The following is a 72,089-nucleotide window of genomic DNA, read 5'->3' as shown; positions in this document are numbered from 1 at the left end:
TCGGTAACATTGATCGTAAATCTACCGCCCCCAACATTGCTCGTAGCGACAGTGGGAGTGACAGTGTCCGTATCTAGCTGGAGAGCCGAAAGAGGCTGATAATTAGAAAGCCCATGAAACTCAGCGAGGCTGATCTTCTGCTGGTCGGTGAGCTTACTGATGAGGCCGGAGGGGAGGCTAGAGAAGGCCTTATCGACGGGGGCAAAGAGGGTGATACCAGTGGAGGTCTGGTTGGCTTGAGCTTGGAAGATCTGGGCGACTTTGGTGGAGGAGAGAAGGCTGAGGAAGGAGGAGAACTGGCCGGCGCTTTGGAGGATTTGGGTGATGATAACGGGGGAGGGGGAGGGGGCCGGGGAAGGGGAGGCAGCAGAGGCAGCGAGGGAGGAAAAGGAGGGGTGGTTCTCGGAGAGTTCTAAGAGGCTAAGGGAGATGGGTTTGTTGGAAGGAGCAAGGATATGGTGGAGGGGGTGGCGATGGAGGAGGAAGAGAAGAAGAGGAGGAAGGAGGAGGAGGATTGCTAAGGATGTGGAGAGCTTCATGGTTGGAGGAGGTTGGCTATGGCGGAATCAAAGGCAGCAAATGTATATATAAAAGAAGACTCTGCAGATGGAGGTTGGCTATGGCGTCGCTAGCTTTTGCACAGCAAATTTCACGTACGTATTTTTATACGTATTTACATTCTTACGTATGTGGCTTCACTCATGTATTTATTTATGTACGTATCTAGATACGTATTTATTTACGTATGTATCTTACGCTTTACAATTGCATGCACCCATTCCTTTTACGTGAACCACCGCCCTGCCCCCCCAACCACAACCACTTGAGGGGCCTCCATGGCTGTTTCCCTTTACTGTAACTCACTTGGTACAATTGCCACCTCTCTCTTTTTAAAAAAAAACCTTGGGACATATATTTGTATAGTTTATATGTGTATTTTTCGGTTACGTGCATTTAAGTTTTGAACAACGAGTCCACAATTTTTGTATCTATTGCACAATTATCTCCCCTCATGCACTTGCACTTTTGTAGCTCCGAAGGTGTATTACGGTCTTCCAAACAATTCCAATTCTGAAGAATAAAGTGCATTTTGTCACAATCGATCAAGAGGTGCATGCAAACAGACGGTCTCAAATGCAGGTGAGAGAATACAACGTTCAAATTGTTTGAACCGAATGCTCACTTTATTTTGCCAAGTTAGAAAAACAGTTGTTTCTAGCTCTGAGCCAAATGTAAGAATCATAGCAAGCCAACCATAGCTATCAACCATTGTAAGGGAATGGAACATCCCTCCCTCCCATACCTTACAATTGAGAATGAGCAAGGCTATTGTATTAAAGACAAGGCCTCCTCACTACAACCAACCTCTTTTCTCCCTAACATGGCATCCTCACTCATGCAAACATTTGTATGTACCATAGGCAATAAATGATTTGCAAGCTTGCCAAATTCTTAAAAAGAAGTCCCCATAAAGCAACTTGTTGGAATAGTTACTAGCTGCACGTGAGACGAGTTAATTACATGAATCTTCCTCCACTGCCACTTTGTGACTACTTCTTAAGCCAATGGAAACTTAGCCTCCATTATCTTGCCTAGACAAACAAACTCCATCATAGGGTGTCAACCCTCGTTAATCTCCAACAAACTATGCCCACGATCTCAAATTTGAAGTGAAGCTAATGGTTCATGAGATCAACTCACAATCCTCTTATTGAATTTATTATGCCCTCAAATCAACCAATGGTCACATTCTCTCACATCACATTAGTACTCCACATTTCTCTAACTTTTCACAAAAATTCAAGCAATTAGCTTGCAACCTATCGGATCTCGAGACTCTGATCTCTCACTCAGACCATTCCTCCCTATATCCAATTCAAATGGGGACATAAATATCACAATGTCACAAGGCAACACAATATTCTAACTACTAGTGCACTAGAATTGGATTTACAAAGTGGTGACTTTCCTAGAACTAGATATCAACCGGAATTTGCAATCTCGAAGTAGACATGTGTACTCCAAATCGTGCATTTGAGGCATTCTCAACATGGTTTCTAGAGGAATATAAGCTCCTTATTTATGGGATGGCCATTTAATAGACAATCATGCATTAACTATAGCCTTGAGTACTTGTAAGTATGTCTTGCACACTAAACGTAGATTCCAAGAATTGTATCACCCTGATGGGGAATATATCAATTTGTTGACATTCCACTTAAATTAAAACCTTGGTCATGGTTGACCTTTGATTCAGAAGGTCTCATGAACCCCTTATATCAGGCACTTATTGCCCCTTCGACAATGAACAATCAATGGCTTGCACATTACACAACATTTTTTAATGTTTATTTTCAATTTCAAATTGTAGTGTGTGCCCTTTCTCATAATTTTTATAATGCAAGTGCCCCTTCGACAAACAACAATCAATGGCTTGCACATTATACAACATTTTTTAATGTTAATTTTCAATTTTACATCATAGTGTGTCCCCTTTCTCATAATGTCCATAATGCTTTGTGTGAACCTTAAGTCAAGATCCACTAGCTCTCAAATTTTTCTTCAGCTACTCTACCATAGCCAATCTTGCCTTCCTCCACTCCCCACCCCCCCATAAAGCATGTAGTGTCTATAGATATCTCAACAACCAATCATCCAAATGAACTCACCAACTACTCAATGGACCCCATGCTCAAATGTCCCCTACCACAAACTTCCTCCTCATCACACCTCTAGTGTGAGTCTAGCCAAAATACAACTTATATAATCATAGTCTCCAAGGATAAAGTCTTGACGAATTTGCTAAAATACATAATAGTCGCATAACAAATTAGTACTTTATCTTTTTCCCCCCCTCCTGTATTTATCATGAAAGGACAACTGGCGTCAATAGACTTAAAATTCAAGGTTCTCAAAAATTTTCATTATTTGATACATAACCATTACAATTTTCATTGACACATTGAACGATTAACAAGTAAGAGCTCCATATGTTCCATTATAATTAACACTAGGCAAGTAACATTGCATGTCAGTTTGAGTGTATTCTATATGTTAAGATCATTTTAACATTTTCTTACTTATAATAGTATGAAAGGTAGCTAGTCTTATTGAGAGGCAAGAGATGGAAAGTCTTGGTCTTTTACAAAACATACCACCTCACATGGGTCTCCCATACCTAAATGGCCCTTTCATATAACCACCTTTGAATCAATGTCTCAACTAACTACCAGGTGGGACTAACTACCCTTTTGTGTATTTTGATGTCTCCATCTAAGAGATTCCCTCAACATGTAGAAACATTTCAAACTTCAAAGATGTGCAATCACTTACTACCTTTTGTGTACCCTCATATTTAAGAAGAGAATACATGTCTTCCTTTTGAGTAAATTATGATAAGAAGACAAGCCATTCAAAATGCATTTTCAACACAAATACATGATTCAAAGGGAAATCCATGCATGGTGCTAATTAAGTGATGTTTACTTTCCAACACTTTCATAATTTAGAATTGCTCAAATTCTCCACCTTGTATGTATTACTAATTGATAAAGGTCCTTTTTAAGTCTTTAGGGCCTCTTGAAAGTCCGTACTTCATGTTTCTCTATTATAATAAACTAATTTCTCCTCTTTGTTGAAACTAGTTATTCCAACAGATAGGATGTCCTTTCTAGTCAAAATTAAAAAATGCACGTGCATGCAAGAACAAAATGAACCAAGGAGGCCCACTACTAAGAAAGAAAAGTTTACTATCTCCCTTCAAGGGATCATAAATTTATATCTCCTAGAATATATCCTTTGAGTTTTGAACCATGTTTGTGTATGTGATTTTCATTTATCACTATGGAATTACTTCATATGAACTTTTTAAAAGTAGGCACACAAACCATACAAAAAGGACAAGTAATACTCACCTTTTTATCATATACTAATTAACACATTTTTATTCCTAAAAAAGGGTACCTTCTCAATCATGATGCTTTGACACTAAGGATCTAGACTACTTTATTTCTTTTTAAGCTTTGTCCATATAGTTGTTCTTATTCATCAATAGTCAAAAGGAAGGTTCTTTAAGGTTGTGATAATTTTAAAATCACTACAAAGCTATTTTCCAAGTTTTGATTGTATTTTGATTATATTAAAAAGCATATATTATTGCCTTAGTGCTATCATAATGTTAAAACCACACTGAGCTGATATTTTAAACTAGAATATTAAACTTAAAGATAATAATCATGGAAATTGGAAGTTCAAACTTGTGACATCTTCCAAATGAAAAATAGTGGAATATTGCTATAGAGTAAAAAAAGAGACTAGAAGCTTCATCATCAACTTTGACAACACCATTTACACTAGATTAACTTAAGGAACTTACTAAACAACAAATGAATGTGGTGAGAATACATATTTAGCATTCAATCTCACCAACTTCACTCAATAGTCTCACTAAACACTATGATCAATTTGTGACTACAGTGGTCAGTAGAGATGTACCAACATAATTTGAGCTTATCTTATACATGTTATACAAATAAGACGATGTGAAAACATGTATGAAGCCATGGTCAAGCATTCTCCACCAAAGGCATAGGCTTTGATAGAGGAAAAGGAAAACATTTTGATAGACTTAACAATCAAGGTAGAGGAAACTTTTCATATAACCTTGGTAGAACTCCCTTCATTATTAAGCTTTACAGTCTTCACCAAGTTATCATAACTAGCATCAAGGTTTTTCCACTCAAAGGGTGACATAGAATCCTAGAGGAAAGTCTAGAAAGGAATGAATAAATCAATACTACTAGAAAGACAATCAATTGCCATTATTTGAATGCAAAAAGAAATAAAGATTTTGATTGTCATTATTTGAGTGCAAAAAGAAATAAAGAGATATAGCTAGTGGTTGGTATGATAGAACTAGTGATTGACATCAAAATGAAGGCATTTAAATAAATCTACACATTACACCAATGATGTATATCAAGATATTTCTCAAGGCCAACTCAAACACAAAATCCTTCCTTTTGACTATGGAATTACAAAGAAACCAATTAATGGAGAGTTAACTAGAATCACAAAGATGATAATACTTAGTGTTTTGACTTAAGTGCAAGCAATTACATGACTCTTAAAAAGGATTATTTTCAAAACTACATCCAAACAAAAATTCCCAAAGAGAATGTTGTTATGGGTGATAACGCAACTTATACGATCGAAGGAATTGGTAAAACACCACTATATAGTGATGCAGGTATTGCAAATACCATAGGTGATGCTTTTTATATTCCATCTATGAGACAAAATACTTTCCATTTGTCAAATGATAGAGAATGATGTGGAAGTCATATAAATACCCCATAATGGAATGAAGCCCACACTCTTTGGGGCATTGTGTTGAGTTCTACTTTGGTATTCCAAGCAATTCTCTCAAGTGTCCATGCTTCCTTGCACTCCACGTCCAAAAGCATGTCCTAACCTTGCAGCACCTCCTCCCCTCTCCTCCAACCTTGCAACCCATCCTCTCCCTCTCCTCCCTTCTCCTCCTCCTCCTTCCTCCTCCTCCTCCTCCTCCTCCTCTCCCCTTCTCTTCCCTTCTCCTCCTCCCTCCTCCTCCCTTCTCCTCCTCCTCCTCCCTCCTCTCTCTTCCTTCCCCCATGCTCTTATACCGTCTTCATCTCCCACTCCTATGCTCCCCCTAAACCCTTAGTTCCTCAACCCTTAACCTCCATGATCTACGAGGGAGACGAGTTCTCCACCATATACTCTACCATGAACCTTAGATCCTCCTTCTAACCCTAGAACCTCTTTCTAAACCTTGGAATCTCCTTCTAACCCTTGAACCTCTTCTAAACTCTGGAACCTCTTTCTAAACCTTGGAACCTTCTTCTAAACCCCTCAACTCCCAATGAAGGCGAAAGCCTTAATTACCTCAACCATGATGAGACATGTTCCTTTTACACATGCATGCACTATGTTTGCCTCTTTCTCTCTCTTTCCCTCCCCCTCCCTCTTCTCTCTCTCTCTCTCTCTCTCTCTCTCTCTCTCTCTCTCTCCTCCCCCCTCCTCTCTCTCTCTCTACCCCTCTCTCTCTCTCTCTCTCTCTCTCTCTCTCTCTCTCTCTCTCTCGTCGGCCGCTCCTCACCCTAAATTACCTAATAAGCTTACCTCTTAGCAAGGGCTTAAGCCCTTGCTGCTTAGGGTAGCGGTGCCTGTGCGTCGCACCTACCCAGGGTGGCACAACGCCCGCCTTGCGCCCCGCCTCCCCTGCACGCCTCACCTCCATGCCCTCCTCGCCACTGTAACCCGCCTCACCGCCCCTCCTCCCCTCGCCTACGCGCCCTTCATCCCCATCCCCCTCATCCCAAACCCCATCATCCTCTCGACACCACCCTCCCCATTCCCCTCCAGCCACCACCCCCCTCCCGTCGACCGCAGCGCGACGCCCCCCTTCCCTTTTTTTTTTTTTTGAAAAAAGAAGAAAATTTAATTTAAATTAATTATTATCAAAAAAACACACAAAAAAACTAACCTAACCCTATATCTAACCGTAGTTAGATTTAACCTAAGCTAGGTTAGTTTAACTTAGGTTAGATTAGATTTTACCTAGGTTGGTTAGGTTAACTCTAGGTTAGTTTACCAATAGCTAGGTTAGCTTAACTAACCTTCAGTTAGTAGACTAACTCTAGTTAGTGAAAGTAGTTAGGTTATTTAAATTAACTATCTAGTTATAGTAACTGAGGGGATTATAGCCTAGTTAGACTAACTGAAATTAACTTGGTTAGAACCCCTCAGTTGGACTTAAAGTCCATTCACACCAACCTTAAGACCAAGCCCCCCCGCCCCAAAAGGCCAATTTTACCCCGACTTCAATACTTCGTCTTCACCTGTTTGGGACCCAAACTGGATCCCGTTTGAACCAAAATTTCACACATGGAAACACCATGCTACGGGGCATTTTTCTAGTCCATTGCACACCATTTTGGCATCCCTAGCACTCACTCATTCACGCCCCCGTGTAGGCCTCGTTTTGCACTAATTCGCTCGTATCTTTACGCCGTGACCTCCGATTGACGATCCATCTGCATTGGCACATTTCCCTACACACGTAGGACAATCTTAGGCACATTATTAACATGACGGTCCCCACAACACTAACACAACTCTAACTCTCCAAACAAAACAACATCAACACCCGCATTTGCAGCAGAGACACCCTTTGCAAATCTCGCCCAATCTGCATGCAGCTACGTTTTGGCCAATGCTTATGAAAAATAGCATTCGTGTGCTGAACATCCATCAATAAAGCATCCCACGAGGCAATCTAGGCTTATCAACGCATCCAACAAGGATCACAATGCATCCAAATGGCTGTAAAGCATCCATTGCAACCCAATGCAAACCACGAATGAGCACACACGTCTCAGATTGCAACTAGAGTGATTTGCATAAGGTATATCCAAAAATCATGGCCCCACAGCAATGATCGCTAGTGAAAATAGAGCATGAGATGCCTTAAACCATGGGCATCACTGCATAATCGGACTCAGCAAGACAATATGCAAATCTCTCTCTTCTATTAGAACTCCAAAATCCCAACTGATGGTGAAGCGATGGAGGATGGTGATCGAGACGACGATGGTGACATGCGTCCCTCGCAATCTAGGCTTCTCTCCTTCCTCTTAGACTTGAGTTCAATGCCCTTTGACATCCTTGTCTCACTCAACTCTCACTTTGCCACATACAACACTCATAGAAAATCCCTCGTTCTACATGCATGATGTGACATCGGTGGCTGCGCCCCTTCAACCTTCTTTCAAAAGAGAATACTTTGGTCCTGACTTTATTGATCTTGCTGCCTTCCCTCCGCTAGTCGACAACTTTTCTATACAAACTCAGACGGATGTTGGCGATAGAAGTAGAGCAATCTTGATTTCCCCTACTGGTTCCCAAGAAGGAACCCAAAGAGGAACCTGTGATCGAGGAAATGCCTTTGCCTTCTCACGCCACTGAGGAAGTAGGCTTGGAACGTTCGTAAGTCGTGGTTCTCTCAACTCTAAAGCATCGTCTCCTCGCCACCTTGGACAAGCTTCAACACCTAGCTCCTCGTATGCGGGGGCTTCTTCTCAACCCCTTTCAGAGAAAGAAAAAACATTTTGGCAGCTCCTGAACAAGTGAGAGTACAAGAAGCAAGGAACGGGTCCCATGCCTCAACTGCGAAGTCGACCCAAGAGGAAGGTCATCCATCCTACAAGAACTCCCACAAAGTTGGCACCCCCACCGCCAATGGCACAGAGTCAAGAAACTGATCATTTGATGCTTCACGAGGCATTCAAAAGTCGAGCTCAAGCGTTCCAAGAGAGAGGATGCCTATTGAACCAGGTATGATATGCAGCAAGGGATGTTTGGAGCTTCTTTAATGCACTTAACCACACTACAACAATGCATGTTGCTAAATAAACAAAACTAAAGGAATTCCAAATTGTGAATGTTTATTTCTTCTTTCAATCCAAAGAATGATCCTACTTCAACCATTTTCTGTAATTCACAACTATAGCGGACTTCAAACTTTGTAACAATAACCTCTTCATGAAAATATAAAACAATGCAAGTAAAAGAATTGCAAAAAGTAATCAGTGTTGTAGAAACATTTAAGAATTAAAATCAATAACAATGGATATGCCAAGCTTATAATAGAGGAAATGTGATTTTCTTTGGAAAAGGTGACAAATCAAGTGCATGCACAACTTTTAAAGAGAAATCTAAACTTAACATATTTCCTAAATCTAAAAAAAAGTATATACTTTCAACAAACTTCAATGATTGTCAAGATTGAAATCTATTATTCATTCAATTAAAATTAATATTCTTTCAACAAACTTCAATGTTTGTCAAGATTGAATTCTGTAATATACTACAAATTTTGAAGTGTCACATAAAATTTAATTTAGACATAATTGCTGTAATGTTTTCACTAAACAAATATATCTCAATGTTTGAACAACGAAACATATTTATGCTTTATGGCAAACAAATATATCTCAATGTTTGAACAACAAAACATATTTATGCTTTATGGAAATTAATTTAAAAAAATTACAATTGGAAATGCCATTATCATAATAGCTTTTATATAGGGAAAAGTTGCAATATGTATTAAAAAAACTTGTCTAAAGTTTAGAAATTCAAATAATGTTTTAGATATCTATCTAATAAGTCCAAATACTATCTTCCTCTCAATGTATACAATCTGTCAAACTGTGCAAAAAGATATATCAATAGCAAAAATCGAAAAGTATAAAATGAATGGAGCTTTAAATCACTGATATAATGCAATTAAAAGCAGTAAAACCAACATGAAAAACATTAACTAATGTGCGACAGATTATTGATAAGAGGGCAACGAGATATGTAGTAGAAGACAATGTTGCAGATTTACCGTTAGTCAAAAGAAGGCTAAAAACACAAAAAAACATCTATATGATAGCTAGTGGAGGCAAAGACATAAATGGAATGACGTTACTTAGAGAATCGAGCTCTCAAATAACACATGGATTCATTGTGAATGTTAGTGCAAAACAAGGCCAAACGAGAAAGAATTAATAGCAAGAACCACATTGTGTGTGTGTGTGCATGCGTGCATGTGTGTGTGTGTGTGTACACAAACACGATGCATCAATAAAAAATGGAAAGAAATAGGCTGCAACTACAAACACATAAAATTGTTTAAAACAAAATCATGCAGATTATTAGGCTGACATGAGAACATAATCGTAGAGCAACAAGCCAAACAGTTCAAGCTTTGAGTAAGACAGAATGGGTTTACTGTTATGAGTGGTGGGAGGAACTTTGGCATGCCACAGCATTTAGGGCCGGACTCGTTTGGAAATCCCAATTCAATTGGGAGTCCCCATGGAATTATCAAACATCTCGCCGTGCCATTTTCAGAGGCAAGTAGGTGGAGATGATCCTCCAATCCAGGGGTTGACCGAGGGTACACCTTGGCACCCAAAAACTCGCACTCAGGGAGTTTCTCTCTATTTATGTCCTTCATTAATGGCCAATTGTGCCTCCTCTCGCCATTATCTACATTCTATTTTGTGTCTCAATTGTATCAAGATTCAGGAATTGCATTTGATCAACAAAAATCAAACAGATTGAAAGAAAGGATTAAAAATTATTTATTAGCATAAAGTATTATGGCCAAAGAGTTTACAAAAAGGGCTCTTGACAAAAACTATTATGCCCACTGGCATAAAACTACATTATTGCACATATTGTTCGCGCAATATGTATGCCCTTTTTTGTCTCATTTATCGAAGGAAGGAAGTCAAGCACTTAGCCAACATTAGTGCTGCTAGAATTAGACATCTCATTAGGATTATTGGACTCTCACTGCATAACAAGAAGTTGCCGTCTACTATATCATTCACATTTGTTGTTAGGCCAATATCATTCGCATTCATTGTTAGCCCAAACTTGTAGTATCTTGAGCCATCGTCAATAACACTGTTTATAAGTCAGTCTGCAGCACTGGCCGAGTTGTTTGTGCATACAAGAAAAGAAAATATTGCTCACATCACTTGGCATCATTGCATATGACATAATCATTGATTTCCACAAGCATTGCACTTGTGTAATATCCATCCCCTTTCCTTGATATGGAATAACCACAAGGCTGAGGGATAATAAGTTTCACTTTGCAGCATTTTCAAAAGGCATTTACTACGTGTTGTAGCATACCTACAGTAGAACTAAAACTTCTAGAACATAAAAGAATGGTTGAATATATTACTGCTGCTCAGACACACATGATTGTTCATTTCATCAGCTACATAACGCATGTACAAGTTAATTCTAGCTTGCAACTCTTCTGAAGTCACGTTCTTACACAAGCTCTTGAAATGAGCCTGATCAAAGTGTTTCATACAATAGCCCAACATGCCTTGGTAAGTATGCATGTCCTGTTGCTTCAGCCGATGACTGACACATTATCAACACATCTACTTTGAGTGCTTATCCGCACCACCATTTGAAAATGAAGATGGTACAACATGCCTCCCCTCTCAACAACACAGAAGCACGACATGCGTGCCTCGTCCAAGAATCTCTGCATCTTCGGAAGCAATGACACCACGTCAACGTCTCCACCTCCCACTCCCACCGCAATACTCAGCTCTAGGTCTTTCAAACCTTCTTTCTTCTTCTCGCTACTCTTTGCAGGCCTTCCCCTTTTCCTCTTGGTCCTGCAAGATTGAAAGAGCATCAAAACAACAAATAGCACTACCATCCAAACGATCACGTGACTAGCAAAAACATACTCTTCTATTTCGATTTGATCCACAATAGAACCTCCATCTGCCTCTCGTCGATCATCTTCATCCGCTTCCTCTGCCTCATGCAACTCCCCATGCACCTTGGCCAACCTCTTACCCTTCATCCTCGATCGCAAGCTCCATCTCCACCACATGCAAAGCTTTATCACACAAGTTCCTTGCCAAGCCATCGTGGGCTCTCCCACTCATAATTCCTTGATTCATCATTACAGAGATTAACAACGCCACGGGATTTATTCACCCCCATCAAAAAATTTGGACTCTAGGTGACTGCATGGACACGTGGATGGCCCTCCCAAACCCCCCCTCCCCTTCTCCCTCCCCCCCCGCTTCCCTTCCCCCCATCCTCCACTAATCTAATACTATTTTCTACCAATTAGGGGCCCCTATTTCCGTCCAAGTTAGAGGGCATTCTCGTGTGAAGGTGTTCGAGTCCTTATTTCTACGGGTTCAGTTTATAGAACTTGTCCATGAAATTTGCCTTCAAGTTCGGCTATGAGGGAGAATTCGATTTTCACGCTTGACTTCATGGGTTTCGGTGAAGTTAGGAGTGAAAGTAGGGGAAGAGAAGTTTTGTGTAACTTGCAACTAATTATCTCCTTCGATCAAATCTATTCATCACCTGAAATTTTGGGCATTAAAGCCCCAGTTGCATGGCCAAAGTTCATAGAGTCATTCTCATGATAACCTCCTCAATTTCTGGCTATTCCGTCATTACGTGGGGGTTGAGGAAAAATGGAACACCTATGGGGCCTGAATCACACTAGAGCGGGTAGCCTGGGCCATTTTCAGTGCGTCGTGCGACATAAAAGAAACAGCATGTGTTGCACTCAGGGGAGTTGAGCTTGAATGCTTGCATTCGAGTGCAGGAATGACATTCATTAAGTTCAAGTCATCGTGATGTGAATCTATGGAGCGCACTTGGGTGCGCCAACGAGTTCAATGATGATATGCTAGTCGTTGGACTCATTTGGCCACCTACTGGTACTCAGTGAGTGTGTGGCCTTATGAAATGATGCACGGGTCGAGTGTGTAGCCTAATGAAGTGATGCACAGGTCGAGCATGCGGCCTAATGAAGTGACACGCAGGTTAAGTCAGAGAGGGTGGCAGCCCAATTCGACATGGCATGGCTGTGGTGGAACTAGATCCGGGCAGGCAGCTACTGTTATGTATAGGAAGTAAATGACGAGTGGATGTTTGATTGTGATGTGTAGCAGTTTGATGTTTGTGAGCTTGAGAAGTAGTAATGTTGAAATTTCGAAGTGGACAATATTAGTTTGAATACATGATCAACACTGAAGTGGATTTTAAATAGTACTAATACTGGAGCAATATTGTAAGAGCTACATAAGTCGTAGCATTGTTCAAATCTTGCATACAACCATACATTGATGTGGATATAAAGTTTGCAGTGTATATAACTATATGATTATATGAAAGCATGATCATCTTTGTTTTATGAAGTAGATAGAAAGTTGGTAGTGTATATAGCCATATGATCATGTAAAAGCATGATCATCTGGGTACAAATTTCATAATACATATAACCACATGTTCATGTAACTACACGTTCATGTGGGGGAGAGTTAGCACAGTTTCTCTCCAAAAATTATAAGACCAAGGAATGTGCCATTCCTTGGGATCTTGTAAATTGCATAATGTATTTTGTACATTTGTAAAATGTGGAATCTATCGTTGCATATAATCGTGTATCCTGTATTTTGTAAGTCACATAGTGTATTCTGCATATTGGATAATGTATCTTTTTTCAAAGATTATTGTTGTTGTTTTTAATTTTAATAAAGAATGTCACAATAAATAGTAAAGGTACTTGTTTAATGAAAGTCGTTGTATGGAATAGTGATTGCCAATTACTTGCAATACCTACAATATAAATACATACAACCATACCTGTTTGTGCCCAAAAGAGAAGTAGAGTTGCCTCTGAAACAGAGCAGGTAAGACTTGGCTGCCGTTGTCAAGATCAATCTAATAATCCATGTCCTCAGTTCCGAGCTCGCTAGTGTGCTCCACTTTGTCAAGAATCGCTCTATTTGCAAATGGCCCTGCAATGATCTTTGCGGTTTTCACCTTGAACTTCACATCCTGCGATTCTACCACTCCAACACATCGCATGCGTAAACTTTTGAAGAACTTAATGATTCTACTGTAGAAGATGGAGATGAAGAACTAAGGGATGGGGGAACGTGTGTACGAGGGGATCTTCCAGCACGTGAGGCAATCTTGCGTTGGTAATGAGCCACTATAAAAACTGCCTTATAGTGGGCTGAATTCACTTTTATCCGAATTTACTACCGAGTTGTCAAAGTTTTGATTAACTTTTCTAATGTGGCTGATCTCAACAACTCCTCACAAGTTTCAAATAGGCACTCAGTTCATTAGACGAAGGTTTCTTGCCCTCAGTTCATTAGGCAAAGGTTTCTTTTAATCTAAACTCGATTGCTCCTCTCTCATCAGCAGTCATAATCCATAATGAACTCGCGATTGAGGTTCCTAATCATCGTTTTCAAAAAAATTTGCAAACAGAACCGAAAGGCAGAAAGATGACGACTCTGATCGGCTGATTGATTTTGTAAATATGAGATGGTAAGAGATAAACGACAGGAATTCAAGCTCAGAGTGCACATTTTACTGCGAAGAACAAGGAAGTAGGCACTTTTCCAATAAAGTATAAAGGGAGCAGGATCGAGTACTAGTTTAGTTTTGTAGGAAGGCAAAACTCAACCCTTGAAGTCTGTGGCTGCCATGGAAGGTTTGCAAGTATAGGGGTGTTGTAGGCATCAGAGTGCAGATTATACTGCGAAGAACAAGGAAGTAGGCACTTTTCCAATAAAGTATAATAAGGGAGCAGGATCGAGTACTAGTTTAGTTTTGTGGGAAGGCAGAACTCAACCCTTGAAGTCTGCGGCTGCCATGGAAGGTTTGCAAGTATAGGGGTGTTGTAGGCATCAATCATTCGCGTTGCCCGTCACCTTCAATTCGAGCTTGTTACGGCACGATTGTCTTCACCAGAGGCCTCGCAGTAGCCAAACTCCTTGGAGACTTGCTCTCCACAGAGCTCCAGCTCCCACAACTCAGCCACCGTGCTGCAATTCTTGCAACAACAATTGACCATGATTGCAATCGAAGGTCTGTAAATCAATTCAGATCCGAAGGTGTTCGAGGAGCTGGACACCTCCATCAAGAAGTTCATAAGGGAGGAAGGAAAGAAGCTAGTGCACTAGTTGTGGACGAACAGACCTAGAAACGGCCAAGTTTCTATATAGCGAACAAGCACTATCTAGCCTTCGAACTGGAAGCCTACATCATGCGAGGAGTTCCAGTACTGCACTGGCAATAGATTTTGTTGTGCGATTTCAGCATCCAATTTCCACTCTGCTTCGGAATTGGGGGAGAGGCGGACAAGCAGCCAGTAGATCCCAGAGAGGAACCCATAGGTAAAGCTATGGTCTCCGCTTAGATTCCATGTCTCGAACGTCGGCCAGCCAAACTCCGAGTACTTCAGCTGACTCTCGTTTGCTGCATGGAGCAAAGGAAGCAGGAGCTGCTACGCGACAATGCGATACTGTGTTTGAATGAGCGACAACAAAGGATCGATCGAATATGGAGAAGAGGGGTGAGATCTGAGTTTGGGGATCGTTTGGTGTCTCCTCCGACGACACAGATGAGAAGAAGGCCTTAAGACATCCTGTAGCACTTTGTAGTTCTGTATCATTTCATACTCTTCGAAATTGATGAAAGGAACTCATATCCATGCAACCATAGCTTGAATTTTGTAAAGGAGCTAAAAAAGATGTATTTACACTTGGCTCAACCGTAGCTTGAATTTGGAATTGATCTCGGTATCCTGCCTGCCTAAAGAGGCCCTAAACGAACCACTAAAATTGGTGATTTTGACCAAAGGGCAGTAAGGTTCAAAAGAGCACCAAAATGACATGTTGTGGTGAGTGTAGTTATCCAGGCTTCCATCAGCAAGAACCCTCCATGAGCTCCTCTTCAGCTCATTCATGAGCCACATAAACCAACTTATTGCAGCTCTCGCACAAAGCATCCACCGAATGAAGAAGAGTTTCTTCTCGGAGCTCCTGCATAGCTTGCCTTTGCACCAACAGCCGGCTCAATGGAGCCTGAGGCCTCGCTTGTGCGTTTGCCCTTGCCCCTCTCTGCCCGCTCCTCCCACCTCCGAGGCATCCCTCGCCGCTTTGTCTTGCTCACCATCGGAGCTGTTTCCAAGCTCTTTACCTCTTTCCTTAATAACACCCGTGTCCACAACCTCGATACCCTCATGCAGCTCGTCCAATCGCGGCCTCCGGGGATCTCTCTCCTCACTGTTAGCAACCACATGACTACGTAAGTGTCGCTGTCCTCCTGATTGGATTGTTTCTAGTGTTTCTATAGTCCGTGTTCCAGAAGATCCTTCATTCTTGTGTTGTTTTGCAGGCTTGATGATCCGTTAATGTGGGGTATAAAAGGTTTTCCAACGGACCCAAAGCTTGCTCGTTGGACCTTGGCTGCGGATGACATCTGCTTTACAAACCCTATTTTATCGTACTTCTTCCGATTGGGTCAGGACTTCTAAAGTATCAACGTCAGCCAGCACAATTTGCATTGACTTAAGTTTAGGTTCAGTCATTGAATATTCAATCCACAGGCTTGTTTGGTAAGGTGTGCAGGCAAATGCATCCCCATAACTCGAGGTGCTGGAATCTATCAGCCCCACATGAATGAAGCTCTCGACAGACTTAACGATGGTGACTGGGTAAGAGCCTATCTCCCTTTTTAGGCATTTCGCTTTTGCACATCGTAAAATGGAAACAAGATGGCCAAAATTTCCGTCTATCACATGAAGTTTGCTACACCGCATAATATTGCCGTCTATTTTTAGGGGGATAGGGAGAATCTGAGTTGATCTAGTACTAACGGTAGTAGTAATGGGCTACCTCCTTTCTCACTTTTCAACTTAACTTTCAATGCATACTCGGTGTTGCTCTGGTTTCAGTTGCATACATTTCCAGAAGGCAAAATCTCACAAGAAAATGGCCCTATTCGCCGCCTCAAGTGGGGAGTCGCAAGTTTGATAGCTAGAGCAACTGTGCCTCCCATCGTTTTGCCAATTTGTCACAGTGGTTTCGAGAAAGTGAGTGCTTACACAACCGGACACTTTGGTCTTTTTATATCTTAGCACTTGTTTTGATTACATTCCAAACGTGCACCATCTTGAGAGGAAGAAAAGTCTTCACGAGCTGCCAATACATTGAATGATAATACCAACTAGAGTGCTTGGCCAGGTGTTCTCTTGATGAATACTTCTCTCTTTTGCTATCTTGTTGAGGTTCACATGAGTCACGTTGTCAGAAATGATGCAGAAGATTGATGTTCAATTGCATGCAACCTTTTTTAGAGATGTTGTTCATGTCGACAGTAAAACGTAGTTTTTCTTTTTTTCGGAGGAAGACAAATTCCTATTCTTTGCACTGCAAGCAAATCTATTGTCATTCCACTTCGAGCGAACGACGAGGAGATGTATTTCAGAAATGTATAAATAATAAATCAAAACCAAATTGAGCCAGAAGCATGCAACTGTGACAGGAAAAATCCAAACCCAAAGCTGCATTGCATGTACGACAAAAGTTTCAGCACCATTTGCAACTTCATTGGATCCCTTTTTTCGAAGGCACAAATGTTTATTTTTTGAGTCAAATTATGTTCCTACGCTTTAGGAAATAGTACTTCCGTGCTCTGGCCGGATGGCCCTCGAGCGTGTTGTAACCTAATGGACCTACTGTGTTGTGGCTCCTTATGTAGTACTGCTCTAAAGTTCGTGCTTTGTCTACAGTGTCTGTTGTTTCCAAAACTTTGATTTCGAAATTTTCTTCGAAGGGCTTGTAACGTTGCAAGTCCTCTTTCATTTTCGCCGGTGGTTTTTTATTGTGCTGTTTGATCCTCCGCGGCAGGTCCGTCGTGCTCCCTATGTACTTTTTGTTGTTGGGCTTGCACGTGATGCAGTAGACGACGAGGCTCGCGCGATTCCCTTGCGTGGGCGCTTCAGTGGAGGCTCCTCCTTCATCTCGAGGCTCGCGTCTTTCAATGTCGTACCTGCGTAAACATTGACAGTTACGTTAGTCATCGAGGTTTTCGGACTTTTTTTTCCCGTTTGAGTTCCATAATAGAATGCATTTATTTACTTGCCCTGGTTTTTCTCTGTTGGCGTGAAAGGATCGTTTCCAATACCGAGGCGCTCCTCGTATAAGTCCCTGTCGAAAATATACGTAAGCTTCTCCATTGTCGTCACCGGGTGCGTCGCGTCGTGCGTCCCTCCAAATTGTTCCATGAATTATTCGAGTATAGCCGTTGCTTGATCGCGCGTCGTGTCCCTCAGCAACTCCAAGGATACGTTGTACCCGTAATGCAGCAGCTCGCACGCATACGCTGTGATTCCTTTCGTCTTCGTGTCTAGTAGCTTCTGCCCCTCCAAACTTTCCATCATCCTATCGGTCTCATCGAACTCAATGTCAAGCTCGACAAGGATCTCTTTGAGGAGTCCTGCAGGAGAAGTGCAAGACATGATGAGTTTGTTGTTCTTGCAACTCGTTAATTCTTTTTCTCAATTGTTGTGGTTTTTTTAAATTTTCGGAAGCATTATGCACCATTTGCGAATCTCAAGCCTCCCGGCTCTCTTTTAGCTGGCAAACGCCTATTGCAGTTGTCAATGAAGTCGCGTAGTTCCGCATACGTGTTGAAGCCGTTGATGTAAGCTCCTGGACGTTCTCCTGCATTGTTTGCTAGCCGGAATTGCTTTGTGGTTAGGAAGAACCTTCTCTTTGCTGGAGGAGGTTTTGTTGCCTTCGCGTTGCTTTTGTATAGCGCAAATAGCTGCTTGCAGGCACGACTTATTACACCGTCTTTTCAAATGAGCCGTCTTTTTAAATCTTCAAGAAAAAAAGATTCTTTCATGCTGGTGGAATTTACCTTGTCTGCGTCCATGTCTTATGCTGCAATGTCCCGGGCTTTATGATTCTCTGCACCTGTTCTCGACAACAGACAAGATATTAAAACCATTTTCCTTGCACGCATGTTTGACGCAACATATTCATGACTTGCCTCTGCCTTTTTCAATCTCTGGTAGTGAATACCTTTATGCGCGTGGTTGTGTTGTCGGCTGTGAGAACTCTCGTGGAATTGGTCTGAATATGTCTGGATGTGGGCAATGTAGTATGCGCAGCCTCGTTCTCTCAGTCACTGTGGACAACATCACGTATGCTAGGCCAGGGGCAAACACTCCTCGGAATATGAGTAGCGCTTTGTTGGATATGGTTGCGCCTTGGGATTTGTGTCCCGTGATAGCGTATGCTAGGGTCAGTGGAAATGTGGACTTGTGGAACCATTTTCCATTTATTGCCTTTCGCTGATGCTTCGAGCGTCGTAATGTGAGCACGGCCGCTGTTATGTCCACGACGACAGTGATACCGTTGATTTCCCCCCTGCTAGTTGCATTGATGCTCTTGATTTTGCACATTGCTCCATTTGCGGCACCTATTGCGAGGTCGATGTTTTCCGTTATCATTGCCTTCGCTCCCACGCAAATTTTTCCTATCTCGTTGAAGCTTTTGTCCTCCAACCATTCTTTGAGAGCTGGTTCGCTCGCGGCGTTACTGTGTATTTGAACATGCACAATCATCTCGGGAGTGTTGAATTTCTCCACAAGCTCATCGTTGAAGGTAGCGACATCGACTCTGTGTGTGCAAATGATGGTTGTTTCGGCATCGATGAAGTGGCATGCACCTTCCTTGTCAACAATGCACTGCCCCAAACAGTCGAAAATCTCGTCAGTTGTGGGCGTCCTGAGTCTTATGGTATGCAAGAATGCCAGGAACGGCATGTCTCGTGCATGTCGCACTGAGAATTGCATGTGGTACATTTTCGCTGCAGGCCAATGCGCGGAGGACGTGATGTGGCACGGCTCGCAGAGATCCTCGCGGTGTTTGCAGACTGGCGGTAATTGTGCCAGGTCACCAAAAATTATCAGCATTTTGTGTCTGAATGGCTCATGCAATGTGCCATTAGTGACATTGACGATTTGTCTTACCACGAGATCGTAAGTCATCCTTGTTAGCATGGACATCTCGTCAATGATGATCGCGTTGGCTTCCTTGATTGCGAGGTGTCGCTCATCCGTCTCATGGATGTTCAGTGGGTATTGACTGCTGCGCACAGGGATCTTGAATTGGTAGTGTACAGTGGTTGCAATCCCGCTCAGCCACGTCGCAGTCGCCCCTGTTGATGCACAGAGTATTGTCGTTTTGTTTTGCGCTACCAGATGCGAAACATAGTACCGTATCAAGAAGCTTTTGCCGCTACCTGGTGTTCCACAGACAACGTGCAGCCCCGAGCTTGTTGAAGCCAGGCTTTCGAAGACTCTTTGTTGTTCTACTGTCAATGCGGCATTGGCGACGGTGCGAAACTCGGCCATTTTTTGCAACATCCTCGCGCGTGTTGGCCCTTCGACGGTTTGCTGGTCGATGTTAGGCGCTTCCATCGGGCAGTCTCGGATGATCGCAACCTTTTGCAACATCATATTGATCAACTGGTCCGTGTGGTCAGTCGCTAGCAAGTTCCTTTGCGTGTATTCGGTCATATACATCTCGAGGTCCTCGTTGCTCAATATGAGCCGCCACCGTGTATCGGTGACCTCGTCTGCAGTGAATGTCAGAAAGAAATCTGGGAGGCCCCAAGCATCGACCATCGTTATGAGGTCCTTCAGTTGCCGTCGATGCCACGATGGGGACCCCGGCATTGTTGATGGCATGCTGTAGCGAAGCACGTGTCTCATTGCGTCTTCATCGGTCGTGGCAGGGTTGGCTTTCCTATATTGGTCAATGTCTCGTTGCAAGCATGTAGAGTTGCTTGAATTGGCAATCATCACTGCCTGTTTTAACTGGAACATGATCAACAGGTACGGCTTGTAGAGCGTGTAGATAGAGAATAAGGTGCATATTCTCATTTTCACATAGTTGCTGAACTGTATGCAGCCATCATAGTAGCCCCGTTCGAAAGGGAACAGGAATGGGAACACTGTTGACTCCATGGTTATGTCAACGCACACACTGCCAGCTGCTGCTACTCCGTCGACGTGGAATGAAGCGACCCTCTCTGAAAGCATTTCTGTACCCCATAGCTGTATGGAGGCAAACTCATGCTTGTCCCTTGCATCAAAGGCGCGACGGTTCGCGGGGTCCACCATGTTTTGCAAAAGCAGGAGCTCATGCTGAGATTCCGCTATTGACATTAACTCGAAGGGAGTTGTCTCATCGTGTAGTTCCAAGATACCTGCAATGGTTTGAGGACTCAAGATGCACATACCCATCTTGATGTCCGCACGCTCTGCTAAAGAATTGTACTTGTGCAATATTGGATTGTTCTCGATGTTGTATGCGAGCACACCTGACAGCTCGTTCGTCACGATTTCTTGAGCCGAGCTTAGTGGGACGTTTCGCCAAGATATCAGAGGATTGTCTAGAAGTGACCTTCGATCGAGTGTGCCACGAGCAATCGCATTTGCAGTCGTGGTAACTGAAATGGATACATCTATGATGCTTAGCAGTTGCGTGTGGAGGTGGTTTGTTTTAAGCAACTGCCGAGAGTACTGTGGCATCAACTGCATAATGTATCTGCTCCGCTGGGCATCTCGTGTGCAGCTTTGGCATTTCCAGTAAGTCACCTGCATGCCCATATTCTCGCAGGCATCCAAAAGTATCATGTTTCCGAGTGCGGCGCTGTGGCTCGAGATGCCTATGCCTTGCGAAGAAACGATCCTTTGGTTTGCAGACAGTAGCGTGGTTATGCCACAGACACCGCAGATTTGAAGGCTAGAGAAAATAGCCGCGCAATTACTAACCTATTGCTTGTATCTATCTGCGATGGTCAACCACGATGACGTAGCTGGCCTCAAGGACATCTTTCTTGATGTTATATCAAGTTGAATAGCTCGACCTCTGGCTGCTCTGAGCGTTGACGAATGGTCATGTTCGAAGGAGTTTCCGGTGGTCATTTCTACATCGTGACATGAATCGATGTCTTATGTTCGGGTTTAAACACCTACAGGGATTAATAATAAAAAACATCCGAAATTTCACTCACGTGGTTTTGTCTAAACGCAACAGGAAAACCAAAATGGACTGAACCTCTATCTTCAGAAGGGAAAGAATTGATAAAATAACTTGAATCAAGCAAATACATTTTGTTGTGCGTACCTTTAGGAGAAGACACTCGTTTGGAGGCTGCAAACATCTCGAAAACAGAAGTGTTGCAGACATGATTAGTATGTTGGTCGAACCAAGCAAATGTAATGTTCCCTTGCGGAAACAGAATGTGCGAAGAAGTGTGCGTGCTCAAGATGAGGAGTAAAAAAAAAAAACCATACGTAATGTATGGTGGAGAGCTGGCACATGTCTCTCCAAAAATTATATATCATAGGGGAACGTGCCATCCCTCCGTTTCGAATAGTCACCTCCAGTGTTGGAGGTGTAGCGCATTAATGCGGACCAGAGCAACAGACGGTGCAGAAACATTTTAGAATTGAAATGACCGTGCATTCTACTTACGTGGAGTGTCCTTTGTGACGTCCACAGCTCGACGAGAAGTCGCCTATTTCTTTGCTGGAATGTTGGAATCTGAAAAACAAATATGATTAGTCAATATGCATTCCTCGTGTTTTGCATGTTTGGATATGTTGGTTAGCATATGTGCAATTTCCTAAAGATGATAAATTCTAGCACAAAAGCTATACACAATCCAACGTCAGACATCGTCCGTGTGCTGATATCTATCTCTCGGAGGCTCAGTTCCTTTAGTAATTATTTGTCAATGCTGCGAGCTTTTAGCGAGCTAGAGAATGTCAAAATTTCTCATCAGCGTTTTAGTACTTTTGTCTATCGACCTATATGCACTATTGATTGGAAATTCTGAGTTGTAAAAGGGGGTTCACATCCCAACCTACAAGATTGTGGCAAGCCAACGCAACCTTGTTGCTTTGACCTGTGGTAGCGCTGCAATTACAAGCACACTGTGCTTCTAACCAGAGGGAACTCTCCCGGATTCCAACACGTGACCCTCTTCCTCCCACTCAAAAAACTATCGCAACTTAGCACCTATTATGCACCAATTGGCTATAGCGTTATCTTGGGGCCTTATGGCCTTATATGCCAACCTTTGGTTCTTGGCTGGACTGTGTTGGGGGTAAAGGCACATTGCCAACCCTTAATTAAAGAATTAAAGATAGGACACCTATGACTGTCTTAAGACAGTCATAGGGTAAACCTAATCCTAATAAAACATAAGTGAGTTTGTGGTGTGGCTCACTATCACTTCACACCCGCACTAGAGTGTCACTTTCTTACTCTCTCACTCTCTTGCTCCCTTTCCACTACTCTTCCCCTCTAAACTGGTATCAGAGCTATCAAGCCTTCTCTTCCCCCTCTCAACTGCCTACTTCATCCGTACCGTACGGACGTACGGACACGGCCGTACGTCGTCCGTACGACCGTACGGACGGGCTCGACATCGCAGCGACAGCGTGGTCGCGGGTGCGTGCATCGCAGGCGGCGCATTTTTCGAGGGCATCAGAGAAGGCGTGGTCGCGGGCGCATTTCGCACGGCAGCTGCGCATTTTGCAGGCCTTTGAAGCGGGCGTGGGCGTCGTCAACCTGCTGCAGTACAGCAGCATAGCTGCTGTGTTTTTTGCAGCAGTTCATACATCAGCTGTACGGACAGTCCGTATAGCCGTACGGACTGCCGTACAACTTTGTACGGGAGCTTTGGCATTTTGTACTGTACGGCAGGTACAGTACGGTTAGCGTCGACATCAGCTGGGTACAGAAGTACAGCTTTTCTTTGCTGTAAAAATCTCGTTTTTTTTTTTTGGGGGGAAAGTGTGCACCGATAGTACACAGGTACTCTGCAGGGACAAGTACAGCAGGTACTTTGCAGTGGTGGTGTTTGTGCAGTTACTTGTCATTCAGGAAGGTCAGATGCTTGCAGAAGCTTCTATGCATTTACTGAGTGTAATTCTCAGTTTTGGGTGACCATTTCAAAGGGCTTTTGCCTGGATGTGTTTGCAGTATATGCCTTGAGGCAGTGTGTAGCCAGGGAGCACACATTTGCTTTATTTCCGCAGTGCATTTGGTGACATTTGTTGCAGGTCACATTCTTTGTACGCACTTTGAAAATCTCAGTTGAGCCACGCTTGGTCAGGGCGCATCGAGTTTACTCGGTCCCTAACTGCCCATCGTTGACAGTGCTCAAAAGATTTTCTTCTTGGTGTCTGTACGTTGTGATTTGTGTTGTTACTGAGTACACATTACTGAGTACACAGGGGCAGTCTATGCATTGCACATTGTCAGGTACAAGTGTCAGAGAGATTTCATATTGCATGCTACCTCAGTGTTGAGGTGTTCTCCACTTGATTCAGGTGTCAGATCAAGGGGCTTTTGCCCAGACTTTGTTTGATAGCACTTGGGTTACCGACAGAGATCTTCAGATGCATTTTCTCCCCTTGGTCTAAGGGTGATTGCTTGGGATTTATCCCATTTACTGTTGCAGGTTTTGTGACAGGCTGAAGGGTCATTTACTGTTTTTGGGGTGTTTGTCAAGTGGTTTCTGCAATTTAACTCAGTGCCATACCTCATCTGAGGTGGGAGAAGTGATCAGTACAGTCAGTACAGCAGTGTTTACAGCAGTGTTGGTGGTTTTGTCAGATGATTGTGCACTGTTAAGCACTTGTTGAGCAGCAACAGCAGTCTGAAATCACTGTTTTTATGCCTTTTTTGAGCTCAGAACAGTTTGTCAGAAGGTACAGTATTTGCAGGGACATTTACTGTTTTGCTGCAGATTTTACTGACAGTAAAAACAGCACCATTGAGAGTGCTTCTGGCTCTTGAATAGAGCAGGCTTTTCTGAGAAATCAGAACTTTTATTCAGTCTTTTTACTTCCAGGGAGTCAGGTACTTTCCTCATCTGATATGGCATCAGGAGGAGGTGATTCTTCAATTCTGAACATAAAGAAACTGGAAGGAGCACATAACTATGCATTATGGGCAGAACAGTGCTTGAATGTACTTCTGTTAAAGAAGATTGCTAAGCCCATAAGGGTAAAGGGTGTCAAGCCATCTGATATGGCAGCTGATGACTGGGAAGAGCTTGATTTGTCCGCGAGGGCAGCTATCATGCTCACTATTTCAGACACTCTTGTGTTCAATGTACAGGCTGAAAAGACCTCTTATGGTCTATGGCAAAGACTAGAAGAATTATATGTCCAAAAGAGCTCAGCCAGTAAGGTTTATTGGCTGAAGAAGCTGGTTGATCTTCGCATGAAGGAAGGTACAGCTATGACCTCACACTTGAGTGAGTTCAATGCTATCTTTACACAGCTGATTGCACAGGGGTTGAACCTTGATGAGGAGTTCAAGGCTACTTTCTTGCTGTGTACCCTCCCTGAGAGTTGGGACACTTTCAAGACCACCCTGTCAAACTTGAATGCCACTCTTATTTATGCTGATGTAGAGAGCTCTCTCCTTATGGAGGAGATGAGCAGGAAGAATAATGCGGGCAGCAAGTCTTCAAGTGCTTTGCAGGTACAGGACAGAGGCAGGACTCAGCAGAAGGGGAGATCTGCTAGTAAGTCCAAATCCCGCAGTCAGTTCCGTGGCAAAAAGGACATTGAATGCTTTTATTGTGGCAAGAAGGGACATGTGAAGTCGAAGTGCTTCAAGTTCATACGGGATCAGAAAGCCAAGAAGGCTGAAACAAAGGATGCAGGAAATGCAAGCAAAGACAAAGGCAAGGCCAAGGCAGATGACTCGGATGCAGTGAATGTTGCAGCAGAGGACAGTGATAGTGACATACATGATGTTTTATGCTCTTCTGCTGTAATAGCACATGCTTTGGTTATTGATGGCCATGACATGCACACCTGGCTCTTGGATTCAGGTGCCTCTTTTCATGTTACTCCTCATAGGGAGTGGTTTACTTCCTACACAGGTACTCATGGAGTTGTTCATCTTGGGAACAACTATGCATGTCAGATTGCAGGGATTGGCAGTATACAGATAGTACTTCCTGATGGACAGTCATTTATGCTTGATGGTGTTCGCCATGTGCCGCAAATCAAGAAAAATCTGATTAGCACTGGCTTATTAGATGACAGTGGTTACCACACCACATTTGGGGATTCCAAATGGGTGATTACTGATGGCCAGACTGTAGTGGCTGAGGGTTTTAAGAGTGATACCTTGTACCCTCTTTATGTTTCCAGTGTGGGTAATCATGTTGTTGCCATAACCGAGCTGCCAAAGGTTTCATTGTGGCATAGCCGGTTGGGACACATGTCTGTTAAAGGAATGCAAGAACTGTCACGTTTGGGTTATCTGCCGCCTCTCTCTTTTTCAGATTTGCCTACTTGTGATCATTGTATTTTTGGCAAGCATTTTGTGACTCCTCATAAGAGGAGATCTCCCCAGAATAGAGCACCACTTGATCTAGTGCACACTGATTTGTGTGAGATGCCACAGTTATCACTAGGGGGTGCAAAATATTTTATTACTTTCATTGATGATGCCACACGTAAGGTGTGGGTCTATTTCTTGAAGCATAAGGGAGATGCCTTAGATGCTTTCAAGAGGTTTGTCGCTCAGGTTGAGAATCGGACAGGTCGTAGGCTGAAATGCCTCAGATCCGATAATGGGGGTGAGTATGTGTCACATGCTTTTGTGCAGTTTTGCCAAGCTAAGGGCATCAAACAGGAACTCACAGCCCCTCATAATGCATCTCAAAATGGTGCAAGTGAGCGGATGAATCGAACTATTCAGGAGAAGGTTCGATGTATGTTGTCTTATGCTGCATTACCCCATGGCTTTTGGGCAGAAGCCGTGCAAACAGCAGTTCACATTATTAATAGGTCACCAAATAAGGCTTTGGAGTTGAAAGTGCCAGAGGAGGTGTGGTCTGGCAAGCCTCCCTCATATAAGCACTTACGTGTATTTGGCTGCGAGTGCTTTGCTCATGTACGCAAAGATCTACGCACCAAACTGGATCCAAAGTCTATCAGATGCATCTTTATGGGTTATGGTGACGAAGGTGAAATGGGGTACAGGTTATGGGATCCCGTTAAACGGAAGATTATACGCAGCAATGATGTCATCTTTAAAGAAGATAGTGTACACAAGGAACCCGTGCAACCTGTGGAATACAGGAGGGTTATTTATGATGATGTTGGACAGCAAAGAATGCCCATTTATATGCAGCAGCAGCCTGCTGCAGATCACCCTGTTCAAGAGGGTATACAGGCTGAAAATCAGCTAGATAACCTTGCCAATGATGCACCACTGGATGTGCCAACAGATGGAGCTGTAGAACAGCCAGATATGGTGGTACAGCCACCCGTCATGCATGAAGAACAGGCTGGACAGCAGCCTAATCCGGAACATTTTGTGAGGAGGAGCACCCGTGCACAACGGCCTCCTGCCAGGTTTGTTCCAGGAGCCAATAATGTGGCTGATTTTATCATGCTGACTGATTGTGGTGAGCCTTCCAGCTTCAAGGAAGCTATGGGAAGAACAGAGAAAAAGAAGTGGGAGAAAGCCATGCAGTCAGAAATGGACTCCCTACTTCAGAATGATACATGGGACTTGGTGCAGTTACCTGCAGGCAGAAAAGTTTTGCCATGCAAGTGGGTTTACAAAGTCAAAGTGGATTCAAATGCTTTACCTCGGTATAAGGCCAGATTGGTTGCCAAGGGATTTAAGCAGGAGAAGGGCATTGACTTTGATGAGATTTTTTCCCCTGTAGTCAAGATGACTACTTTGAGAGCAGTGTTAGCTCTTGTTGCTCATGATGACATGGATTTATGTCAGATGGATGTGAAGACAGCTTTTCTTCACGGAGATCTTCATGATGAGATCTATATGAGTCAGCCAGAGGGATATGCTGTTAAAGGGAAAGAACAGCTTGTGTGTAAGCTCAAGAGGAGCTTGTATGGACTCAAGCAGGCGCCAAGGGAATGGTACAAAAAGTTTGATGCCTTCATGCAGTCCCAAGGGTATCATCGGTGTGAGACCGATCATTGCTTATACACCAAACGGGCAAAGGATGGCAGTTTGATGCTACTCATTCTATATGTGGATGACATGCTTATTGCCAGTAAATCTCAGCATGAGATTAGTGCTTTGAAGAAACAACTGCATAAGTCTTTTGACATGAAAGACTTGGGTGATGCAAATCATATTCTTGGCATGCGTATTACTCGTGACAGGTCCAAGGGACTTTTGTTTCCGTCACAGAAAGAGTACATTGACAAAGTACTGCAGAGGTTTAAAATGGAGGGGGGGAAGTCCATTAGTACCCCGTTGCCTCCACATGTAAAACTCAGCAGTAAGGACAGCCCCAGATCAGATGATGATAAGGCTGAAATGGCCAAGGTTCCGTATGCATCTGCAGTTGGATCTTTGATGTATGCCATGGTTGCCACTCGTCCGGATATTGCTTTTGCGGTGGGAGTCATCAGCAGGTATATGGCAAATCCAGGCAAGCGGCATTGGGAAGCAGTGAAAGGTGTCTTGAGGTATCTCAAAGGTACCAAAGACTTGTGCATATGCTATGGTAGGCAGGATGCATTGGTGCATGGTTTTACAGATTCAGACTATGCAGGGAATGCAGATAACCGGAAGTCTACTACCGGTTATATTTTCACATTTGCAGGAGGTGCTATATCATGGGTGTCTCGGTTGCAGAAATGCGTTGCACTGTCAACCACAAAAGCTGAATATGTTGCAGCCACTGAGGCTTGCAAGGAAGCAATATGGCTTACTCGGCTGGTGGGAGATTTGGGCATTACAGGTGACATGCCAGTTTTGCATTGTGATAGTCAGAGTGCTATCATGTTGGCAAAGAATCCGGTCTTTCATCAGAAGACCAAGCACATAGAAGTGAAATATCATTTCATCAGGAAGGTATTGGAAGACAAGCGACTTGAGCTTGTGAAAGTACACACTGATGATAATCCTGCAGATTTGCTCACTAAGAGCTTGCCTACAGAGCAGTTTGCACATTGCCGCCACATCATGGGATTAGGATGAGACCATTCTTACTTTATGGTCTTGTATACAGTAACTGTATATTGCTGTAATTTTTATTCTTTTCTCCCCTTTAGGCACATTGGCCTTTAGGTGGGAGGTTGTTGGGGGTAAAGGCACATTGCCAACCCTTAATTAAAGAATTAAAGATAGGACACCTATGACTGTCTTAAGACAGTCATAGGGTAAACCTAATCCTAATAAAACATAAGTGAGTTTGTGGTGTGGCTCACTATCACTTCACACCCGCACTAGAGTGTCACTTTCTTACTCTCTCACTCTCTTGCTCCCTTTCCACTACTCTTCCCCTCTCAGACTGCGCGGCTCCAAGGTTCCGTCCGTCACTACGCGGCTCCAAGGTTCCTTCTTTGTCATCGGTGGTGGCGTTGCATCGCAACAACGGGAGAGAACTCACTGCGAATGGAAGGGTGTCTACATCCGTCAACAGACTCTCTGATCGAACGCGGCTACCTAGACAACCGACCTATTTGTATACGTTAAGGCACATCTCTTTCCGACAGGCCTTCAGTTTCTTGCAGGCGCAGTTGATGGGTAGATCTTGCAGGCGCAGTTGATGGGTAGACCAGAGTGGCGTAGAATGCTTTGGAACTGGCTATTGCAGCTAAAGCTTCAAGAGCAAAGGTTACTTCTCCAAACATAATGGCATTGAATCTTGCTACGCAAAAGCTTACATAAGGTATGGAGTGTTCAAGGAAATCTTTCTCGCAAGCGTGGAGCAGAGAGCCGACTACCTACCAGCAAACTTGCTTGCACACGGGCTGGCAGAGTTGACGGAAATGAAAGGAGATAGTACCAGTGAGTATGTGCCGAAAGGCAGAAAAAAACTGCTGCAAAGAAACAACCGGGCCGGCAGTTCAAGCCCAGCACAAGAAAACATTCCGGTAGTACAAAGGCCTGCATGTAAATGTTGTTCTCTACGCCTATTCCAAGAAGACATACAGCCCAGGACGCTGACCAAAACATCCAGCAAGTAGCAAGGTTACCACATTCGATTGAAAGACAACGGACCAGGATAATGCAGCGAGCTGCAGTAATACGAAAAGAGACCGAGGAAGCTGGCAAGTAGCAAGCGCGACATAGTATGGAGCTGAGGATGCTGAGGTTAGAAATGGCATGAGTGCGATAAGATGAGACGATGAAGGTTTTCGGATGGAGCTTAGTTCTTGACGCCCTTCCATCAAACCCAATAGAGGCCTTTTGTGTCTCGCTTCCCTTCTCTACTTCGTAGTCCTCGGCACATAAAACAACCTACAGCACAACAACCAACGACTTCCACAAACCACGAACCATGCACGTCCAAAGAGACCGCCTGAAGCATAAACCACTCAGGCAGGCACCTACGAAGGAGATACCATAGGGCTGAGATCCACTACCTCGCCTCCAGAACCGCGCAGCCAAGAGAACCTTGCTCAATAGCCAGCCGCTGACCAAGCCGAGGGTACGCACTGCTACAACACACAAATACGCGTAGAACTCCAGAGTGCCACTGAACGACTCCATCGAACTATGCACGTCCAAAGAGACCGCCCGAAGCATAAACCACTCAGGCAGGCACCTACGAAGGAGATACCATAGGGCTGAGATCCACTACCTCGCCTCCAGAACCGCGCGGCCAAGAGAACCTTGCCCAATAGCCAGCCGCTGACCAAGCCGAGGGTACGCACTGCTACAACACACAAATACGCGTAGAACTCTAGAGTGCCACCGAACGACTCCATCTGACGAGCTCACCCGAGCAACACGAAGCCAACACAGGCTATGAAGCTGAGAAACGAAGGAAGACCATAACCGAGCCTCGTGAAGGAAGGCACGAGCCACCTGAAGCTGAAGGACAGAGAGCCAACATAGACAGAGGTAGACGCCGCACCGAGCATCAAAGAATCCAGAGAGGGAGGCAAAACATGATGCAGCAAACTGAGCTGCAAGAGCTCAAGCCGTTGAGCGTCACAGCGAAGGCATGGCGGCACTTCCGTCGCGTCTCTCTCTCTCTCCCGCAAGTCTTCGGCAAGAAGCAACAAACCATGCACATAATCGTTCACAGCGAAGGCATGGCGGTAGTTCCGTCGCGTCTCTCTCTCTCCCCCGCAAGTCTTCGGCAAGAAGCAACAAACCATGCACATAATCGTTCAAACTGTAGCAAAAAATCAATTACCTCTACAGATATTCTTTTGGGTCTGATCGATAGGAGAGGCGGTACTCGTATTTAATAGACAAGCGGTATGTTTCGCCTATATTTATTCGCCTATATTTAAAGGTGCAGTTGGCTTTTTACCAATGGCTTTTCAAAAGCTTTCAAAGCTTGGCTTTTTACGCAGATGGCTTTTCAAAAGCTTTCAAAGCTTTTGGGCTTTCAGAATTTAAATCTAAGGGTGTATATTGTGCCATGTGGAAGCACAAGATTTCAGAATTTGAAAAAACGTCCTAGTGCTGGCCAATTAAAAAAATAGCCACTAAGCCTTCCATGGAGGATATTGTTCTCTTCTTCATGCATGAATCAATGGGATGTTGGGTGGTAAGAAAGTAGGAGAATGAGTGTCAACATGTTACATAGCATGTTTATGAAGAACAAGGAGTCTAAGGACCCTTAGCTAGACTCTAGAAATGCCCCAATGGCCTATGCGCCTCTTTGTAAGGTGCATGCATATACAACCCCATTTTATGACTCCGGCTCAAAGTGGCTAGAAGAAGCCGGGCAACAGCTAGAAGATGCACCAGAAGTTAGCATGCAAGAGGAAGAAGCTGAGTAAAACAGCCACGCTGGCCGAGAAGTGAGGAGGAGCTGCTGTTTGTGCACCAAAATTGACGATGAAGATTGTGGGCTCCTGTTGGCCTTGTTATGGATGGAGCTTGTACTTCATGCGGTAGCTTTGTGCAAAGGTGTCATTTCTATGCAAAGTTATCCAAATCTGCCCTAATGGAGAAGCTTGTGAAAAGCTATCCAGCTTTGCCCAAAGGTAGATACTTGAGGGATAAAACTTATTTCAGCAAGGATTGCAACTTATACTAGAGTATTCACCATCAACAAGCTTCCTTACCAAAATGAAATGCAAGATGGGGCAATCATCACCTGCCCAACACATGCAAGAGCACATGCATCTATACAAGGTGTGGAATAGCGTGTCCTGTAACCTAGTCAAAGGAGATTCCTTGGACTTGTTACAACACCTAGAAAGATGAGTCCTTTACGAAGAGTTGGTGAGTCCTAGAGGCCCATAAGGTACCTACACATGCTGCCCAAGCTAGTGGGAGGACCTCCCTCATCCTCTACAATTGAACATGGGACCTGAAGTCCACAAGGAAAAGACTTGAGAATTGGGACATCCCCTTCGAGCCACGAGTTGGGCTATTGGCACATCTCCCAACCAGATCCCAACCAACCTAGCGTCCCATACCACCAAGTGGTGCCCAATGGCCTTGGATCATCCGCTAGGTCTTGGGTTGGGATATTTTCAATAATTGATTCATTTGAGCATTTAGTATGTTTCAAGTTTTTTTTTTTTCTAGAGAAAATAAACTTCTATCAATGCTTGAAAACACCATACAAATAGCTTCCGAAAAGAGCTGCATATGGTTAAGTACAGAAAAGAAAAAGGTTGCCAGCTATAGGACAGCCGGCTTGTTTTTGGATCTCCTAGCTCACTGCCTAGAGAGATTCCGAAACAGGAGCTAGCAACCAAGGTGGTGGTCTATACATCCAGTGAATAACCCTCGCTAAATGGGTGTAAAAGATTCTTGCATGCCAAGCGCTTGCAGAAGCGCTCTTGTCTTTTGGCGGTTGCTTTTGAACCTGAGTATTGCGCTCTCACGTGGTGCGCAAGATGAAAAGGATGTTTTGCCAAATGGCAAGAGGATAGCCGCCTGGGAGACCAATTGGCCTCCCATCACCTAATTGCATCGGGTGACCTAGATGTTTCAAGTATAAATGGTGGACATTGTCTCCCAAACACTATCCTTTGGCAAAGGGCAGCGAGCGCGATTGGGAGGGCAAAGATGCATCGTAGATCTCTATCCGGGAGGCTTGCTGTCTATGAATCCTATATGCTGTGTTAGAATTATTGGCATATTCTAGGGAGTGACCAATTTCCTAGGAAGGGATTTCACTTGTCAAGTTTGCTGCAATTTTTGCCTTGTCTGGCAGATATGGCTCAGAACAATCCCGATGAAATTTTTGGTGTCCTCACAAAGGAGGATAGGTTGGATGGCACCAACTACTCCTTATGGAGTTTTATGGTCCGCATCATCTTAGTTGGCAAACATCTACGGGATTATGTCAACGGAGATGAGACAAGGCCAGACACTGTGGTTGCACGTGTCACTCCTCCTCAACAAGGTGGAGGAAGGGGTAGAGGACAAGGTGCATGACAAGTGATAGGTGCAGCAGCTGCTGCCTTGGTGGCTCCCACACAGGAATAGAAAAGCTGGGATTCACGAGATGCACAAGCTCTTTTAGTCATTTCCCTTTTTGTCAAAAGGTTTATCATTCCTCACATTCGGTCATACAAGACCTCGAAGGCAGCTTGGAATGTTTTAGAGAGCATGTTTGCAGCCAGAAATGATGCGCGGGTCTCTTTCCTGAAGAGAGAGCTATCTCATACACATATGGATGAGGGTGATTCCATGAATGCTCACCTCACCAAGCTTCAGGATTTGAGGGAACAATTGCTGAATATAGATGAGATCATTTCTGATTCAGAGATGATTACCACCACTCTGAATTCTCTTCTTGAGTGGTATCTCGGTTTTCATACCTCAATGAATTTGTCATTGAGCGGGGGTGCAAATCCTCTCTTTTCATGAGTTGGTAGGACTCTTGTTGCAAGAAGAGCAAACCTGGAAGAACATGGCCACACAGGCTGTTGAGCATGCCATGCTTTCAAAATTCAGGCCCAAAGGAAAAGGGCAGCAAAAGCACCATGCAAATCAGCCTATACATTAGCATAAAGCTGATTCCAGACAGCCCTCTCACAAGGTTAAAGGTGATGTAGAGAAGCCAAAGAGGAAGGTATTTGTCATTACTGCAAGAAGTCGGGTCACTACATTGGTGAATTCTAGAAGAGAATAGCTAAGGAGAAGAAAAAGGATTCGGGTATGGCTGTCTCAGATGCATCAGCCCCTAATGCACATGAAGGAGCGGATGTTATAGCCAACTTTGTGAAAGAGGATTATGCCATTTTGTCTTGCATTTCAGATTTTCAAGTGGCTGGTCCAAATACTACAGCCACTCTTGAGGATAACTCTTATGCTTTCCTAACTTGCAGCTATGACCCTTAAAGGGATGTATGCTTTTTCAGTGTCAATGAGACATTGAACACATGGTAATTTGATAGTGGTGCATCTAAGCACATCACTTCCAGGAAGAGTCTTTTTGCATCTCTGCATGCACCACCTGCTGGGAAGAGGGTGACTAGTGCAAACAATGCTTCTTATTCAGTGTGTGGAGTAGGTGATATTATACTTATCTCCACGGATGGCACAGATTTCAGAATTTTTGATGTTCTTTATGTGCGTGGTATAAAGAAGAATTTACTTTCAGTGTCCTCGCTCAATCGAGGAGGATTTCAGGTCATCTTTGATGATGTTAGTGCAGTCTGAGACAAAGAAAATGATTATGCTTTGATGTTGTCTGGCACTTTGTATCAGGGGCTTTTTGAGCTTGATGTTTATGAGAAAAGATCTGATCTTGCACTTGCACTAAACACTGCCACTGTTGCTATGCGGAATGCAGAGTTATGGCTTGCCAGATATGGGCACATGAGCTATGGTAGCTTGATGACACTTCAGAAGCATGCTATGGTTGATGCATTGCCTCCTTTGGAGTCACCTCCTCCTGTGAAGGATGCATCCTCGGTAAGATGCATAGATTTCCCTTTAAAAAGGATGGTGTTGTATGAGCTGTCCAGACAGGCATAGTGATGTCTGTGGTTCCATGAGGACACCTGCTTTTGGTGGTTATCTGTATTATGTCACATTTATAGATGACTACACAAATTACACTTGGGTCTATGGCTTGAAGAAAAAATCAGATGTGTTTATGCATTTCAAACACTTTGTGGCCAAGGTTGAAAATGAGACATGACTCAAAAGGTGCAAACACTTCGCACTGACAGAGGGGGGAGTATATGTCTCATGAATTTGAGGCATTTTTGAAAGAGAAAGGCATCACACATCATCTTACAGGGAGGCTTATCCCTCGGCAAAATGGCAAAACTGAGAGGAAAAATAGAACTCTCATGGAGACGGATATATGCATGCTCACTAGTAAGAAGTTGCCTCACAGATTTTGGCTCAAAGGCCTCATGTGTACAAATTATGTTTTGATTCGGGCTCCCACAAAGGCTTTGAAGACAATCACTCCCTTTGCGGCTTGGCATGGGAGAAAGCCTTTAGTGGATCATTTTCGTGTTTTTGGATGTTTGTGAGTAACTGGAAGTCGTTTTTACTTGGTCATCGACTCTGAGAGATAGGGAAATCTCCGTCAGATTGAGGAGATGGCAAAAAGCAACCTTGCTCTTTTGCCAAGGAAACCCTAAAAGCAAGCAACCAGATTTGTAGGCCCTGTTTTTTCAAAAGCGTTAGGGCATCCGGTTAGGACAAACCCACGAATCTTTCTTTACTTGGGGCGCACTTTGTTGGTTGGCACTCATCTCTTGTTTCGCTGGTTCCTAGGCGGATCTAGAGCTTGAGTGCAGGCTTGTGATTCCCTCTTTGCCTCCTGCCATCCCACCACTCCCCAACTTGCCATCCTCTCTCCCTTTCGTTTTTCATCTACTTGGCTGCTTGGTTCCTTTCGGTTTGCTGGCTACTGGATTTGGGATAGCTCTAGGCTGTTTCATCAGCAAGGTTGTGGCTCAGCTGATTTGTCAGGGATTCGACCAGCATTCACTTGGTTCGTGGATCAGTTTGCTTTGTCAGATTGCGACCAGTTGGTGCACTGGATTCCTCCATTCGCCATGTGTGACAGGCCTTGCAGTTTACAGCCTATCTCGTTTGTGTATTCCTTTTGCTGGTTTCTTCCATGGCTGATGCAAGTAATCTCCCTAAGGTGGACGAAAGCCTAACCAATTTCAACCAGCCTTCCCCCATGTCTTAACAAGATTTTGATGGGGACAACTATGATGTTTATGAGTATTTGTTTACTAAGGACGCTTTCAACCAATCCCTCACGGGATTGGATGAAAAGTTTGCGCTCCTAAACTCGAACCATGAGTAGTTGTTCCAGCAAATCTTTGCAATGCAGACCTAGCTTCAGACTCGGGCTCACATGGACACGATGGCTTTTGTCCTTGGCTGAATGCAACCCCATCTTAATTCTTGAGGGAATAGAAGGACCAAAAGAAAGTAGTGGATACTTGGCTTCACAAATGGTAGGTCCACTTCAACTTTCACCCCTACTCGCCGGACAAGTGAATATAGATAGTAGTTGGATATCTAGCCTGAAAGTCTCTTCTCTGGTGGAAGGAATTGAGGCCTCAGCCATCCACGTGGGCAAAGCTCAAAGAAGATTTCTTATTTAAGAACTGAGTTTCTAAACAAGGAAGATGATTATGATAACGTCGCGTTCAAGGCCTTGGATATGACCAAGCAGAGCCTCACTTTTGAGACCTATCTCCAAAAGTGCTCATACCTATAGACCTGCGCTACAAAGATGGATCTTGTTACCCTCTTGGGTCTCTGTGTAGTTGGCTTACGTGGTTCCCACCGGTTGCAGGTCAAGAAAAATAAGAGCTCTACCTTGAAGGAGGCCCTTCACTTTGCATGCATTTATGATGATACTATGGCCTCGACCAAGAAGTTCACTACACTCGAGACCTAGGGCAAGAACAAGAGGAAGTTCTTTAATACAGCTACTAGCATGGGAGAAGCGATATCTTCCTATACTCTAAGAAGCAGCCGAAATCTGCTAAGGGCAGTAAGGAGGCTTCCTTCGTTCGTTGCAGCTTCGAAAGGAAGGACGATGCTTTGTTTGTGAAGAACGTGGGTATACTCAGACTTATATCTCGAAGAGGCCGGAGCCTCACATTGAAGCTCAAAGGACCACCTACGAAGTCAAAGACAGCCGCTCAGACTACTTTGACAAATATTTGTGTCAATGTCCTACATGCCCTCATTCTTTTAATAATTCAATGTTTGGCCTTCATGATCTCTACTAGGCTTATGGTGAGATCCAAGGGACACGTAATCACATTCTTTTTGACCCAAGTAGTTCTCACGACTTGACCTAGGTAGTTCTCACGACTTTGTTAATTTTACAAACTTGTGCAGAAGCTACAGTTGACTACGACACCTAGTGATCACATCTACGAGGTGCAGCTTCCAACAAGGAAGCAGTTTTGTGATGCAAGGTGGATCGACTTCCCGTCCGGATTCAAGCCTACGATATTTTGGAGTGCTATGTTATGCACTTCGATCATGTAGACTTTTTGTTGGGCATAAACCCATGATGTCCAATTTGAATGGGAAGCACATACCCTTTCTTTTTGGCACGGGGACACCCGTCTTTTGATACGGTGTGATGATATACATCTCTCTGAGGGACCTCTTGTAAATGCGATTTAAGTTCGGAATATATTACAAAGAACTTCTTATGGTGTGTTTCAATGTGTTTTGATTCCATTTTCTTCATTTGTTGTATCCGTGTCTGATAACAATGATTTAAGTGTGGTTAAACATATTGAATTAAAGAAGTTGTTAAATGATTTTAATGATGTATTTCTCGAACAACTGTTGGTAGGCTTGCCTCTAGAATGGGTAGTAGATCATCACATCGATTTAGTCCTTGGTTCTCAGCCTATAAGTATTCCACCTTACAGGATGAGCCAATTAGAGGAGGACGAGTTAGGTCAACAACTTCAAGAATACTTGAAGTTGGGGTATATGCACCTGAGCAAATCACCCTTGGGTGCTCCCGTTCTTATGAGGAAGAAGGATGGTTCATGGAGAATGTGTGTGGATTATAAAAGATTGAATGTAGTCACAATTAAGAATAAGTATCCTCTCCCTCGTGCTGATGACTGAATAGACAGATGGGCTGAAGCGAAGTATTTCACTAAGATTGACTTATGGACGGGCTACCACAAGATTCGTATTTATGTAAAACATATTGAAAGGATAGCCTTTTGGACCTGGTATGGTCATTACAAGTTCCTCGTATTACCTTTTGGATTGCCCAATGCTCTCGCAACCTTCCAACAGATGATGAATGATATCATAGTTTACAACAAGACTTTAGAGGACCATATTGGTCATCTCCGGATTGTCTTTATTTTATGTTGTATGCGAAGCCTAGTAAATGTGATTTCTTTACGAAACAGATCATTTACTCCAAAATCACTATCCCCTTGACCAATGTATTGAAGGGTCGTGGCCATAGGTCTACTCAACTTATTACTTGAAATAAAGATTTGAACAAGAATGTTGATACTTTAAAAAATTATATAAGAGTGCGCTTGTTCTAGCGTTGCCTAATCCTACCCGGCCTTATGTAATAGAGGCCGATTTGAGTGACTATGCTATCGGGGCATTGTTATTTCAAGAGGGCCGACCTGTAGCTTTTTAGAGTAAAAAGATCGATGATACTCAATATCGTTTGCCTACCATGGAAAATGAACTTTATGCAGTAGTCTATGCTCTCAAAGTTTTGAGGCATTACCTGTATGGTTCCATATTTGTTGTGTTGACTAATCATTAGTTAATCCGATATGTGTGTGAAGGGGATGATTTGATGGGCAGGAAGGCTCAGTGGGCAGAGTTAATGCAGGATTTTGATTTTGAGATTTGGTATAGGAAAGTTTCTTTGAATAGTGTTGCTGATGTCCTTAGTCAGATTAAGATGGTGATTGCTTTGTCATTTACCGAGATATCCTCTGACCTATTTTAATCTTGGAGAGGGCTTTGTGCGACTGATAGTCATTTCAGTCAACAAGTTTCGAAATGATAAAATTTGCGTACCAGATGTGTCGGATCTTCGATCCAGGATTCTTTGGGAGTGTTATGACGCACCTACTGTGGGACATCTTGGAGTACACAAGACTCTGTCTCTAGTAAAACATATTCTATTGGCCTAAGATGAGAGAATTTGTTCAGGATTATGTAGTAGGTTGCCGTGCTTGTCAAGTGACCAAGGCAGAACGCCTTAGAAGCGCGGGGTTACTACAGCCCTTGTACATCTCCAAGGGCTGTAGTAAGTGGGAAAGTATTTCCATGGATTTTATTACGGGATTGTAGCCACGAACGCGCAGGGGTCATGACTCCATATGGGTTATTGTGGATTGCTTGACAATGATGGCTAGATTTCTACCTACCAGATTCACGGTCACAACGACTCAGTTGGCTTAGCAGTTCGTTGATCAATTGTTTCGTTTGTATGGGTTGTCGGCTGACATAGTCAGTGATAGGGACTCGAAGTTTACGAGGGAATTCTGTGTTAGAAAAGAAGAGAGAATCACTCAATCCTCCACCCAAGATCTCTCCAACTCTCACACACTCAACTCAGATAGATGATCATAGATGCAACAAACACACACTCAGAAATAAATATAGATGGAGAGAGAGAGAGAGTATATTCATCCACCGGATGGTGGGCAGAAAATGGCTCCAAGGGAGCAATACAAAACACAGCAGAGTGCTGGAGAAAACTGATGGACTCTCTCTCACAAACTGCACCAGATCTGAGTGCTAAACACAGCCTTGGAGAAGGGCTTTCAGTACCAGGGTTGGCCCTGGTCAGTGGCCCTGGTTGGGCCGACTTGGCCTGCCACAGGCCCCTATATAAGGGTGCCCTGGGCAGCCAGTCTGCGCTGCTGCAGGAGCCTCCATGTGAGGCCTAAAGCCCCCTTATACTTGCTGTTGCAGGCTGCGACCAGCCCGTGTGCTGGTCGCCTATATCTGCCATGCTATCCTCCCTCTAGTTCTGGCCTGAGTCTCTCTCCCAGCCCTCCTACCTCTCACTGCCCCTTGTCCCCTCAAATCGGGGCTCACAAGTGGGCACAGTGAGAATCTAACACCCCCCCCCTCAATGTCACAACTGTGGGCCAATATCCATACGTCTGATGAGGTGCTCCATCTGTTCTTGAGGGAGTGCCTTTGTGAAGAGGTCAGACAAGTTGTTGGCGGTCGAGCAGTACATGAGCTCGATCACGTCGTCGATGATGAGCTCTCGAACAAAGTGGTAATGAACTTCGATGTGCTTGGTCCGCGCATGGTACACTGGATTCTTGGCAATGGCTATGCAACTTTGATTGTCGCACATCAGCATTGTTGCGTCCTCCTAACACACGTCCATGTCCTCCAGAATCCACCTCAACCACAGTGTCTCACAAGCTGCAGTACATGCGGCTCTGTACTCGGCCTCTGTAGATGAAAGGGCCACTGTGGGTTGCTTCTTACTCAGCCAAGAGATGGCACCAGATGCAAGTAAGAAGCAATACCCTGTTGTTGATCTTCTGGTGTCAGCATCACCCGCCCAATCATTGTCACAGAACCCGCCTAGTCCGATGCCTTTGGTGTAGGTGATCCCGTAGGTGCAAGTATCCTTTAGATAGCTCAGCACGCGTAAACCTGCATCCCAATGACTCTTCCTGGGAGAAGCAGAGAATTGGCATAATAGCAACTGCATAACAAATATCAGGTCGAGTATTGGTAAGGTAAAGCAAGCTTCCTACCAATCGTCGATACAAAGGAGTATCGACCGGCTGAGATGTGTTGTAAACACTTAGCTTGAGCCCGACCTCCATGGGAGTTATTGCTGTCCTGCAATCCTCCATCTGGAATCTCTTCATAAGTTCTCTGCAATATTTCTCCTGTGAAATGAAGATCCTGTCTTTGGCTTGCTTTACTTCTATCCCAAGGAAGTAGTGTAATAACCCAAGGTCAGTCATCTCAAACTCAGACATGAGTAGCTCCCTGACCTGGGAAATCTTCTTGACATGGTCACCTGTCAAGATAAGGTCATCAACATAGAGGATGAGTACCAATTGCAACCCCTTCTCAATGAACAAGTAGAGGTTTGCCTTAGAAGGACTCCGACTTAGCCCTGTCTGCTGAAAGAATACATCTATCCTTTGGTACCAAGCTCTGAGGGCCTGTTTCAGCCCGTATAACGCCTTCTTCAACCTGCAGACCTTTAATGGGGACCCTGGATCTTGAAAGCCCTGTGGCTGCTCGACGTACACCTCCTCCTCCAGGGTTCCATTAAGGAAGGCGGACTTTACGTCCATTTGAAAAATAGGCCAATGGAATTGGGCAGCAAGGGCAATCATTGTCCGGATAGTAACCATGCGAGCTGTGGGAGCAAAAGTTTCATAAAAATCCATGCCTTCAGTTTGAGCAAAACCTTTGACCACTAACCTTGCTTTGTACTTATCCAAGCTGCCGTCTGATTTGTATTTAAGTTTGTATACCCACTTAGTGCCGATGACTTTCCGTCGCGGGGGTCTAGCCACTAAGTCCCAGGTATTGTTCTTCAGGATAGCATCCATCTCTGATGGCAGCTTGCCATTCTGGATTGTCCTTCGCCTCCTCAAAGGTCCTTGGCTCTTCAAGCTGAGCCATCAACGCAAAATTCACGGATGGGGTCTTCCTAAGACGTTGGGACCGACGTAATCCGGAACTGCTACTCTCAGGTATAGTGGTGACCCGAGAGTCTTTCAATGTTCTTAGGTACCATTGGGGCAACCTCTTCTGCTTCTCAGTGGGAGGAGGAACTGGAACTGCTTCTGGAACATCCTGCTCTTCCTCAGTACCTTGTGGAACATCAGCTTCCGATTTCGCCACCTCTTGGATGGTCAACAATCTCCTCCTCCTCAATCTGAGGCTCCTTTTGGGGTTCAGGTTCCTTTTTCTTGAAGATGACATCCCGACTGATAAGGATTTGCTTCTGTACTGGGTCGAAGAGTTGATAGGCTTTGGATTCTTCGCTATACCCAACAAAGATACATTTTTTGCTTCGGGAATCAAGCTTGGTCCTTTCTTCCTTGTGCACATGCACCCATGCGTTAGAACCAAAAATGCGAAGATGAGTTATAGAGGGCTTCTTACCATAAAATGCCTCATATGGAGTCTTGTCCTTGACGGCCTTTGTCTTGGTCTTGTTGAGAATGTGTATTGCTGTATTGACAGCTTCACTCCAATAGGCTTTAGAAAGGTTCCTCCCTCAGAGCATAGCAAGCCCTGTCTCCGTGGTGGTTCTGTGCCTCCTCTCGGCTGTCCCGTTCTGCTGAGATGTATGTGCTTTGGTGAGTTGTCGCTTGATCCCATGCTCGCGACAAAATATGTTGAACTCATTGACGGCCTTCATCTTGGTCCTGTCGAGAATGTGTACTGCTGTATTGATAGCTTCACTCCAATAGGCTTGAGAAAGGTTCATCCCTAAGAGCATAGCAAGCCCTGTCTCCGTGGTGGTTGTGTGCTTCCTCTCGGCTATCCTGTTCTGTTGAGATGTATGTGCTGTGGTGAGTTGTCGCTTGATCCCATGCTTGCGACAAAATGTGTTGAACTCATTGGAGGTGAATTCTCCCCTCCTGTCTGCACGGAACATCTTGACATTCTCCCCTGTCTCCTTTTTAACTCTGGCCTTCTAGTCCTTGAACTTCTCGAAAGCCTGTGACTTTTTAGCCAAGCAATACACCCAGGTCATTCTACTGAAATCATCCACAAAGAGAAGTGAGTACCTGGATCCTACCCACGATGCTATAGACATTGGGCCACAAATGTCGGCATGAACCAACTCAAGTGGTTTGCTGGCCCGAAACGAGGCCTCTTGTGGGAACTTGTCCCTGTGCTGCTTGCCTCCTAGACAAGCCCTACAGACACCATCATTGCCTGTAATGGGTGGAAGTCCATCCACCATCTTCGACTTTGACATTTCAGCCAAGGTTCCATAGCTGACGTGACCGAAGCGCTCATGCCAAAGTTTGGACTTTCCGTTGTCTTCATGAACCAACATTGCATTGAGGTGGTAGAGTCCGTTTTCTTCAACTCCTTGGGCCACCATCTGTCCATTTGCTTTGGATGTCACAGTGACCTTGCCGTCCTCAAAGAAAATTGACATGTTGTTCTTGTCCATCTGACTTACAGATAGTAAGTTCTTGCAAAGGTTGGGTACATAAAGTACTCCAGAGATATCCTTCTCCTCACCCGCGGTTGTAGTGAAAGGAATGCTACCAATGCCCTTCACAGGACATGTCCGGCTATCCCTGATAGAAACTTTGGAATCCGGGTGTGTACTTTCCATGGTTTTCAACCAAGTCTTTTTGTTAGACATGTGCTTTGAAGCACCGCTGTCAACATACCAACCCTCTTTTCCTTCACTGATTGCATACGCTGAACAATGTACTGATTAAAAACAACTGTCCAGTCGTCACATTGGCAGAATCATTCTCAGGCTCTTCTTTGTTCCTGGCTTCTCTCTTCCGCTTCTGATCCGCCTTCTTCTTTCGGCATTCTTTGGCGGAGTGGCCAAGCTTTTCATAGTAAAAGCACCACATTTTCTTCTTTCGGTCAGCGTCCTCTGACTTCTTGAACTCCTTTGGCTTGCCTTTTCGAGGCTTGTCTTTGGCCACTAATGCCTTCTCATCGGTTTGCGTAAAGAGTTTCTCTCGAGCCTCCTCCTGAAGCAGGAGTGGGCCAAGCTCCTCAAAGGTGATTGGCTTAGTCCGTTGACCCGTAGTTACCGTAGTCACAAAACTTTTGAAACTCCGTGGCAACTTGTGGAGTGTGAGCAATGCCAATTGAGTCCACCTTCTGACCAACCGTTGCGAGCTGGTCCCGCACGACTTTCACCTTTGTCAGATGGTCATGCACACTATCACCCTCATTCATATCAAGATTATAAAGTTGATGCTGAAGAGTAATGATACGGGCTGTATTATCGGTTTCATACAGCTCCTTCAGTATGGCCCACGCCTCTGAAGACGTCTCTGCCAATTGGATATGAGGAATCACAGCATATGCTGTCGTGCCAATTAGCATCGCTAAGGCTTGAGAATCCCTCTCCTCCCATGCACCGAGTTCATCCGCAATGGCTTTGGATCTTGACTTTCCAAATTGGATAGTTCGTCCCATCGAGCTTTCCAGCTTCACCAAAATTGGGAATGAATGAAGAAGGAAGATGACTGGAGGAGGAGGAAGGACGAGCAGTGGGTGTAGAGGCTTCTGAACGCTGATCCATCCCGGTGAATAGCAAACTGAAAAATTGAAGCAAAAAAGATGTACTGACCTCCCGTGCTAGCTTGAGCTGAAAACAGAATCGCCTTTCTGCCAAGGGACTCCTTCCTTCAAAGAGTGCTTTGATGAAGAAGAGTTGAGAGCCTATGGCTTTGATACCATGTTAGAAAAGAAGAGAGAATCACTCAATCCTCCACCCAAGATCTCTCCAACTCTCACACACTCAACTCAGATAGATGATCACAGATGCAACAAACACACACTCAGAAATAAATATAGATGGAGAGAGAGAGTATATTCATCCACCGGATGGTGGGCAGAAAATGGCTCCAAGGGAGCAATACAAAACACAGCAGAGTGCTGGAGAAAACTGATGGACTCTCTCTCACAAACTGCACCAGATCTGAGTGCTAAACACAGCCTTGGAGAAAGGCTTTCAGTATCGCACTGGATGCTGGGCTGAATGGAGAAGTGGGCCTTTTATAGGCACTGCCCAGGCCCCTTCAGATGACCGACCAGCAGGGTCGGTACCCTGTCTGGTGGCCGACCATATGGGCCCCATTAAACTGACCAGGATTGGCCCTGGTTGGGCCGACTTGGCCTGCCACAGGCCCCTATATAAGGGTGCCCTGGGCAGCCAGTCTGCGCTGCTGCAGGAGCCTCCATGTGAGGCCTAAAGCCCCCTTATACTTGCTGTTGCAGGCTGCGACCAGCCCGTGTGCTGGTCGCCTATATCTGCCATGCTATCCTCCCTCTAGTTCTGGCCTGAGTCTCTCTCCCAGCCCTCCTACCTCTCACTGCCCCTTGTCCCCTCAAATCGGGGGCTCACAGGTGGGCACAGTGAGAATCTAACATTCTGGACACTTGTCTTTGACAAGTTGGATACCAATCTTAGTTTGAGTTCCTCTGAACATGCTCAGTCTGATGGCCAGACGGAAGTGGTGAACCATTTCTAGAGGATATGCTTCGGGCGTATGTTTCCAAGAGGCAGTCTTCATGGGAAGATTACTTACCCATGGTACAATTTGCTTATAACAGTGCAAAGCATTCTAATACTAGTTTTAGTTGTTTTATGCTTATGTATGGGTTTCAACCCAAGTCTCTTGTAACGGTCGGATTCAAGGGAATCAAGAATGATGCTGCGAAGACATTCTTGCAAGACATGCAAGAGATGTTCGTGCTAGCAGCCCAGCCTGTGGCTTGGGGGGATGCTCAGATTCTACGGGTCCTAGACTCATGAGCATTATGGTTGGGTGGTGAGCATGCCTGCGTCTCTCTTTGTGGTTCTATGATCGGTTGTTTGAGCTTGTGTGCAGGTCCGGATTCCCAGGAGCAATCGTGGTCGTGAAATGATCCTCCAGCCCATATATATAGACCTACCCAGGGGTGTCCCTAACGCAAGGGCACCCATACACAAGGAATAAGAGTAACACTAGAGCTCTTTTAATGGTTTCCCTGCTTGGATCTAACCCCATCATATTGTAGATCCCCATCATAATGCCAGCACATGCTATAACCTTGGGGTCATAAAATATTACGTCCTTTGCCCTCAGTCTGCAGCCAAGAGAGAAGTGGCATCCCTTACAAGAGGTGTCATGTGAGCAGTGCTGAGCTCTTAATATGCTAGCATGTATCAGCTAGTGTTTTGCTAAGAGAGTTCATTTCTGTGCTTGATGCTGTGTACATTGGATCAAAGCTATAGTCCTGTAACCAAACCTCTCATATTTCTACACACTCAAAAATCTGCAAGAATGTAACTTCCCTTGCCTGACATGCATATTGGTTATTTATGTTAGATATTGATGTGTTCTTCGAAGCCACCATGAATTATAGCTGTCAACCAGCTCCTTCCAAAAATGAAGAGCAAGCCTGATTTCACTGTGTGCCTTTTTATTTGTCAAATTTACCTCTTCCTTTTCTCATACATGGATGTAAATTTCCTCCCCTTGGTTATTTCAATCTTAGAATCATCTCCTGTTTTGAGAATTTTAAGCAGCAGGCAGTGTCTGAAGCTATTCTGACTGCAACTTCTTGATGTTTTCTGAAGGTGATGCCAGAGAAGTATTTTCTTGGGAGACGGCCATTATTGCCTCTCTGTTCCAAGAACGTAAGCATTGTAGTTGGGGAACCCATGCAGTTTGATATTCCAGCTTTGACACGAGCTGCAGAAGATGCAACTAGAAAAAATAAAATTTCCCATCACAAGAACTTCCCTAGTGTAAATGCTTCAATAACCGTTGCTCTAGCGACTAAATTTCATGGGCCAGAGGATAGGATTCTTCAGTGGGTGTATTCTCATTTAGCTGAACAGATTCGGACAGCTATGCAAGATTTATTTTGCAAGGCAAGGAGCCTTAACAGAAAAATGGAGTCATAAAGGTTACTAGTGAATTTGATATGACTACAAGTTTTCGGTGTGAGCATTCTCTCTTCAAATTGAGTGAAGCACCCATCTGTACTCTCTCAGCTGAGTAAAGCCAATGATTACATTCCTTTGGATTTATCCGTCGAATTGCATGGCACAGTTGTTGCAGGCATACATTATTGGTCTTGCTATGCAAGATTTGATGGTTCATTCCAAGGCCACAATTTACAATAATTTATTTTAACATTATTCTTGTTGGCATGCACATGCATGTGGATATCAAAATTTTTGCAGGTTTTTTTGGGAGAGCATGCAAAACTAGTGGAGATGTATCTTTCTACTGTGAGCATCAAGGCTGCATTTGATTAGTTCTTCTTTCAGCTCCAGCCTCTATCCATTGCTGAGCTTCCTTCTTCTTCTGGACAAGTGATAGCAACTTGCATCCTGCTTATGTGTTGGGAAAAACTTCAGTGGCCATACGTTGATGCGGTGACCTTTAGTTCTGAGTATAGATGCAGCAGTGTTTGTCTATGCCCTGTATCCCTCCCTCCTTTCTTACTTTGAACAGTTGCGATCGGGTGCAGAGCATGAAATAAACTATGTTGTACATGAATTATACACAAGCCATGAAAGGGGTGACAGACTCCAGGGACTACAACCATAATTGCCATCATTGTTGATGGACTACATAGGCCCGATGGAATATATGGACTGCTTAGCCGGATGTAGCTCGTTTGCTTCACAAATTGTTGTGTTTTTCCATTGGATTAAAGTTGTAAAAGAAAGGGACTCAGTTTTCATGGTGCTGCTGCTGATATCTGGCACATTTTAAGCTGGCCACAATGAACATTTCCTGACATTTGATGGTATGACTTCATTTGTAGATGCCTCATGCAGAGGCTACTCAGGACTCTAGCTGATGATTGTATTGAAGGTCAAAGAAAGGCTCCCTTGGGTAAGTGCTGAGATCTGAATGTTGGTTGATTAAGGCGGCCACAATCTGCAAATATGAGAGTGCTTTTCATTGTTAATCCAAAACACTTTTGAATTGCAGGTGACGGTTCCCCCTATCACTGTCCAAACCAACGTCTCCTCCCTTGCATGCTCTTCTCCAAGATCCCTCACTTGCTCTCCTCCAAGATCCCTCACTTACTGTCCCTCCACTTGCATATCTTGCAAGCATTGCCATTTGTGAGCTATTAACTCTCCCCCCTTGTATAGTACTCAAGCTTTTGATGCGCCACCCAGGCTACCTGCAACCTCACAGTAAGCCTTTGATTGGATGGGGGAGGTAGTTGCACTATTTGAGCTGCACACGTCCCTTCAAATTCAAGGTGTGAACTCTTTCTTTTGTATTTAATCTTGTGTGTTTGTTTCTTATAGGTTGCTTGCATGTGTGCATGACCAAGTTGCTATCGTATTTATTTTCATTATCCTGATGGTATGTTTAGATATGGTTTTTTTTTTTTGGGGGTTTACACCTTTCTTCCTTTACATTTTGTCACATCTTTCAATTTGGATTGCTGATCTTCATCTAATAGCTTTGGATGTCCTCAACTAGTATTATAGGGAACGCTCATGCGCATGCATGGACTTCAATTAAAAGTCCTTGTATTATGGCATGACCCTTCAAAATTAATAGCCTTTTCTTATATTATACCTATATGTAATTGGAGGGACTCCTTAAATATAGTATTCCTTCAGGTTAGAAATCCACTTTCTTACATGAATATGGTTCATACATAATTACCTTGAGGTAAATGCATTCATATTGTTGTTTTTCTTTGCTATTGTTGTTTTAAAGATTGAGATGGCGTCTTGCATATGGTACAATTGTGGCTCCTAATGGGTCTCCTAGTGTCTAAAAATCCATGTCTCTCAAACTAATCATCTTGGTTCACATTAATTTTTTGCAAGACAACTGTAATTTCACAATTCAATAGATCTACAAATTCAAATTGAAGTTGAAATCGTAGATATGGAGATATTTGCAAAATTCTTACCAAAAATAGCTTCCTTTACTTATAAGTCCATATATTAAGTCCTTACATTATAAGTTCTTACATTTTCAGTTGGTCCGAAGGCTCACGAAAAAACAAAAAACATTTTCTTCAGCTTTACTACGTCTCCATTTTCAAGTGATATGGATTCCCTTCTGCGATGCTGTTACGAGAGGATATAAAGGCGGGACATGAGTAGTTGAGCTCGTGGACTGACTACCATTTGTAGAATTGGTTGGCTCCTTCCTTGGTCGATGTTTAGGTGCAGATGCTACAGTATCAACATTCACTCCTAACGTTGCTTCACCACACATCTTTGGAGGGATGTTCTCTTTGTCAGAGCAGATCCTTGGGCTTGATTTTGAACTGTTGTCGCTTTTTCCAATTGGACTCTCGTTGCAGAAAAGCAAATCATCACGCGAGATGTTTGCATTTTTCTTTCTATTCGTTGGGCTTTCATTGAAATACCTCGAGCCACGATCAAGAACCCCTTAATATGCATATCAAGATTTGATTGATTGACTCTTGCATCGCTACAAAAGAAAATATTGCTTACATTATAAGGCATGATTGCATACGAAGACACCATGGCCTTCCAGAGGCATTTTGCTCTTCCGCTATCCATACCTTTCCCTTGATAGGGAATAACTCAAGATGTTGACAGATAATAGCGTCCACTTTGAAGCATTTTCAAAAGACATTTGCTCAATGTTGCAATGCACCTACATCCTAATTTAAATTTTCAGAACATAAAAGCCCGATCAAATACATTGGTACTTGTTAAACATACATGATTTTTCATTTTGTCAGTGCCATAGCGAATGTACAGTTAGATCCTTGCTTCCAATTCCTCCTCCTTCACACCCTTCGACACTCTTGAAATGTGGCTGCCGTTTTATTATAGATTTTTCAAGGAATTTACTTGAGTAGTAGCTCCATTGTATGAACTCGCTAAGAAACAGGTGAAGTTTTAGAGGGGTGACAATCTAGCTATAGTCTTCCCAGCATTACAGGATCAAGCTTCGACACCCATCCTTTAATAACTTAGGTGGGATATATTATTCCATGTGTATATTGATACCTTGGGCTATGGCATAGGTATTATTCTAGCTCTATTTGATAGCAATTTGTTTTATCTAGTGTGTTTTTCAAAGTCACGACGACCCCACTTGAGTGCAACTACAACACCATAGAGTGGGAGGCATTAGGGAAGGTATATATTGTTCTAAATTTTAGGGATGGTATATAATGTGAAACTATTTTAGTATTTACTTGGAATCCCTAGATATTTTTTGTTGGCCACTAGGCATTGTTGTATCTAATTAACAAAACAATCATGTAAGGGAGGTTGGTGCATTGCTACAAGAGTTCAACTTTTTAGATTGTTCCCATGTGTTGAGTGGATTGCCTTTCTCCACTCCTAGCACCTAGGGACCATCAAGGAGTCTCCATCAAGTTGCATGATGCTCATATGCTTAATGTTAGACACCCTTGATAAAAAATACGAAGAGATGGTATATAGTATGCCTCTAATATTACTTTTCCAAAATTCATGGCTTGAGAATATCAGTGCAGCAACTAGCATTGAAGGCCTAGCAATATAGCTTAGTTGGAGGAAAATCTATAGGTAAGGCACGTATGGATTACTTAGTTGATAGGTGTTGCCCTACGAGCTAGCTATCATCGTATTGACAATGGTGTTCTGAGGACTTGCCAATGGCCATTTTTACATCGAGTTGACAGTGGCAAGAAAGATCCTACAAGTTGGGTTGTGGGGGAGTACGTGGTTTAGAGATGCTCGTCCACTTTTTACAAGTGTGACATTTGGCAAAGGATGAGAAGACCATTGCCACAAAAACACGTGTCTCTATAACCAAGCTCGACGTGGGAGGTCTTCCAAAGATGGGGCCTTGATCTCATGGGAAAATTCAAGTAGTCAGCATAGCACACCCAAAATAAGTACATTCACTACTACAACTTGGGCTCAAAATGATGCCGCCTAAGGATGGGTTTTCAAGAAAAGAGAGAAACCAAAAATCTTGAGGCTTCTCAAGTTCAACAAATTTAAAGACCCTGATAATCACTACCATGAACAACTTCTTCTTTATTGCCCCTTCAGAGAGGATGAGGAGCAATTGAGAGCCACAGGATTTGGAAAGAAGCCTACTATGCAAATGATGATATAATATGCATGAACAAAGGGAATTACAACTACCAGTACCATGACAGCAATTTAAAAGAGCATTGTTAATGGTGCACATTTAAAAATCTTAAATCAAAGTCGTTATGAACATCTTTAGGGGTGTCATTATTTTTATTCACATAAAAATGCTCATAGCGATTTAAAACACTTGAATAAAAGTTTAAACAACACATTATATGGGTCGCTTGCAGCTCAGCCTTTTCTTCTTGCTCTTTATTTTTGGCATAAGAGAATAGGGCATGAGAGTAGGGCATGCCCTCACTTTGCACAAGGTACACCTATCTCAGGTCCTACCCCCTCCTCACATCTAGGTCCTACCACCTGCATCCTTGCTTAGATACTATCTCCATAATAAGGATAGAGGAAATGCACATATTGTGATTCATATTGCGATTCATACTGCAATTGGAGGCTTTATTACTAATAATGCCTCCAGAAAATGTTTTCGTAAATGGATGGGAGAATTGATGGATGTTTACATGCTCGACTTCCACCTTGAATGGAAGTAAGTGTATTTTCTTAAAAATGTTTCATTTGTATTTGAAATATGACAATGATTATTACTTCACCAATTTAATTTAAACATTGTGTCAGAAGAAATCTAATGTGACAGAAAGGAATTTGTCATTATCCAATTAGAAAAGAAGTTTAGCACAGGCTACAGCCATACCACCTACTCTTAGGGATGTGAGAGATCCTAAAGCATAGGCATGACAATGCCCATTTAGTAACACTTGAATTCAATTTGTTGCATTTAGTATATTTTTGAAGGAGAGCATGAGAGAGAGAGAGAGAGAGAGAGAGAGAGAGAGAGAGAGAGAGTTTATTAAAGTCTTCGAAAGATCGATGGGTCTATGAGATTGTGAAAATTCTTGATACAAACAAGCTATGTGGGCGGAGCTACTAAACGAGCATCCACTCCAATGCAGAATGCAAAATGATAATTGTTGAGTGCTACAGTCATGTCAGAATGATGATTGTCTACACCACTAATATCCTTATCATCTGCTCGTGGACATGGTCCTTTGTTGTCTCCTAGTCATAGCTCTACGTTTGAGAAGGGCTACTGTAATCCCTATCGGTGGAGCCCCAACTTTGAAGAAGGAAGGAATATCCCCAAGTGTAATGTGTGCATCCACCCTTTGTTTGAGTTGTCGTGTCGGCTTTGTGTCATGATCATGACGGGGCCTTGTGGTATGGGAGTCCGCATGGTTTGGCGGGAGGAAATTAGTGATTGAGCTCTGAGAAGAGTCTATCAAGGAGGTCTGCTCCTGTGCCCATGATCAGAGCAGACGCTCCCAGTGTCTGATTGCCTCGTGAATGAAGGTGGCTAGGCATCTCTGGTCTGGAAAGGAGAGAAAGCGGGACAATATCCCAGAACTATCTCTAAAGAGGAAACATAAGTGTCCTCGAATCTGATAGTATATTGGGCATCTGAAATGAAATGCTCCTTTGACTCAATCTCCTGTGTGTTACATAATGTGCATAAGCACCTCTCCCTGAGCAAACTCTCAGACTTGCCACTCTCAATGCAAAGTCTATGTGAAGAGACTCGAAACTACCCAATAGAGATCCCCAGTGAGTGGGGTAGGTGGATCTGTGTATATCTTGGTGGGTCGATAAAACCCTCTGCTGTGATATGTAAACAATGATCCCTGCAGAAGCTAAGCTTCACTGGAAGCTCACTCGATCCCAACCAGGTCCTGAAAGTGTGTAGTTGTAAAAGATCCTCATGAATGACCTCGTTGACCTCATGAGACGAGAGGAAAAAAAGGCGCATCAATGCTATACTGGAAGGGGGGGAGTCTATCCATGTGGAGTCCCAATCACTCAAACCATCTCTCTGTGCGTGCAAACTAGCATCTCTGATCACCATAGGGCACCTAAGAGCAAAATGCTCGATATCATGACAATCTCATAGGGTGCAGATGCAGCTTTGTCTGGGTATATCCTCGACCTGTCAACTCTCAATACGGAGTGGGTGCGATGAGACACAGTACTACCCGATTGATATCTTCAATGAATGTGGGAGGTGGATCCAGGTATACCCTGGTGGATCAATGAATCCCTCCTTTGGAATCCGTAAATAGTGGTCCTTGTAGAAGATGAGCTTCACTGGGTGCCAAGTAGGTCCTAAATATATGTAGCTGTAATGGATGTCCTTTCAAATAACCTGGTTGACCTTTGTCAATGTGAGCAGGACTGAAGGAGCTTCGATGCTATACGAGAGAGGGAGGGAGGGAGAGAGAGAGAGAGAGAGAGAGAGAGAGAGGTGATATGAAATGATTGTATTAAAGTCTACTTGAGACACTTCAAGATCTATGGGATTGGGAAGCACTATTAAATAGATAGTGGCTCTTACATTAAAGTTTTTTGCAAAAAAAGAAATTCATATGTTATTTACTATACTACGAGTACATGCCTAGCCAATTGGTTGTTACAAATTAGAGAGCAACATGAAGATAGCGAGTACGTGCCACCAAGTGAAGCAGAGGAGCTAGGTGGCCAAACAACCCTGACTCTAACCTAGAGAGGTCTAACCTAGGAGGAATCCTAGGTTAGATAGACTTGTGACTCTAGAGTAGGAATAATTAGGAATGATTAAGGAAGCAACAATCATGGGTTGGACTTGCAGCAAGTTTCGTGATGGACTGCACATGGATAGGAAAGAAAAGAATCCTTGTTGAATTCAAGCTTGAGCAATGACTCAGTTGTACGGAATCCAATGTTATTAATGAATGTATGTTTATACAAATGGGATGGCAAGGCCTTTTATAATTTTAAGGCCGGCTCTAAAATTACAATTGTGTATGTTGTTTTTACATTGCTATAACAGAGCATTCATGTGGACCAAGTGATCAGTAACTTGTTGATTGGTCAATGCTTTATTGACAAATGTGGAGGGCAGCATGTGCTTTACATCATACATAGCTTTGAAAGGACTCATTCCAATGGATGTTTCACACTATTATAATAAAATCTAGCTAAGTGCAACCACTTATCCCAAGAAGTTTAAGTGTCAAAATAGAAGTTCTTAAGGTACTCCTCCAATCATCTATTCAATCTCTAAGTGTGGCCATCTGTCTAAAGTGATTAGTTTTGCTAGGGGTTGGACTTACACCCATGGATCTAAACAATTTGTGCCAAATTTGCCTTATAAATTTAGCAACATGATTGCTAACAATTTCTTGTGGAAATCCATGCAATTTGGACACATATTCCACGAATTGTGATGCAACCATTAAAGCTGAATATTGGGTTTTGGGTGGAATAAATTGAGTATCCTTTGTAAGCATATCAACAAGTATGCCGTTCCAACCTTTGGAAGTAACAGGTAGCCCCATGATAAATCCATAGATATATGAATTCGTTTCCATTTTGGAATGGTAAAGGTTGGCGTAGACCGTTAGGACGGACTGAGATTCAATCTGTGGTTTGCTGCTAGGGCTTACAACTTTGCACATAGTTGTAAACATTCTTCCATAGCCCCTTCTAGGAGAAGCTTTGTTTTTCCCTTTCATAAGTCTTGAATAACCCAAATGACCTACCAAAGGTGAATATTTCTTTAACCTATAGGCCATACCCTATGAATTAGGAATCGAAAAGCTTGGAGGCTACTCCACACACACCTCTTCAAGCAGGTCACCATTTAGAAAAGCTAATTGATGTCCAACACGTGCATTTGGACTCCAAGGATACATGTTTCATTGGGAAGACACTTTTGTAGAGGGCTACCAAATGCTCCCAAATAATTCTAGCCATCCGTTCTCTCTCATGGTTTCCATGATTGTAAGGGACTTTTCGCCATCCTTTTTAAAACAATGTTTGACCATATAAGAGATCAAGACATACCCTCAAGAGGTAGCATTCTGGTATTGCCAAAATCATGGGATGGAGTTTACACTTTTACCCCGAGCACTTTTGTTAGGAACATTTTTTGGATTCTTTCTATTATTTTCCACATTTCTTTTGCTAGATTTATGACCATGCTTGCTCTATACAAGACTTTTGGTTGAACTCGAGTCTAAAAAAGGAATTTCCTCATATTGCAATTCCAAATGCTTGATTTCTTGCATTTGTTTTGTAATCTAAACACAGGTTTTAGGCCTCCAAGTATTCTCTTTTGTATACATAGATTCCATTTGATTGGAGTTTTCAAAGACATATTTAAAAACATTCATGATTATATATTAGCAAGCACACATATGTTGTGTCACTCAATAAGAAAGATTCCTTTAACATCCCTTTAACATCAAACAATTGTGGCTTATGGAGAATGCGCATAGCCATAAATGGTTAGCACTCACCAAGAAAGCATCTTGGATGAAAGTGTTAGTAATGAAGATGAAAAATCAACAAATGAAAATGTAATTAAAATGATTCCCATAACATCACATGAATATATTACATCTCAACCATCATCAAACTCATCTAGGTACATTTCCAAATTTTTAATTTTTGAAAGTTCAATCCGGCACCATAACTTTTTTTCTTTCATCAATAACGTTGTCATCACTCCCATTATCGATGTCATCATCACCTTCTATATTTCTTTGGTCTACCTCACCCTATTCTCATCTACCTCATCCTCACTTTCGTCTCCTCCTTGTTGTTGAATGGAAAGAACATTGGCGGTTTCATCTCCTTCATATTCATCACGATCCTCATCATCAATGTCAGCATCAATGTTCATAGAATCGTCTCCTTCATGTTCATCTTCACCATGAGCCTCCGCCTCTATAGTTTCAAAAATACGTCTTCCACGAGGATTGACATGTATCACATGTAACCATTTCTCATCACTTGCATCGTTGTGGGAAAATGCTTACTAACAATGCTTAGGCAACACCAATTCTTTATATGAGTGAAGCAATTTTAAGGATCAATTGCATAAAAACCAAATTTATCCTTTTTAACTATTGCATTGGGACCCAAGTGGAACCATCGTGATTTGTGTAGCGTGATCTTGAAAAGCCTATAGTTTACTTTGATTACTTGCTCCAATACTCCAAGATAATTTAGCTCATCACTGATTATAATTGTGTTTGTTATGCTTGCACAAATTTGTCGTTGAAACAATGCGATAAGACCAGAGTCTAGGTAATTCGTCTTGTTGATCAATCCTCTCAATGCAAATGTGATTACTGGTGGTTCATTTATTTGTGTCAATATTGCACTTTGCGTGTCTTTGTTGTTCAAACAATGTAGGCAAACTTGAGTCCATGTGACTCGTATAGGCCGACAGACCACCATAGACATGTATTTGTAATAGTACAAAGATACAATTAAATTCTTGCGAATAGAAGTTCTAAGATGGAATGTAAATAAATAAAAGATGCATAAAGAAGCAATTTCACTTACATGCCAATCACATCCAAGTGATATCTCTAGCTCTTCGTTTGAGTAACATGAGATCCATTAGAGCGTGACTTGCATAGTTGACTCTAATTCAAAGTACACTTTTCTAGAAGTATCTCTAACTTTAAAGGATATCTCACTTGATTTTCTTCTTTATTTAAGACTTTTCTCTGTTGCAACCTATTTTTCTTCTCATTTTCATAGATCTCTAGCCATTTTTGCATATTCTCTAAATTGTATAATTTGAACGTTCTCATGAGTTTCATGAGATAAAATTTTCTCTTTTCCTTTGCCTTGCAACACCTCACTTGTTATGTTCTCATCATCCTCATCATTCCATATTGGTGGAGATTCAAGATCTACATTTATCAAATATTTTGTGACATAAAATAGAGACTCATAAACAAGCCATCCTTGTGCCATAGATCCTTCCAGTCGCATGCTCTTTGACGAACAAATTCGTTGATGACTTTCATAAATATTTTAAAAAAAATCCATAAAGAAGTAACAATGCTTGCAAGGAACATCTCATCCACAAGGTGCTCTAGTATATGCTCTTATATATCAAAAAACCTGGTTGGCATATTGTGCTTATCAAAAGTCTTCTCCAAAAACTCATATGGTTTTGATTCTTTTGAAACAACCACTTGTATAATGCACATGCTTGCAAGTTAGTCAAAATGATATGTGAACATGTAATAACCAAACAATATTTGAATGTAACATAAGCAACAATATATGAGTGCATATGCATGCTTGCTTACCTTGCCATTGCTCCTAATCGATAAATGACTTCACGTAACTTTTAGTCAAGAAATTTTGGATAGCCAATGGAAAAATAATGTTGCCATACACAATTAGGCAAAACATTGTGTGAGATAAAACTAATAATATGCGAGTGACCCAATAATATTCACATGATTCATATATTATAACACCAACCTATAATATATTATGCCAATCATGGCTCTTTAATCCAGATAGGTTGTCATCATTATCGACCAAGTCTCTAAAGGATGCTCCATATTCAGTAAGTGTTATTATGGCTACTGTTCTTTCCTTTACTAGTTGACACTCATTCTTAGGGAAGATCTGCGGAGCCACCTCATATGTAACGTATTCATCATCACTTGGCCGTATATGAGGTCTTGTACTAGCTATTTAAAGATATTTCTTTGAATTTTGTTGTATCCTGCTCACTGATTATATGTTTCGAATGCTTCCTCCATGTTCTTGAACAGATGCATGGGATCTAGAGATGCACAATCTTTAAGGACCTCCAATATGGCAAGCTATAGAAAATAGATATGTCAAGTTTCATGCCCTTTGGTTTGATATCTAGTTTTTTCTCTCTCCCCCTTTGAAACACAACCCAATTCTCATACCAATATTTTGACTAAGTGGGCACTGCTTTGTTTCTATTGCTTCCAATCCCTTGAGTGAAACGGATGGTTCATTGGTAGAAACTTCATGTAATTTGGATGCACCACTTTCCTTAGGTTCTTATTATATTTGATATTCAGTCCCTCATCATTTGTTGGACATAGGTGATGCCCTTTTCTTAAGAGACCTACCTAGTTAATTTAGAAACAATTAAAAAGTATGTTTATCAATTACTCAATAAGATATTTATTTGCAAACAATGATAATGACATAATACCTAAACATAATGAGAGACGGAGATAATCATCACTTGTTTATGTTAGTATGCCATGTAGTGTGAACCGTTCACTTATAGTGGGAGATCTAGAAATGTTATTCATGTCAACACCATTCCATAGAAGTCTCAAATCTTCCAGTACTAGATCTAAGTGCAAATCCATTTTTTAAGCTTGACATTTTCCTAAGAGCATAAACATCACATGTATGTATAAGCTGTGTGTGTGTGTGTGTGTGTGTGTGTGTGTGTGTGTGTGTGTGTGTGCATGCGCGTGTGCATGCACACACGCGCATCTAGAAATGTCATTCATGTGAACACCATTCCATAGAAGTCTCAAATCTTCCAGTACTGGCTCTAAGTACAAATCCATTTTCTAAGCTTGACATTTTCCATAAACATCACATGTATGTATAAGCATTGTGTGTGTGTGTGTGTGAATGCATCTTATATGCATTTATATTTGTACCAAGGATCATTAAGATTAACATTAAATGATTTTTTCTTGTTGCCATAAAAAATGGAATATTGTAGTTAACAAACTGGCCATGTAGACGAATTTGTCGAGCATGTTCCAAAAGGACTCACACCATCAAGAGCAAGTCCCATATTCACATTACAGGACTCATCCTTGAATATTCGCCATGTTTGTTCAATATGTTGAAGTGCTTTACAATATGCTGGAAAACCACATTCCATCTATGCTCCACCTCTTTGCATGCCAATCCATATACTGTCCAATATTTGGCATCGAGATATGTGTCGCAATCGTAGTACTATTATAAAATGTCTCAAGGACTTTCTTGGTACATTGGTTGAGGATTGAGCATTGTTGGCCATGGTTTTGTAACGTGACTCTTCACATTTGGGACAACTTATGTTGTTTCAGGCTTGCTCCATACAAAATGCAATCATTGACAGATGCTTTTATACTCTATTTCTAATTGACAAGATAATAACAAGCTTGCCTTCACCATTGATGTAGCTTTATTATTATTTTGTGGCAAATGTTTGGTATGCAATAATCTACAAGACAAAGAAAAACATAAAATTGAAGGAGCTTAGAGCATATATATATTCTTCGTGAATTTCATGCAATGAATGGCTTTGAAAGTTGTTGATACAAAAGTATTGCGCCACCCGAAATTGTGTTTGTAGATTCAAGATTAAAATACTTGCCAACAACCTTGATATTGTTGCACTTCCATAAATTGGAGTTGTAGATTGGTTCTTCAACTTGGCAATGTAATCGTTGTTGCCATGTTCTTTATTGGCACCATTAGTATTTCTAAACCAATCATCAAACATATCATTCAATCCGTCATTCTACATATGCTCCTTACCATTAGGCATCTTTGGTTTAAGTTTTGCTGCACGAGAGCTTGGCGATTGATATAGCATAGGTGCATTCTCATTAATTAAATTAGCATATTCTCGTGATAATTGAGAAATATGAGGTCCATGTTGGGGACCATGAACAAAATTTGCAACATCGTCCACCTCCTTATATTTATCATCAATATCTATTTCAAAATAAACACGTTCATAATTACTCATGCAGGTTTATTGATCTTAAAAACATTAGGCAAAAATTTAAAGATTCTCACATGAGAAAAATAAGTATGTAGCTCATGTTGAGGATCAAAAAAATTCATTCACACTAAAAACATTTGGTAACAATTCAAAACCATTCATATATGAGAAGTATAAGTATGCAAACCATACAAGACCTATACATCCCATGAAGGATGACCCAATGGAATGTCTAGGGGTAATCTTGCTAACTCTCATATTCTTTGGGTAGGTATGTTCCTATTAAATGAATAATGTTCCTGTTGTGCTAGAATCCTAGTGGCTGTAACTACCATGTATCGACCTAGAGGATGTGTTACCTAGTGTATAAGGTTTGCCATTTACATAGAGGCAATCTCCATAGTTCACTTTCTCTCCCTCTCTAACAAATGTGACATTTATACATATGCCATACATCGACAAGTTGAGGATGTAAGTAAAAGCTGATGTCGATCACCCCATGAATACTTAGGGCTAGAAAAGGGCATCAATTTGACAATATGATTACTTAGTACATGAACATCTTGCAAAATGTATAATCCCACACCAATACCACTAATAGTAGATGGAGCTATCAAGTACCGGCAATGCCAATAAGAGAAAACCTCACACTCACAAGGAAGATTAGGCTGTACCTAAGCACGATATGTTGTATGATCATAACTTCTGACAAGTGCTATCAATTGAGAAGGAATTGGATATTACTAGAGGTCTCAGTAGAAATACGATCAATACTCATAGATGATGACAAGGAGTCACCTTTAGTAACACCTTGTTGTTGCAGGTGTGCAATCACATGCCTATGATGAGTCCTAGTTCCACTATATCTACTATGCACCTCGTCATGATCATATGATGATTGTTCTTCCTCCTCAAGTGTTATCAAAGGTCGACTCATCTCTGTAACCTAAAATATTATTCACTGTTATATGTTTCATAATTAAAAAAGCATCCAAATACAAAGGGAAAAAAATAAAGAGATACATACCATGGGTTAGTACTAGTGCAACTTGGCTTCCTTCTTGAGCACCTAACCATCTTCCTCTCATTGCTAGACCACAAAGTAGTCTATTGTTCATCCAAGTTTTGGGATGGGAAGAAGAGCTCATCTCAAAGCAAATCCCTACTATCAAACAAGGAATGCTAAAGATATGAAGAGATGCTTTCACATATGCTTTCTTTTGCGTAAGCTTCTCCATGCTAAGATTTATTAAGGGGACTGGTGGGAAGGAAAAATAGACAAGTCAAACAAAGAATTCTTCAAGTTATTTAGAAAGAAAAACATTGGAGAAGAGCTACCGTTACTCAGAGTCACATAAAATAGAAATGCTAGGAATTTAGAGGAGAATTGAGGCTTTATTATCAAACACTTTGAAGTGATGCAGGGCACTAGGAGAGAACTTGATCATAAGGTAATTGAGGATAGGATATTTGTAACTGTGCTAGGATGAAAACTTTGTTTGAATATTAATCATCAATAATGGATGCCCCTTTGACACTAAGGGGGATGATAGAAGCAGTGGTTTGCTAGGAAATAGTTATGTTTGCCAAGAAGGAGTTCTATTGTCGAGAAATAGTTCTAAAAGAGTCAGCCATTTGCTGGGAAATAGTTCTAAGGAGTCAGAGTTTTTCCAAGACATAGTTATAAGAATCAATGGTATGCTACTAGATGATCTTGGTACTTTTCTTTCATACTTGGTGGCATCCTACTAAAAGTTATAAGCTGTGATTGTATTGCAACATTCTACAAAGTATAATCAATAATACATAATTTTTTGCCTTGCAAAAAAAAGACCGAAAGATTAATTTGTATTGGCATTTTTATGTAGTTTGGAACACATTATGAAAAATAGATTGTTATACATGTGAATGTCTTATATGCAAAATATTCTTCTTTGTCATCTAGTATCCTAACAGTTTACATGTTTTCAAAAATAATTATTGCAATAAAAGTCCGTGTACGGAAAATCCCACAAGGCCTCTGACTGTATCAAAGGCCTCATGGACTATCTTTAGAAAAGAAATAAGACCTAAAAAGGTAATTTAATTTGGATTCTCTAATATTGTGTTTTCATATATCAGATATGCATGTTGAAATTCATATTGTCTCCATGTATACATCATATACATTGGGCTTTTTCAAACTTCATTGGCTATTTTCTATCCTCAAAAAAATACAGACATGCACAATCCAAAAAAATGCAAGAAAAAAAAGAATGCAAAAGGGATTAGTGTCACACTTGGGCAAAGGAGGTAGATGCACCTTCGTTGCTCAACTTGTAAGTATAAGTATTGTTTTATGCTCTTTTTGTTATTCAATCAGTTATACTCATTCAAAACTAATATAAGGATTATGGATGAGAGCCTAAAAAGAGAGGGAGCAAGCTCTCTAATAGGATATCCTACTCTTAGAGACATCCTAGTTTAGAAAGGCATGGAGCCTTTGCTGGGGAGGTATGTCATATCTAGAGCAATCACCATTTTACTTTGGTTCTATATATTGCTTTATATGAATTAGTTTCTCCTTTAAAAACATTTTCAACATGATTTTTCATGCTCAAGTATGGCTAGAATGGTCATGTTTATTGTCACAACAGTAGATATTATTAGAAACTATATCAATAATGTCTTTGATATGGATGTAAGAGGTGGAGAAAGAGGTAGATGACCCAGTCGCAGAGGCAAAAGGAAAAGCAAAACTAGGATATAGAAGATGAGGGGCTTGAGGGTTGGGCCCATTGGTTGCTAGTAGATCAGGGATGTAGGAAATCAACATAATGTAGATCCAAAATACTATTTAGCTAGTAGATCATGAATGAGGATACTTATATATTTTGAGCTAGGTGTATCTTGCTACAAGCGCAGCCTTGTATATTAATAATAGTTTCAAATCTCAAAACAACTTCCATTTTGTATATAGGACTAACATGTTTTTTAGTCTTTTAGCAAAATAAAAAACAATGACATTTCAGAGTCTCATGTCATGTGTGTGATTAGTCTTACAACAAAATAAAATACAACTTTTGATGGGCATTTCAGAGTCTCATGTGTATGAGCATGCACACATGCATGTGAGGCCCTTGTGCATATATATGCATGCATGCATGTGCACATGGATGTGCATGCATGTGCCTGTGTGTGTGTGTGTGCATGCACAAGAGGTGTGCATGGCTTTACAACATGTGATGGAGTTAGAAGGTACGTACATACCTTCTTTACGTGTTGGGGTTGTTGGGTATTTGGAGTCTCATGTGTGTGACCACGTAGATGGACACATAGGTGGAGTAGAAGAGCTAATCATAGTGACAGAATGTGGGACATGGCTGGTTCAGTATACTATAGCCTAGCTATGGGCCTATATTTCCCCCCCCATTAAAATCATGATTAAATGTTACAAATGCAGAGGTGTAAATTACAATTTTGCAAAGAAAGTCTACAAAGTAATGGCAAATGTGCCAAAGCAAGGTGCTCCAAAATGGAAAATCCGTCGAAGTAATGCGCTAATGCACTACAAAATGGCAAAGGTGCCAAACTCCAAAATGGAAAATCTGTCAAGGTAATCTACTACAAAAGGGCAGAAGTGGTGCAATAATGAACGACTAAATGTCCTATCCTACTATTGCTCCTCCTCATCTTCCTCGCCCTCCTCGTCCTCGGTCTCTCTGCATGCACCCAATCCCTCGCCTCCTCTTTTGCTAGCCTAATCGCTTCTTCTTTAGATCCTATCTCTCCATCCGAAGCTTTGGATGGGTCGAACGTGCGTCCCTGAGAACGAAACAAGTTAGAAAAACTAAGAGTGTTGATTGTAAGACAATAGTGATAGTCAAACGATAACTAAGAGGAATAGGGTATGCTCACATGATGCGCCGCCACCCTTTCCCAATCGATGTGGACTCCTTATCTCTCCTTCTCCTTAAACCATGCCTTGTCTCCAATCTTGAATGCCCTTCTGTACTCCTCGTTGTTTAGAGGCCTTCCAATCACAAATTCCTGTGGATCCAAATTCAATTAGTTAGATATGAATGACAAGACATTTGAACAATTGAACATATTAGAAATTTAGTAGAAGATAAATATATACTAACCACCCATGCCTCATTGCCAAGTCTGCCACCGCTCCCGAGGTGCGAAGGACCTATGGTCTCTAGGCGTATCCTCGTTGCACTGAGGCTCAAATGCATATGGATTGTCCTTGTAATCCTTCTTGGCTCTCTTCCAATCCTTCAGTTTTGCCTACCCTGGCTTGTGCTTACCCTCCTTAACAGCCTCCCTTAATTTGTATCTACGAGACCTAAGGAGATCCCCCATGCAAGTAAGCATGGCATTTTGATCAAACTCATACCCTTTAGGATTTGGAATTGTCTCTTGAGGGCATCTATGCAGACATCCTTGGCTTTATTGTCCTGTTGGTTCTAAGGTTTGAATATATAATTGGGGAAGTGGGTGCTCACCAACCTCCTCATGTATCTTGTGACCGTCTTCCTATCCTCATCCTGTATAACCTCCCCAATGATGTTCACTCTGTAGGATAGGTCCTCGGGCAAAACAAAGTTCGAAGGATTTGTGTTGGATGGAGTAGCAGAGCTAGAGCAAGGGGTGGAGCGAGCGCTTAAGGAGCGAGGAGTAAGGGAGCAAGTGGTCTCTGGGGTGCTACAGCCTATGAGTGGAGAGGGCAAGGGACCTAACTAGTACCGCATCTCACGAGGAAGGGGAGACCTGTAGGGATGTGAGTGTGTAGACTCGTCTACATTTCTCATGCCACCACAACAACCTCGACCCTTACTACTCTTTTTGGACCTACAATGGGTATGCCCAGGTGATGGGATGGCTGTCGAGTAGGTAAAGCCATCGATATCCTTGATCTACCCCCAAGGGGTGTAGGAGAGGGAATAGATGAGGTCCTCTGGGGCAGAAGAGAGAAGAATCTCACTGCCTTCATGTCGCTCATAGATGCAACAAACTCATCAGGACTCTCCATGAAGCCATGGGATGCTAGCAAAGGAGCTTCCCAAGGGGTGGTCATAGGGGTAGGCCCTTGACATTAGGGGAGAAATGGGGTCTCAAAAGGGCCTCATAAGAAATGGATTAGGAGAGGGATTAAAAACTTAAGCCGATCCTATGTGGAGGGCTCATAATGGAGGCTTAGGTGGTTTTGGTAGGCTAGGGATGGTTTTGCAGGCACTTAAGAGGGGGGAGCCAAAAAAGCTATGGGTAACGTCTACATATAACCAAGCTATCAGTCATTGTGTTACATGATTGGCTTATTGGCTTAGTGGTAAGGGTCCAAGGGTGGGGGCCATGAGGTTGTTGATTCCATTCTTAGCGTGCCTGCGCAATGCATTTACTTTTTGGAGGGTGCAAGTGGGAGCTCTTGGAATGTGGCATGCTCGTGCGACTCGTGGCCTGCTTTGTACTGCCCAATGCGCCACCATTTCCAGCCCACTTGCAGCCCCACGTGCATTTGCCTTCAAGGCAATCCCTCCCAACCTTTTGTTGGGACACATGGTAGCATATGGTGCTCCCTCCCCCCTTCGAGTGGTTTTCTTCCCAAAATCCATGGTTTTCTCTCCCCCTTTTTCAAATAAAAACCACCTTTTTTGAATTGAAACCACCTATGACCTAGGCATAGTAAGTGCAAGATGCTACCTCAACATACCATTGCCCCACACAAAGGAGCACTCTCATTGGGACATCTCAAATCCCTCTCTAATCGCTTGAAATTAAGGAACACTAATTGGAGGCCCTTCTGAGACCCCATTTCTCCCCTAATGGGAGTTGGCCCTTTTTGGGGAGTCCACCCAGGGGTAGTCATAGGGGTAGGCCCCTGAGGAGTCGGCTGAGTGGAATTAAAGTCCTCTGGAGAGTACAACCCATGACGTCTCCTCCTACAAGTACATGTATGGTAAGGTGGACAAAAAACCTATGTCCTAGGCAATGTTAGGGCAAGCAGTTTGGGTGGGAAACACAGGAACATTTTGAATTACATAGTAATGTGCCACTGATTGGCACTCAATGTACAATTTGGGAAAGAAACGGTTGCATGGGTGCCTCTCTCTCTCTCTCTCTCAACAAACTCCCGCTCACTCCTATGCTCTCATGATCTCTCTCTTTCTCTCTCATTTAGCTTGTCTCAGTGACTTTATGCAAGCAAATTCTATTAGTCAGTTAGGCAGCCTCTCTCTCTCTCTCTCTCTCCTTGTGTGTGTTCTCTTTGTGTTCAATCAACTCCATCTTTAGACAAGTGAACAACAACCTTGTCCAATTAGGTCAATTAGTGAAGAGGCTAAGGAGGTGCTTTTCTCCTTTTGGGTTGTTCATACCCGTGTGTCACCCAACAAAAAAGATATTTGTTAAAAGTGACTTGGAAGTAAATCTTGGATCAAGCACCCTCTGCACCTCCTTGACCAGCCTTGGGTGCTCACAATGGTCATGATTCTTTCATTCTTTGGGCTATTTCTATACCCCAATTGCATATTACTTTGATACTAATATTATCATGGTGGTGGATTACTTAGGTTGTAGATTGCAACGTATCACATTTCTTTCAGTCGTTCATTACAAAGAAAATAGTTACTTTCCAATGCCACAATGGTATTACTAGAAAGCAGGTATCATTGTATGACTGTGTGGTAGTATGGACAAGTTTTACACTAGCTATGATGTCTTATAGAGGAAATCGCTTTTCAGCCATTATTGCATTAGTAAGATACCTACGTAGTAGAATGCAATGTGACATACTGCTTGTAGCTAGTTATAGTAAAGTTCCTTACAAGAAATTGGTCCCATAGTGAGGTGGCACTGGTAGTGCAACAATACCAATATTATGTGTGCTTGTGGAGAAGGAAACAGCGGTACCTAGCACAAGATACTAAAGGTTCATAGTAGTAAGGTTGTGTGGTGTCATGGAAATCTACTTTACTTGAAACCAGTGGTAGCACAACAATACTAGATTCATAGTAAGGTTGTGTGCTATCATGGTAAGTTTTTAACGTACTTTACTTCTATTCCCATTCCCGTTGTATGGGATATCATGCAAATATTTTTTTTCCATACCATTGAGTTAACACTTTCTTAAAGCAAGACCTGTTCCATACAAAATTTGTAGTGGTTCCACAAGACTATCGGTATAATTTTACTAAGAATTTGGGTGCATACTGGTATTATTAATGGGAACAAAATATTAGTTTATACTGGTATCATGTAAGGAATCTATCTATTTAATTGATGCTGCAAGTGGAGATTTATCTCTTGTTCAAGAAAATGTACCCAGAGATCAGGATTCAACAATGGGCATTCAAAAACTTGAAGCCTTATTTTGTGCATAAGCTCAAGGATCACACGTTTAGATGTCGATGTGCATGTCAATGTGCTTGTGATATTTGTATGGTGGATGGCCATTCAAAAGAATGCAAGTCTACAAATAAGTCATATAAGGGCATCACATCAGTTTGGAAATCAGATTTGTGTGGAAAACCAGTAACTTTTGCATTCCATGCTTTGAAGTGTGTAATGGGAGAATGCAATGACTATGGACCTCAGAAGTTGCCAGTATGTCCATCTGAGAAACCATTCAGTGAACACCCTATAGCTGTGAAGATTTTTGAAGACATAGAAGTATGATTTACTATTGATGGGAAGAAGAAGAAAAGGAAGGTCCTAACACACAAGGACATGTCTACCAAGAAACTTATTGGTCGGTTCAATGCTTGCTTGGTGGATTTTATCAAACACAATTTTGTGTACAGATGGTAAGCAGAGCAATATAAAGAAAGTTTAACAAGGTTCCCTAAAGATGTGGTTGTACCATGCATAGATTTTGTTGAAAGCTATAGCTTCAAGGAGTAGAATGAGATATAGTCCATGCAAGGGTATTCCAGCCAAGTAACAATCTTTGTTCACATTTCCTACATTTGTATTATAGGTGACATCCACAAAACCAATCACTTCTACATATCTGATTATAAGTAGCATGACACTCTTTTTGTGTAGCATTGTTTCATGCTTCATCGTGAATGGTTGAAGGGTTTTTGTCTATCGCTTAAATGACATTGGGTATGGCATGATGGAGCACCTCCCAATTCAAAGCTAAAATGCCTTTCTACTTTGTAGCTCGGTACATCTGTGAGACCGGATTGCAAATGATGTGGAACTTCTTTGGCTCTGGTCATGCAGGAAGGGTGAACATGATGGTATAGTTGTTGTTAAAAGATCGTTTACTCACAAGCAACTGAAGTAGGATGGTGCAAAGTTGCAAGTGCTGCTGATGTACATATATCTTTTAAGGCCTTGTGGAGCAAGATTTTTAAAGGTGTTGTGGAGCATGAGGTGACTAGAGTGTTTTGGGAAAAAAAGGCTAGTGATGTGAACATAGAGAAGAAATGGGACTATAAAGTTGTATCATAGTCTTGATCATTGCATTCAGTTTTGGGGTTTTGAATTGTGATGACACAGCTTTAAGAACTAGGAAATTATCATGCTTTTGCAATGCTTATATGTAGCAACTTTGGGGGAGATGCACCAATCAATCACATGTATCTAGTTGGAAATAAATAATCTAGAACCATTGACAAATGATAGTCTTGAGAATGGTTTTTACATGGATGTCATTAATGATGCAACATATGAGGGGCATTATGTCACACTGAGTGATACTTTGCTAGTTGGAGATAATTTTATAGTTAGAACAGAAAAGGACAACATAGAGAATGTTGGCTTTTACATTATCAAGTGCACAAAAGAGAAGGAAATTGCCACAAGAGTTGTTAAAGATGCCCAAGAGTTGTGAAAGATGCCCAAGAGAAGGAAATTGCCACAAGAGTTGTTAACGACAAGGACATCAGGTTCCCAATGGTCAAGGACAAAAGCAACGACATATTATTTAGCTTCTCACTTGAGCTACACAAATGTGTGATGTCTTACGAAGCTTAGAGCAATCCCAACACTTCTCTCGATCCTTTCTTGACTTATGGATCTATTCCTTCACTATTCCATCACTAGTTTGTATTGCATGTGGTAGGTTACTTTCAATGATCTTTGTACAACATCACTTCAACTTTGGAAATATTTTAATATTGAACACACACACACACACACACACACACACACACATAAACAAATTGAAGTTACATTGAGAAATTATGCAATAAGAAATAAAGCAAGATATATGGAGAAGTGTAAAGAATGAATTTACATTGAGAAATATTGTACAGTGCCAATTCTCTTTAAATAGATGGCCAGTGGAGACTAGTTCGCAATTACGTAAACAAAATTTTCACCGAATTCCCTTTTGAAATTAAATGGAGTAGGAGGTGGTCTCCACAGTTGTGGACGAGGGGTACCCAATCCAAAGGGCATCAGCTGGGCAAACACGGACTTTGTTGATGATGTCATCAACATGCTGTTCTCTAAACAGCTCCGCATCTTAGTCAGAGTAGCAGCTAAATCATGGAAGCTACACGAAATGTAAAATACAAAGTAAAAGCTTATAGAATAAGAAATGAAAGTCATATACATCATTAAAAACACTTGATACATACCATTTCTGAGGGTAAATAAAAAATTATGTGCAATTACAATTTAGCATTCAAGGCCATTTTCTAGCCCTGCCACAACTATAGCCATCTTGTTGAAGTGGAAATTTAACTGTGATTGTAGTTTTCTAAAAAATGTCCATCTCTTGGGTGATGCACACTAAAGCACTTATAATTTTCCTTATTGATATACATGCCAATTTATAGGCATCAATCTCAATCTCTCTCTCTCTCTCTCTCTCTCTCTCCACATTATTTGGACTTACTCTCTTACATGGCCATGGTCACCTAGAGCCAAGTTTTCTAGGTAACGATGCCTACTTTTAATATCCAATGCAAGCAAACTCTTGTGCCCACTACAAAAACAATCTTTGATGATGAGAATTTGAAAGCATAATATTTGCATATAGTAATGATCTATCACAATACTTACTCCTTAGGGTAGGCCAACAAAATTATTCAGAGAACATTTAAGTCATTGTTCAATTGCGCGAGCCATGGATCTATATCATGGAATGTAGTATCAATTGGAGATAGCAATTGGGAAATAAAAGAGTCCAAAACATAAACCCGCTCTTGAATCTCATCTTGAAATCTTGACACTATAGGCTACATATGAAAATTACATCACATCATTTATTTTGTTTTATTTTGGCAAGAAAGAAGCAATTGGAATGAAAAATAATGATGAAAAACACCTAAGCAAAGGGTTGATGACTTTATCTTGAATGTCTTTATGTACATTTGAAAGAACTTGAATGTTTTCTTCACTGAAAGGCAAATAATATGGCTTGCCTCACAACCTTACATGTGCATGGAAAGAAGGACCAAGAGAGGATAAAGCAGACTTATTTGATTTCTACATTGCCCTTATGGTGTCTTTCTTTTGAATTATGCATAGCCACTCAAATCTTCTTACTCGAAGATCATTTACGGCTTGCTCAATAGCTCTTCTTGTGGCTTCCATCTCCCTAGGTGGCCTTTTGACCAATGTGGCTGACTCTTAAACTACCATCCTTGGTGCCTTAGATTGTGTTTTGTTGGAATGCACAATGTCCAGAGGCAGTTTAGTGATTGTAACTCAGCTACACCTCAAAGGAGGTAGCGCGAGTATACCTTGCATCTTTGGATCCAGTAAAGCCATAGGGTCAAGTTTTGTCAAATCTAAATCTAAGTACTTGGAGCAAGTACATGTCTCTATCCATGACTGTGACTCTGTGTGCATTTTGAGAGATCTCAACACTCAGTATGCAGGGTTCCGAGGATTTTTGTCACCTATAGATATATTGGGGTTGTCGTTGTAGTATACGTGTAGCTTAGGACCTCGAGTCATGTTCCGGTGAGAGACATAGGCTTAAGTGTGGTAAGCAAATAAAGTGTATGCATGTGTAAAAGGAACATGTATCATCATGATTGAGGTAATGAAGGCTTTCGCCTTCATTGGGGGTTGTAGGGTTTAGGAGGAGTTTAAGGGTTAGAATGAGGTTCCAGGGTTAGAAGGAGGTTCTAGGGTTCAAAAGGAGGTTCTAGGGTTAGAAGAAGGTTCCAGGGTTTAGAAGGACTTCCAGGGTTTAGGAGGTTCCACGGTTTAGAAGGAGTTTCAGGGTTTAGAAGGAGGTTCCAGGGTTTAGAAGGAGGTTTTAGGGTTTAGAAGGAGTCCAGGGCTAGAAAGAGGTTCCAAGGTTCAAGATAGAGTACATGGTGGAGAACTCGTCTCCCTCATAGATCATGGAGTTTAAGGGATGAGGAACAAAGGGTTTAGGGGGAGCATAGGAGTGGAAGAAAAAGAAGGTGTAAGAGCATGGGGGAAAGAAGAGAGAGGAGAGAGGAGGAGGAGGGAGGAGGATGAGAGAGGAGGAGGAGGAGGGAGGAGGAAGAGGAGGGAGGAGAGGGAGAGGGTGGGTTGCAAGGTTGGAGGAGAGGGGAGGAGGAGTTGGAGGTTCCAGGGTTTAGAAGGAGTTCCAGGGTTTAGAAGGAGTCCAGGGTTTAGAAGGAGGTTCCAGGGTTTAGAAGGAGTCCAGGGTTAGAAGGAGGTTTCAAGGTTCAGGGTAGAGTACATGGTGGAGAACTCATCTCCCTCGTAGATCATGGAGTTTAAGGGATGAGGAACAAAGGGTTTAGGGGGAGCATAGGAGTGGGAGAGAAAGAAGGTGTAAGAGCATGGGGGAAAGAAGAGAGAGGAGAGAGGAGGTGGAGGGAGGAGGATGAGAGAGGAGGAGGAGGAGGAGGGAGGAGGAGGAGGAGGAGGGAGGAGGAGGAGGAAGGAGGAGGAGGGAGGAGGAGAGGGAGAGGGTGGGTTGCAAGGTTGGAGGAGAGGGGAGGAGGAGTTGCAAGGTTAGGACATGCTTTTGGACGTGGAGTGCAAGGAAGCATGGACACTTGAGACAAATGCTTGAAATACCAAAGTAGACTCACACAATGTCCCAAAGAGTGTGGGCTTCATTCCATTATGGGGTATTTATACAAGTTGGAGAGCTTCTCTCTGTGCATGTAGGAATTGTAACACAAAGTTGTAACACAAAGTTGTATCACAAAGTTGTAACACAAAGTTGTAACATAAAGTTGTATCACAAAGTTGTAACACAAAGTTGTAACCTAAAGTTGTATCACAAAGTTGTAACACAAAGTTGTAACACATAGAAGTCATATGTAGAAGTTGTAACACAAAGTTGTATCACAAAGTTGTAACACAATGTTGTATCACAAAGTTGTAACACATTCTCTTTCTACATGTAGAAGTTGTAACACATTCTCTTTCTACATGTAGAAGTCATAAGTAGAAGTTGTATCACAAAGTTGTAACACAAAGTTGTATCACAAAGTTGTATTACAAAGTTGTAACACAAAGTTGTATCACATTCTCTTTCTACATAAGTTCATGTTGGCACAGAGTCAACAGACTCTCGAATCCATTTTATTACTCGTCCTCGGGTTATGGCTTATTTTGATTTTAGAGTTGGGATGCCATGTGCGTAATCTAGTCGTTCCTGCTGTAATGCTTTTGCATCATAAAATTTGTGGTCTGTAGTCAGGAAGCGTATCTCCTCTTAAGGAGGGGTAGATGGCTTGTGACTTTCAGAGGGGATCTCGTTGCTGAGGTTGCAGACTCTGCGATCGAATCTTCTTGGGAAGAGGTTTGGCGGGGGTCTCGTTGTTGAGGCTGGCATTTCTTGCTATCTTGCATACATGTTGAATGCGATTGCACCCGTACTATTGAGCTTGTAGATAATTTGTATACAAGTATGATATTATAGCATATAGGAGATGGCTGTGATGTTTGGCGGGAGTTTTTGACCGCTACTTCTCCCCCTTTTTTTCGATAGAAATTACACTCCATCATGGGAATATCAATCCGTAAATTTGTGGGATTTAATAGGGAAACTAAAACTCAATCATCCCTAATATGAAATTGATTAGGTCTTCCTACATGTGCAAAAACGTGCATATGCTAGTGAGTGTGCATGTAACAATCTAGTACAAATTATATGTGCAAAAACGTGCATATGCTAGTGAGTGCTCATGATACAATCTAATCCTAACTAAGGAAGACTTGGTTTCCCAAATCTTCATTTCTATAGGGGATGGCTTGCATGTTGATGTAGTAGCATTTTAGTCGGCTCCTGTTTACTGTTGTGTTGAATTGGGCTCCATCCAATGTTTCTAGCAGCACAACTCCGATGGGATTCATCTTTCGTACTCGGTATGGTCCTTGACCTAGATACTTTAGTTTCCCCTTGTGTACTTTG

General features: G+C 42.3%; 2 protein-coding genes across 2 annotated transcripts in view; one reads left to right on the top strand and one right to left on the bottom strand.

Moving 5' to 3' along the window:
* The window catches only part of LOC147895187 (fasciclin-like arabinogalactan protein 11), a 1,302-nt gene extending 751 nt beyond the window's left edge, over positions 1 to 551 (bottom strand). The window contains exon 1 of the mRNA XM_087383939.1: positions 1 to 551. This exon is cut by the window's left edge and continues 751 nt beyond it. Within this exon, the coding sequence (XP_087240065.1) occupies positions 1 to 539 (539 nt within the window). The 5' untranslated portion in view covers positions 540 to 551.
* Positions 552 to 15,274: 14,723 nt separating this feature from the next.
* LOC147895186 (Phospholipid/glycerol acyltransferase family protein) lies at positions 15,275 to 46,872 on the top strand. The gene is made up of 5 exons (XM_087383683.1): positions 15,275 to 15,702; positions 15,793 to 15,917; positions 16,026 to 16,111; positions 16,352 to 16,489; positions 45,706 to 46,872. Exons 1-5 carry the CDS (start codon positions 15,473 to 15,475, stop codon positions 46,033 to 46,035), a joined length of 909 nt encoding a protein of 302 aa, XP_087239809.1. The 5' UTR covers positions 15,275 to 15,472; the 3' UTR covers positions 46,036 to 46,872.
* The last annotated feature ends 25,217 nt before the right edge of the window (positions 46,873 to 72,089 follow it).

This window comes from Dipteris shenzhenensis, chromosome 13 (assembly GCF_047967505.1).
Source record: "Dipteris shenzhenensis isolate YYH24624 ecotype China chromosome 13, Dip_SZ_1.0, whole genome shotgun sequence".
NCBI classification, from domain to species: domain Eukaryota; kingdom Viridiplantae; phylum Streptophyta; class Polypodiopsida; order Gleicheniales; family Dipteridaceae; genus Dipteris; species Dipteris shenzhenensis.
The sequence above is the reverse complement of the archived record's forward strand: the minus strand, read 5'-3'. Positions and strand labels throughout refer to the sequence as shown.

Excerpts from the sequence above, each read along its gene's own strand:
- LOC147895186 (XM_087383683.1), top strand. The coding sequence starts at position 15,473 with ATGGAGCCTGAGGCCTCGCTTGTGCGTTTGCCCTTGCCCCTCTCTGCC. Across the intron at positions 15,918-16,025 it reads ATCGTACTTCTTCCGATTGG|GCAAATGCATCCCCATAACT; the intron begins GTCAGGACTTCT and ends TAAGGTGTGCAG. Across the intron at positions 16,490-45,705 it reads GTCACAGTGGTTTCGAGAAA|GTGATGCCAGAGAAGTATTT; the intron begins GTGAGTGCTTAC and ends TGTTTTCTGAAG.